The 69,465-nt window shown below is 44.0% G+C and overlaps 2 protein-coding genes and 3 pseudogenes across 2 annotated transcripts; all 5 read left to right on the top strand.

Moving 5' to 3' along the window:
• The first annotated feature begins 10,176 nt into the window (after positions 1 to 10,176).
• LOC147891486 (uncharacterized) lies at positions 10,177 to 10,755 on the top strand. Its single transcript, XM_087388980.1, has 2 exons — positions 10,177 to 10,554; positions 10,630 to 10,755. The coding sequence occupies exons 1-2, from the start codon at positions 10,177 to 10,179 to the stop codon at positions 10,753 to 10,755; spliced, it is 504 nt and encodes a 167-aa protein (XP_087245106.1).
• A 6,242-nt stretch (positions 10,756 to 16,997) lies between these two features.
• Positions 16,998 to 18,358, top strand: LOC147891485 (uncharacterized; annotated as a pseudogene).
• Positions 18,359 to 20,343: 1,985 nt separating this feature from the next.
• Positions 20,344 to 20,892, top strand: LOC147891484 (uncharacterized; annotated as a pseudogene).
• Positions 20,893 to 27,148: 6,256 nt separating this feature from the next.
• LOC147891483 (uncharacterized) lies at positions 27,149 to 29,390 on the top strand. The gene is made up of 3 exons (XM_087387970.1): positions 27,149 to 28,192; positions 28,250 to 28,390; positions 28,707 to 29,390. The coding sequence occupies exons 1-3, from the start codon at positions 27,149 to 27,151 to the stop codon at positions 29,388 to 29,390; spliced, it is 1,869 nt and encodes a 622-aa protein (XP_087244096.1).
• Positions 29,391 to 29,570: 180 nt separating this feature from the next.
• Positions 29,571 to 30,216, top strand: LOC147891482 (uncharacterized; annotated as a pseudogene).
• The last annotated feature ends 39,249 nt before the right edge of the window (positions 30,217 to 69,465 follow it).

Genomic DNA, 69,465 nt, shown 5'->3' with positions numbered 1-69,465 from the left:
GCTCTTCCTTCCTTGCTTTCTTGCTCGTCCTTGCTTTCTTGCTTCAATGAATGAAATGAGGGGAGAATGAATGAAGAAGGAAGACTATATATAAGAAAACTTAGGTTTTCCTCCTCCTCTCCTATTGGCTTTCCATTCCTCCCCTCTCTCCTATTGGCTTTTCATTTCTCCCCTCTCCCATTGGATCCCATTACTCCCCCTCTCCCATTGGACCCCCATCCCTCATCCCAATCTTCCATTGGCCCTCCCCCCATCCATTTCTTCTTCCTCCCCCATTGCCACCACTCCCATCCCACATTTCCACCATGTCCCATACTCCTCCCATTTCCCAAAATCCCATATTTCCCCATCTCACCCTCCTCTTTTTCATCCCCTATTAACTCCCCTGACTCATTTCACTCCCTTATTATCCTACTCCCCTATTACCTCCCCCTCTCCCATTCCATTCTTCCCTCCCCACTCTCACTTCCACTTCCCATTACTCACTTGCCATTTGAAAACTATTAATATATTATTATACTATTTTTTATACTTATTATCATACATCCCTATTACTTCCCTCTCCCATTCCACTCCTCCCTCCTCACTCCCACTTCCACTTCCCATTACTCACTTGCTATACACATTTGCAAACTATTAACATATTATTATATGATTTTTTATACTATTTGCAAACTTACATATGGACAAAATCACAGGTGTCAAAGCGATCCTATTGTGGTCATACAACAACTGTGCTTTTATTCAAGGGTGTATTTATCCTCATCAACAAGCTTATTTCAGCTTTTATTTTGACACAATACTCAAGGTATGAAGTGCATAATTTGTGCACTAGGTGTTTACTTTGTTGTATCAAAATTGTTTGCCACACACACACACATATACACATACCGAGATTTTTCTAATATTATCGCATCTACATTTCTCCGATGGGCACAAAACTTTGTACACGCCTCAACCTAGGTCGTATTGCCTTGCATACAAAGTGGTGCACCCATCCCATAAGTACTTGTTCAGATAATACACCTCTCAACGTATTTTATGATGATTGGGCATAACACTAGGAACAAAATGGTGTATATTGTGCGATCGACTATGCAAAGCATATCCAATGGACACAAGACTTTGCACGTTTCTCAACCTAGGCAGTATTGACTTATGTGCAAAGTGGCATCCCCACCCGATAAGTACTTGTTTGAAAAATACACCTAGGATCGTGTTTTTTGACGGTTGTATATGACACCAAGGCAAAAACGGTATTTAATACTCAATCTACCATGTAAAGCATATCCGATGGGCATAATACTTTGCACGTGCCTCAAAAGCGGTGGTATGGTATTCCATGCAAAGTGGAACGCCCATTCAGTAAGTACTTGGTATGATAATACACCTAAGAGCGTGTTCTTTGACGGATGTGCATAACACTAGGGGGAAAATGGTGTATAATGTGTGATCCCCCATGCAAAGCATAACCGATAGACACAATACTGTGTATGCACATCAACCTAGTTGAAATTGACTTTCTTGCAAAGTGGCTCCCCCATCTCACAAGTACTTTTTAGAATATCACACCTGGGACCATGTTTTTTATTGATTGTTGTCCATGACACTAAGGCAAAAACGCTGTTTAATGCTTAATCGACAATGCAACGCATATCCGATCATCACAATACTTTGCACACATCTCAACCTAGGTATTATTGACTTACATGCAAAGTGGTGTGCCCATCCCATAAGTACTTAGTCGAATAACACATCTAGGACCGCGTTTTTTGACGGTTGTGCATGACACTAAGGCCAAAACAGTGTTTAATGCTTGTTCGACAATGCAAACCATATCCGATGGGCACAATACTTTGCATGAGTCTCAAAAATTGTGGTATTGCATTGCATGCAAAGTGGTACACCCATCTGATAAGCAGTTGGTCAGATAACACACCTAAAAGCGTGTTTTTTTATGGTTGTGCATGACATTGAGGCACAAACGGAGTTTAATACGTGATCCGATGGGCACAATACTTTGCACCCACCTCAACCTAGGTGTTATTGAGTTGCATGAAAAGTGGCATGTCAGTTAGATAAGTACTTGATCGGATAACACACCTAGGACCGTGTTTTTTTACAAATGTGCTTGATACTAAGGCAAAAACGGTGTTTTATGCTTGATCAACAATGCAAAGCATATCCGATGGTCACAATACTTTGTACACACCTTCAACTAGGTGTAATTGACTTACATGCAAAGTGGCACACCCATCCCATAATTGCTTGATCGGATAGCATACCTAGCAGCGTGTTTTTTTAGGATGTGCATGACACGAGCAAAAATAGTATTTAATGCTCGATCACCCATGCAAAGGATATCCGATGGGCACAACACTTTTCCTACATCGTAACCTAGGTGGTATTGAAATGTTCTCAAAGAGGCACACCCATCCAATAAGTACTTGGTCAGATAACACACCTAAGGGCGTGTTTTTTTGTGGATGTGCATATCACTAGGGAAAAAACGGTGTATAATGCACGATCGACCATGCAAAGCATATCCGATAATGACAATACTTTGCAGGCACCTCAATTTAGTTGAAATGGACTTACGTGTAAAGTGGAGCCCCCATCCAATAAGTACTTGTTTGATTAACACACTAGGACCGTGTTTTTTCATGGTTGTGCATGACACTAAGGCAAAAACGGTGTTTTATGCTTGATCGACAATGCAAATCATATCCGATGGCAACAATACTTTGCACACACCTTCAACTAGGTGGAATTGACTTACATGCAAAGTGGCACTCCCATCCCATAAGTGCTTGATCGGATAACATACCTAGCAGCGTGTTTTTTTATGGATGTGCATGACACTAGAGAAAAAATAGTATTTAATGCTCAATCGACCATGCAAAGGATATCCGATGGGCACAACACTTTTTGTACACCTCAATCTAGGTGGTATTGAAATGTTCTCAAAGAGGCACACCCATCTGATAAGTACTTGGTTAGATAACACACCTAAGGGTGTGTTTTTTTGCGAATGTGCATCACTAGGGAAAAAACGGTGTATAATGCATGATCGACCATGCAAAGCATATCCGATGGTGACAATACTTTGCACGCACCTCAAAGTAGTTGAAACAAACTTGCGTGAAAAGTGGAGCCCCCATCCGCCGATAAGTACTTGTTTGAATAACACACCTACGGCCATGTTTTTATATGGTTGTGCATGACACTAAGGCAAAAATGGTGTTTTATGCTTGATCGACAATGCAAAGCATATCCGATGGGCACAATACTTTGCACACACCTTCAACTAGGTGGAATAGACTTACATGCAAAGTGGCATTCCCATCGCATAAGTACTTGATCGGATAACACACCTAGTAGCGTGTTTTTTTATGGATGTGCATGACACTAAGGCAAAAATGGTATTTAATGCTCGATGGACCATGCAAAGCATATCCGATGGGCACAATACTTTTCCTACACCTTAACCTAGGTGGTATTGAAATGTTCTCAAAGAGGCACATCCATCCGTTGGTCAGATAACATACCTAAGGGCATGTTTTTTTGCGGATGTGCATATCACTAAGGGTGTACATGATGTGCGGGCCTTCAATGGGTTAGCCTCATTCTACCGGTCCTTCATAGATATGTACAGTGAGATTATAGCGCCCCTCACTAATCTCACCCGCAAGGATACACCGTGGAAGTGGGGTCCCAAGCATGAAAGTGCTTTTCAGAAATTGAAGGAAGCCATGAGCAGCCAGCCCGTCCTAGCTCTTCCAAACTTTGAGAGGCCCTTTGAGGTACAGACAGATGCTTCTGATTTTGCTATAGGAGGAGTACTCCTTCAAGATGGGCACCCCATAGCTTTTGAGAGTCGGAAGTTGATTGATAGAGAAACCCGTTACCCCACTCATGACAAGGAAATGACAGCCATTGCTTGAGAGCTTGGAAGCATTATCTACTGGGCAGTAAATTCACTGTTTTCACAGATAATGTCACAACATCCTACTTTGTGACTCAGCCCAAGCTATCACCCAAACAGGCTAGGTGGCAAGATTTTCTAGCGAATTTCGACTTTGACATCAAGTATAAGCCTGGTAAAGAGAATGTAGTAGCGGATGCCCTCTCCCGAGTTCCCTACCTAGCTGCAGTTCAGATTCTGCAGGGATCTACAGTTTTGGAGGAGATCAAAGCAGGGTATGGAGAGGATGAGTTTGCCAAAAAGATACTCGGGACTGATGCAAAGAGGCCACACATAGAGGTACTTGATGGGATCATTTACTTCAAGCAGCGGAGAGTGTATATTCCATGCATAGGAGGCTTGAGAAAGAGGATGATCCAGGAGCATCACGAGCCACAGTGGGCAGGCCATCTGGGACAGCAAAAGACTCTTGAGTTACTCTCAAGAAATTTCTGGTGGCCACTGATGGAGAGAGATACGGATGCATATGTAAGGACATGCCACATTTGTGGGCAAGAAAAAGCTGAAAGGATGAAGCCAGCAGGGCTTCTTCAACCACTCGACATTCCAACAAAGCCATGGGAGAGTGCCTCCATGGACTTCATCACATGTCTACCGAACAACGGAGGACATACGGGCATATTTGTAGTGGTGTGTAGACTCACCAAGCTGGCCCATTTCATTCCATACATGGGTACACTGGATGCCCCAGCAGCAGCAAAGCTCTTCTTCAAGTTCGTGGTTAAACACCATGGTCTACCAAGGGAAATAGTGTCTGACAGAGACAGACGGTTTACTGGCAGTTTCTAGAGTACACTGTTTGCCATGTGCGGGACAAAGCTTGCATTTAGCAGCTCGTATCACCCTCAGTCTGACGGACAAACTGAGAGGACCAATCAATTTGTGGAGGACTTTCTCAGACACTATGTTCACGGAGACCAGATTGATTGGTACATGCATCTGGATGCAGCAGAATTCTGCTACAACAGCTGGCAGCATTCCTCTACAGGATTTTCCCCCTTCGAATTAGCTTATGGGTATCAGCCTTTGGCTCCAAGGGAAGCAGCTGTACTATCTACTGCAGGAGGAGTAGCTCTAGTAGGAGGAGCCTTCCATGAGGAGTGGATAACCAGGCTTAAAACTGCCCGGGAGTAGCTGGGTAAAACTCAAGACAGGATGAAAAAATTGCAGACCGGAAGAGGAGGCATGTAGAGTACGAGGTTGGCGAGAAAGTCTACCTCAAACTGAACCCTGAGCAGTTCAGCATGCCAAAGGAGCTCACGGATCGTCTTGCACGCAGGTACGACGGGCCATACGAGATCCTTGAGAGGGTAGGCAAGTTGGCTTACCATCTACGACTTCCTCCCCATCTACATATTCATCCCACCTTTCACGTCTCTATGTTGAAGGGTGCTCAAGAAGACGATGATCCAGAACGTGAGCAGAGGAATAGAGGTCCGGCTCTAGTGATGGATCGAGGAGAGGGTGAAGACCTCGAGAGCATCATGGCACACCGTGATAGACCGGATCAGTTCGGGCCCAACAGGTTGTACCATTGTCACTGGAAGGGGCAGCCTTCAAGTGAAGACTCGTGGAGGACGGAACCTTCTCTATGGCGGTTGGTGGACATCGTGCGCGGCTACAATGAATCACACCCCTTTCCAAAGAAGCGGGAGAGCAAGAGAAAGAGGGGGGGAATGTAACGGGTGGCCCGTTGACAAGGGACTGAACCTCAGTCCGCCCCTCTTTCATCAACATCCCTTGGACTCGACATCGGCAACAAGGAGGACATCCTTACCCTCTTTTGGGTCAAGGGGAAGACCACCCTTGACATCCTTGGACCTAACCAAGGGGAGCAGCCCATGGTAAGGTGGAACTCCCAACCTTGGCCTTGAAGGGACTCAATTCAAACGGGAGGATTTGAATTGATTGGCCCCTCAAGGTAACTGTTGGAGAGAGAAGGTACCAAGGAGGGATGAGGCCTTAATGAAGGCGGCTGGACGTTGGAACCAAGGAGAGGACTCCCTCCAAAATTCAAAACACTCACACGCAGGATTCAGTCCAAGGGTGAGAGACCAGAACTGAAGAGCATGCAAGAGCTGTGAGCTCCTGTTGTAATCCTGAGAGAGAGAGTGTGAGATCTTCTTCTTCTATCAATGTAATCTTCCCTGTGGCATTTTGACCACAGGGACCCTTCCTTTTGAATACCAAAATATTCGTCTCCCTGAGTGTTTGGCGTTATGAAAGTGAAGGTAGAAAGGATGCATTTCTCGTATCCCCCTCCCCTTCGTTGAGTGTTGCAGGTGCAGGGCATATTCGAGATCCACCTTCGAGCCAGGGCTTCCCCTTGGCTTGGAGAAGAAGCCCACGAAAGGGCAGCTCGAACGGAAGGCTGTGGGAGGAATCGTGAGCGTCGCAGTGATCGCTCAGAGAGTTTCGCCATCGATGCAGAGAGCTGTGCAGAACGTGCATCGGACGGTTTGATCCCAGAGTTGGTGAGGGTCGAGATACCCGTTTGGATATCTCCCTTGCAAAGTGGCGGGACGTGCGAGGCTCAGACAATCGAGAACCGGCTGTCTGAGACCTCGCTCTCCACCGACGGAAGCGGATGGAACTGCAGTTCTGTCACACTTCAGTCGGGAAGGCTTAGCCTAGGAGCTCTAAGGCTCCATTCCAGGAGCCCTTTGGTACAAGGAAGCGCCCCCTCGATTGGATCACAAGGCCAGCTCGGTGATAATCGCCGAGTGTCTAAACGAGAGCATGGAGTCGACGGAGGTTTCGAGCGTCGACGGAATCCCTCGACGGAGAACGATGGAGAGGTTGGGAAGAAGCATCACGACCGATTGCAGGCTTCATTGTCGACATCCTCGCTCCTGTAGATACCCACCGATCTAGAGAAGAAGGGCGACGCCATAGTTTAGGTGTTCGACGTGTGCATGGCGACGGGCAGCGCGCCATAGCTCGGAGGTCCAAGTATTCTATATAACCGTAGCGTGGGAAAAGAGTTTCAAGCAAGGCCATGGCCCCGGTTGCTAGCCGGGCCGTGAAGTATTTCGAGCACTAGCCTATAGGTCGCGGGTTCGATTCCGGGCAGGGGAGACAGGTCGCGAGCCGATGAGGGGGCCGACCCCCTTTTGCCAATCAACCGGATACATGATATAAGCTAGAGGCTTGACTTGGTTACACCTACTGTGACTAGGTCCTGTGGTTGGCTCAACGATAAGTGCTTCGACTATTAGCTCCAAGGTTCCGGGTTTGAATCCCTGTGCGCGGGGTGCGCGACCATTTTGGCATGACTGTGTGCGGGTTCACAAAGTATAGGAAAGGAGGTGTGCTTGGTTACATCAACCAAGTGGTTGGCTCAGTGGTTGGCGTGATGAGCCCATAGGCAGTGGGTCGTGTGTTCGATTCCGCCTCTCGACTGTGCAGACTAGAAGGACGCGTGCGTGGAGCCAAGGTCATGCTATAAGCAAGTGGGGATCTTTTGTAACTAATAGCAAAGACCAGCCCACTTGGCTAGCCCAACGAAAAGTTCTGCGCATGGTTACCTCCAAGTCCTGAGTTCGAATCGGGCAGGTGGCCTCTCTTTTTGGTGGGACGGCTAACTTTGGCGGCTCGGCTATTTCATTGTGGCGGTTTTGCTAACTTAGCCCCAGCTAAGTTTAGCTAGTTATCACTAGCCAGTTAAGGAGTTTTGGGGAGCTGATTTCACAGGTGTCTTCCCGCACTCGTACCGAGTTTCTGGAGCAAGCCTCAGGCGTTGCTTTTGCTGCACGGAGGTTCAGCAAGTGTTTTGGGAAGGAGAGACTCTTCGGGACCGTAGATTCCGGGAGGAGATCTATGCTCTTCTTTTGAGCATCTAAAGGAGCCAGGCAGCTTTGTGAAGGTGAAGGACATTCAGTCCAGCAGAGGTTCCAGTCAGCAAGTCAGTGGCAACTCCAAGAGATCAAGTGGGTACTTTGGGATCCCGGTAGGGGACCAAACCGGGGAGCAAAGGAAAAGTGAAAAAAGTGAAAAAGTTTAAGAGAAAACTTTGCCCTCGTGACACCCCCCCCCCCCCAATGATTGAGTCATAGACCTCTTCTTGGCACCTTGATCCTCATATTATTCATGATCTCTCTACATCTTTTCAAACCAATTTGATCCACCTTGTTCAGCGGTGGCGCCAATTTGATCCAGCTTTTTACAACCACAATAAGTTTCGCGATAATTGTCGCTACGATGGCTTTTTGTTTAGTCTCTGCAATGCTTCACAGTATCGGTTTCTGCTACACGAAATAGAAAAAAATGGCAGCTGCTTCAAGGTGGGTAATAGATGTGCTTGCAACAAGAACGTTACAGAGGAGGAGCAAAATCCTTTGCCTTCAATAAAAGCAGGCGGAAACAAGAAGGTTGCTGAGCGATTGCGGAGATAGAGAATAGGATTGAAGCATTGAGGATCAATTCGACATTTGGGACGCCGGTAGTGAATCTCGATCTCCTCGTGGAGCTCTGCAATTATGCGACTTGGATAACCATAGTAATTCTAGAGCTAATACGTGCACCAAATTCTGACTTCTGGAAGCGACGCATTTATTCGATAAAAGGCCGATGCGGGCTTGCCCGGTTATGCGGTGAATCATGATAACTTCCGGAATCGCACAGCCTTGGCGCCGGCAATGCTTCAATCAAATTTCTGCCCTATCAACTTTTGATGGTAGGATAGAGGCCTACCATGGTGGGGACGGGTGACGGAGAATTAGGGTTCGATTCTGGAGAGGGAGCCTGAGAAATGGCTACCACATCCAAGGAAGGCAGCAGGCACGCAAATTACCCAATCTTGACACGGGGAGGTAGTGACAATAAATAACAATACTGGGCTTTTTCAAGTCTGGTAATTGGAATGAGTACAATCTAAATCCCTTAACGAGGATCCATTGGAGGGCAAGTCTGGTGCCAGCAGCTGCGGTAATTCCAGCTCCAATAGCATATGTTTAAGTTGTTGCAGTTAAAAAGCTCCTAGTTGGATCTCGGGGCGGGGCGGGGCGAGCGGTCCGCCTCTTTTGGTGTGCACTGGTCGCTCCACCGTTTCTGTCGGGGACGCACTCCTCACCTTAATTGGCTGGGACGCGGATTCGGCGATGTTACTTTGAAAAAATTAGAGTGCTCAAAGCAAGCCTATGCTCTGAATACATTAGCATGGAATAACGCGACAGGACTCTGGTCCTATTGTGTTGGTCTTCGAGACCGGAGTAATGATTATGGTTGGGGGCATTCGTATTTCATTGTCAGAGGTGAAATTCTTGGATTTATGAAAGAGGAACTACTGCGAAAGCATTTGCCAAGGATGTTTTCATTAATCAAGAACGAAAGTTGGGGGCTCGAGGACGATCAGATAACCATCCTAGTCTCAACCATAAACGATGCCGACTAGGGATTGGCGGATGTTACTTTGATGACTCCGCCAGCACCTTATGAGAAATCAAAGTTTTTGGGTTCCGGGGGGAGTATGGTCGTGTTAACCCGATCCGCACCTCGGGTTAATAGGACCGTCCGCTCGCCTTTTCACACTAACACCCTAACGCGCGGATGCGCTTGTAATATAACCTTTCTGTGAAAACCGCGCTAAGCGTTGATATTTTGTAAATGCAGGCCGAGCCTACAACATATGTACAGCCGACTGTACTCATGAAAGCTAGTAGCTTAGGGATTTTGAAGAAGACGGCCGCCGGACATCTCATGGGCGGCTGGGCACTGTAACTTATGGCAACACGTTGAAAGGAGGCCAGATCTTTGGGCACGCACAAGGCCTAATGTCAATTTGCTACTACCAAAAGCACCTTGGGTGTTGAGCAAGACAGAACAACAACAGGTAAAAAGATCCATTTATGGATTTCGCACTCCAACAAGATGCATGCATTCTTTGAAGGGGGCATTTACAAAAGATGATGAGCTATGTGGCCTCAAGTCTCATGATTGGCACAAATTCTTGCAATTTGTGCTACCCATAGCAATAAAAGATTGTCTCACCGAGGAGTTACGAGCCACCATCTACAAAATTAGCTCCTTGGTGCACTGGATCTCTACGAAAGAAGTACGGAGAGATACACTAGAGGCAGCTCGCCTAAACGCCATTGAGGCAGTTTGCATGGTTGAGAAATTAATGCCAACAAGAAAATACAACTTTCGTGAATTTCTTAGAAGGCCCTCCAAATGAGCTCAAAATTCTCCTAATGTGCACCATACAATTTGGTCATAGAATTATGACCAAATGGGATGAACAAGATAAAGAAAGAAAGAACTACATTATTGAAGCAATCAAAAGTGAGTATAGGCCAGCTGATCCAAGGGAAACAGTAAGCAACTATTGGATCAAAGAGGTTTGCAAGCCGTGCATGTCCCATCGTAGGTCAGAGGCGAGGGATGCTTTCCGAGATGGTAGACCCAAGCCAACTTGGCTTGATGCAGAGGAGTGGGAGATCATAGCACACGAGCCCAGGGATACGCCAAACAAATTCAGGCAGCAGAGAGAGGCCGTAGCCACACGATTGGAGAGTGTGGGTTCATCGCATCTTGGGAGCGGTGGATACGAGTCGATGCGCCCACTCTTTGTAAGCATTTTCATAATTGTTGTTTGTGATTTTTTCATACACATGAGACTTAATTTAAGTGATTTGTACATATAGGAGCGCTATGTGGGTTGTGAGCCAACGGCTGAGGAGGAAAGATATGCATACAAACATGGGACGCTGGATTTGTTTGAAGAAATTGCAACGAGTGAGACAGTTGATTGGTCCAAGTTCACATATTGACCTGGCAAGTATTCTAAACTTAGTGCATTTTTAGTTCTAGCATCATAACAAGTACAACACTTTCTAATTTTTCTTTGCATTTTCGTGTTTGCTTGTTTGTGCAGGTTATATGTCACTTTTTGGGTTTTGAGTAGCGCATATTTATTGCTTTTTATGATGTATCATGGACATTTAGGCCAATTTTTGGATTTCAAGAACATTTTTTAGATCCTTATGATGTAATCACTTGAGCTAATTTTCTTTAGCATTTCATGATGTATTTTCAACATTGATTTCAATTTTTGGATTTAGAGAAGATTTGTTTAGCTCTCATTATGATGTAATCAATTCTATCCTGCACATATTTATCGACCTCTCGTTGGTCTTTTTATCGTTATGGTTATGGTTCTTCGTTATGGTTATGGTTATTGGCCTATTGTTGGTCTTTTTAACATTATGGTTATTGGTCTCATGTTGTTATTTTTAACGTTATCGTTATTGGCCTCTTTCTGGTCTTCTTAATTTTATCTTAATGTACAATAAAGAGTACAACTGATATGGTACTCAAGGAAGTATATACATTTGGTTTCTATTTGGAGCCATTCCGTCTAAAAACATTTACTGCTCAAAATGACGGTATATGCGTTGGTATTTGCACTGGAATGCTCCTTTGAATGTACCTCGGTATGTGCGTTGGTATACTAGTTGGTATGTGCATTGGTATGTGCGTGGGTATGTATCTATTCCGACGTTATGAGACCACCGTTTTTTCTGAGGCGCATACCAATGATGGGGCTATTTTAAGCCCAGTCTTACGACGTCGGTATAGGCCTTGGTGTTTGGCCATCTTCTTATAGTGGTGGCCAGCTCTTTTTCAAACTATGATTGTTCGTGCTTGATGCCCAATCTGTGCCTATGCTCTGATGCAATTTTTGTGCTATTTAGATTTGTTTTGAGCTGTCATGCAATGTGTTGTGTGTGCGGTTCTGTGCAGAACCATTTCTCACCGTTCAAGGCATGCATACACATCAACTTTAAGGTATACTTGAACTATACTTGAACTATACCTCTCATGGATCGGTGTGGGTGTGCGTGTGTAGCTCGTACGAAGCACTGGAAGGTCACCCGCTCTAGGTGCTCTAGCTCTCTCACACAAAAAATACAAATGAACTCTAAAAAGGGTCTAAGTGCTTATACCTCCGATGTGCCCGACTAATCCCTAGTGTTTTATTGCACCGTTGTGCTCGGTAGACCTCATACTAATGCTATGGGTCAAACCATGCCTCGATTCGAGCTTCCTGAGCTCAAATTAGCCCGATTTCCCCAATTTGCGTCATGGCGGATAAGTGAATTTTTGAAGTTGCTCCGAATTGTACCTATATATATATATATATTATATATGACAAATGTGCTTAGGCTCAAGTATCAAAATGAGCTCTAAAAACTCCATAGAGAGGCGTCTCTTCCATGGTTGATCCTCATAGACAATATCCAATGTGGAAACGTGTCGAACATTGAAGGAACTGGTATGTCCATAGCTAGACTTGCCCTCCTCATTGCCAAGCATTAAAATTCCACCTCTAGTGAATCAAGTCAGCTTGGCTTTGGAAACATAAGGTGGACAAGGCTTGTGCCATTGTCATATCAATAAGGGGCCACTATGTCGAAAATTAAGGTCTATTAATTAGTTGTAATAAGGTTTTTTTCATTTTTTACTAGGTCCTTACAAAAAATTTAACTCCATATTAACACGCGGCGATCCATCATGCATGCTATGCTTGAAATTAGCAATAAAGCCGCACGGATGCCACTCGTCGTGCTCGCCCTTGCCTTTGCATGCACGCACGCGTGAGCATATGATTTCTCCTCCACTTTGTACGCATCGTCGTCCTCGCCTACCACTCGTCGTGCTCGTCCTCTATGCCGCCGTTCATTGCATACAAACCTGCGGGAGCTCCGTGTGCCTCTTTCCCTTGCAAAACCCTGTAAATTCCGCCAGGTAAGATGTCCTCTACTATTTCCGCTTGTTAATCTTTATCTTTCTGTCCCGCATGGCGCCGGCCTTTGCATGCAATCTTGCGTTATCTCCCAGCTCGTCTTTCTCTTGCAAGACACTTGAAATTCCAGCAGGTAAGTTATCTTCCACTATTTTCGCTTTTGAATCGTCATCTTTGCGTCTCGCATGCCGTGGACGTTGTTGTGTCATTTGCCTCGCGACCCTTATTCTCGTCCTCCTCGTGCAAAATCTGTAGGTGCTGGATTGCTTCTGCACATGGCCTTCGATCTGCAAACGTCGTCCCCGCTCGTCATACAAAGGTTTGTTCTGTTTCCCCTTTTTTGTTTTTTACTGTTGTCCTTGTTGAATCACTGAGCGTCGCCCAACATGGCAACTCACCATGGTTGGTCTTACCTTCACGTGCTTTCGCATGGTTCACCACATGGAGGTAAGCTCGTTCCCTGTTATAGAAAACCTGCTCGCAGTCTTCTTTATGTCTATGTTGCTCTGCCTGGTTCTGCCTGCATGCCTCCTAGAAGGAAGCCCTTGAAAGACAAGACCAACCGTGCTTCCGTTGGTCTCCCGGACTCTCCCGATCTCGTCTGCCACTCTGAGTCTGCTCCTTTGGATTCCTGTCCTTCCACTTTGCCACTCCAGAAGCTTGCATGCAATGCCATTGCAAAGCGGAGCAAGACTCCACGTGTGTTGACACCTCCTAGCACCCAGGCTCTGGTACCCAACCTTAAATCCGTCAAGAGAAATGCGAGATCATCTGGTGATTTCTTTTTTCGCATTTCTAGAAAGATTGTCCTTCATCTTTTGTTTTCGCAGATCAAGAAGAAAATATAGGTCTGTCTTTTATTCGAATCTGTCCTCTTTTTTTGATTTCTGCAGAAAATAAGAAATTGAATAAGAGTGCATATTTTATACTTCTTTGCAGAACGCTGCACGCTGCCTGTAATTGTGCGCTCTCTCATTTGTTTTGAGAATATTATTGGCATAAAAAATCTGAATTCTGTCTTTTTTTTTTTGCCCCCTTGCGGGTTCTTCGGATGCAGGGCGCTCTGTCTCGGCCCCTTCGGTGAAGAGCACCCCTTTTGTCAGCAAGTGTCTATCTTTTCCAAAAGAGAAGAGACAAAGGATGTTCGAGGTTTCTGTGACCGTAGACGTGGGCAATGGCAATGTGGACCTTGCTTTCTGGGAGCCATTGGAGGAGTTTGTCTGTCTGGAGTGTGTGAAGGGTTTGTTCTCCTTGGAGAAGGGGGGGACGATCCATCATTTGCACTTCCAGATGGTTGTCATGCTGATGTCTACCTCTTTGATTGCTATAGGGAAAACAATTAAGAAGTTTCTTGCATGGAATGTCTGCAAGCCGATGGGTGGCATCGTAATGTGTCGCGCTTTGCGACAAATGAAAATGAACACCTTTGAAGGTATGGTGGGCTACTGTATGAAAGATCTGCATAAAACTCATTTCCTCTTTTTCTCTCATAATGTAACTACAGAAGAAATGACAAGAGGTAGGCAGCTTTACGCTCTTTATGGTCAAGCTGACCTAAAGAACAAGGTCTGTCTCTCACCGAGTAACCTTTTCGAGAGAGCGTATGTTTATATGGAGAATTACTGTTGGGGTAAAAGGCCAATGGCCAGCCGCCCAGTGTGAACGCCCACTAACACTAACATACACTACATAAGTGTATAGCCATTCTATTGTGGATGATGCAGAATAAGCTACATGAGGTAGCACCATATCCTATGTCCCTCTTCCTCTCTCCCTCTCTCCTTGTGTGTGTGCTCCTTCTATCCCCACAACTGGTATCAGAGCTTGAATTCGACCTTGGCTATGGCGAGCTTCACAGCTTTGCGAGCATGTGTGTGAGAGAGGTGAGCAGATCAGAGCTTGGAGTGTTGCGTTTTGAGCTCATTGTGGAGCTCAAGGTACTTGTTTTTTGCTGCATAGTGATTGCCCCTTGTGTGCTCCCTTTGTGGTGGAGCAGTGTGGGCATCTTGGTAGTAGATCTGCAGCAAAACAGGCAGAAATCTTCCCAGTCGTCAAAAATTTTTTACAGCACATCATACACCCCCCAAATCGGCCGCTCTGAACAAAAGCAGGTATTTTGTACCTGGGTCTGCGTAAAAAACGGCGAATTCGGATGTTTTGGCTATCAAAACATTGTTTTAAAATTTCCTGCTGCGAGAAGACTGTTTTGCAGATCTGCAAGGTATTTGCAGGTGGTTTAAGGCATAGGGTCTTGTGTAGCATGCTCCATTGATGTATGTGATTGTGGTTGAGTACCATTCTCGTGCCACAGGTCACACTTGCATTTCACAAGTTGCAGGTATATCCACAGATACAGGTCTTGGTTTGGCCATTAGATCTACGGGTTTTGCAAATGTGGTGAGCGTGGTTTGCTCAATTGTTGGCCGTGCATGTATTGCATATGAGACAGGTGTACTTCGGTGTATGAGACTGTCTTGCTTCCCTCCATGGTGTTTGGAGAATGTTTAGTCATTTCGACTTGATGTATGACATTTGCACATGATTTGCCCACGCTTCGAGCATGTTTCAGAGCTTCCACAGGTGGTGTTTTGCAGGTGGTGTTCAGCCAGCTTTGGGCTGAATTTAGAGCTATTTTTTGTGCAATTTTGTGAGCTTGCTGCGCTCCAAGTTGTGCACACATATTGCTCAATAGTTTTCAGCTCATACAGGTATCACTTGGCAGCCCATAGAGCCCACATACAGGTGCAAAACATTACTACAGGTGCTACAGGTGCTCAGGTGCGCATGTTGTGAGCAGGTTTATGTGAGTACAGTGTGTACTTGCAGGTGGCATTGTGACAGTGATTGTAGGTGTTTGACTCGGTGGTTTGCCTTGAGGTCTTTTGTTGCAGTCACAAGTGTTGAGCATATTTCGCTCACGTGGGAGAGTATTATGCTGTGAGCTCATATGGTTTTGAGCTAGTTGCCGTGAGAGAGCACTGGATACACAGGTGTGACAGTGACAGGCATTGTGGCATGTGTATGGGCTGATTTTGCAGCCATTGTGGATGCTATTGTGATGCACGGTTTGTGCATAGTTTGATGCTCTATTATGGTGCCATGTGGATACACTAGTAGCGTGTTTTCCAGACAGGGATTCCGTGTGACATGATGGGCTGATTTCAGCGTGTATTGAGCATCATTTGCGCCCTATGATTGCTCTCGGGTAAGAGTGTTTTGGCATCTCTGGCATTCGTTGCTCTTGACAAGACTTGCATACTCTTTTGACATACTTGTTGTCATCTTTTGTTGTGCGGTTTTGCACTTATGGTTATGTATGCAAGTTGAGGCTATCTTGCCGGATTTGTTGCCAGGTTTATGCGCATTGTGACATGCGTTAGAGAGGTGCTTGAGCTTTGCTTTGGCTCATGTTTACAGATGGTCTTGATGTATGATCTGTGCGGATACGAGACATGTGGTCTCCGTACTTGTGCATAGCTATTTGACAGGTTACAGGTTCATGTATGGCTCACTCGGCTGGTTGACATTTGCAGGAGTTGAGCGAACAGTGTGTGCTTTGCATACAGAAGACTGTCAGGGCTATTTGTTAGCCGATTTTTTGCAGGTTTGAGGGCTGTTTTGTGGGATGAAAATTCAGCCATCTTTCCCTCCTTGGAGGTGCCTATGTTCGGCTCAATTGTGGGCTGATTTGTGGCACATTTGTGGGCTGATTTTGCAGCTATTTGAGGGCTGAAACTTCAGTTATTTTTCCCCCTTTGCAGGTGGTCATTTATGCACGGTTTGAGTGCTGAATTTGGTTGGTGATGTGATTCATCGATATCGCATATCATTTGGACACGGATTTGTGTTCTTGTATCCACTCTCCCAGGAGTGAGATTGTTTGTATGCTCGTAGTGGCTACGGGTTATACATAGTCACAAGTTATAGGTTCTACAGGTTTACAGGTACAGGTTACGCAGTTGTCAGATTTTGCAACACTACTTGTGGGATGTGTTTTGAGCATTGTGTTTGTTCACTACTTGCGCATATGGTTATGCGCTTTACGCTCGGTTGAGAGCTGTTATCCCCGTGTTGAGTCGTTGCGATTTTTTGCTTGGCTTAGCAAAGGTCGGACACTGCCTTTCTGTTATCTTTGATAGAGCTATACTTGAGATATAGTTTGCATATGCGAGCATCAGGTTGATGCGGTATTATGCTTGATTAGCATAGTGGTTGAGTGGTCTTCCACTTTGACGCATATACAGTTTTGACATCCAGCTAGCAGATATGTGTGATGATTCTGAGTCTACAATGATGACTCGTGAGAGACGGCGGTCTTGTTCTTGTCGACAGTTCAGATGTTGGCATTGTGGTCACACAGGACACATTAGACGACGTTGCTTCAGACGTATGAGGCAACAACGACGATGTATGCATGATGCATGTGTGGTATTGACACAGACTAGAGAGGTGGCAGAGTATGCTAGTGACGGTGATGTCACGTTTGCCTCTAGTGTTCCTCTTGTTTACATGTCTGGTACAGGTGGCACTTCTTCGCGTTGGTTGCTAGATGATTGTGCAGAGTTCCACATATCCTCGTGTCGTGAGTGGTTTAGCACTTTCTCTAGTGCGAGACTTGGCCATGTTCATCTTGCTGATGGTTCAGCATATGACATAGAGGGTGCAGGAGATGTATGCTTGTCTTTACCCAGTGGTGCATCTTATGTGCTGTGCCATGTGCGATATGTTCCTGGGATTGCGCAGAGTTTGATCTCAATGAGACAGCTAGCAGACAGTGGATGTCGTGTACTGCTTGGAGAGCAGTCATTTCGCATGCAATTGGGTCGCCTAGTCATTGTGCGAGGCGCTAGGTCCTACATTGTTTACCCATTGCAGGTTTCTTAGATACGAGACGGCATAGTCTCAGTTACGACACTGACGTGTGATGAGCGAAAGACGAGACGTGTCTCATTCACAAGTGATCTTCAGTGTGCTCAGGAGCTAGAAATGGATGCATTCTTGTTTGATGCATCCGATTCTCTTGAGGATACAGCTGTGCATGATATGTCTGCAGTTGAGTTAGTGATTGCAGAGGTAGAGCGGCTTTGCTCTATTGAGTCACAGCAGGGCGAGCCATCGGGTATGCTGGCGGAGATGACTGATTTGGATGCTGCGGATGCAGCGATTATGCAGTCATTTCTTGATATGCTTATGCCAGATGCTGACATGGTTACGCCACGACACTGGGATCCAGTCTCTATGGATGCGGGGAAGATGATGAGTACCTCGGGATCGACACATCCATACTCGACTTGTCCTAATGATGATGCAGTAGATGCATATTGCACTAGGATGACTGATATGGTCAGGTTATCTGAGATTACATGCAGGTTTCGTCAGCGTTCGGGATTCTCATGTACGACCTTCTAGTGTCGAGACCCGACATAGCAGCTGCAGTGGGAGCAGTGGGAGTTGTTAGTCATATGGTGACTGACACTGGCATGGAGCATGGTGGAGCTACGCAGGTCATTACAAGATACCTGCAGGATGTGCGTGCATGCTGTAGCAGGGATACACATGTATGGTTATTGCTGGAGCGGATACAGACGCATGCATGCAGCTCAAGAGAGAGCGTGGGCGTTGGTTGAGAGTCAGTCATATCTCTCATCCATTGTACATACATTAATTTGTTCGAGGACGTTTGTCGTGTGATTGGATAAATTATGAGCAGCATTAAACTATGATATTGACAACTGAATTCTGGAAGGTCCTTTTATGACTGCTTGGAGTTTGAGCTTTGCTAGAGCCATGAATGTAATATGTTTTAGCACCTTTTTCTGCCTACTCATCACTTCCCGTTGAGGTAGGAAGGTTAGCCACCTCTTTGTCTTGAGACGTATCCTCTTCACTTGCGCCTCAGTGCGATCCTGTGAATGAGAAATCTCTTGGCTCCCTTCTACTTTCGAGACGTATCCTCTTCACTCGCGTCACAATGCGATCTTGTGAACGAGAAATCTCAAAAGTAGCCCTGCTCGACTCTTTTTACCAGTGCATCACTTTGCTAGCATGAAGCTGGCCCCCGAAAATCGGCTTTTTGCATTTTTTTTCTCCACTTGCGTTGCCGCACTTGGTCGTAGTTGTCTTGCAGTATCCCAGTTTTTAGACCCTAGACCCTAAACCCTTGAATCGTAGATTTCTTGTGAACGAGAAATCCTGGAAGCCAAGTCAGCCTCATTGTGAGCAAAATGGCCATGCAACCACAATAATATTCTGATTTATAAGGACTTTTTGCTTTGTCCCTCTATGTGTGGTCTTAACTTTTTGAGGCAAATGAGAGGAATTGCCTCTACATAGCATATGTTTAAGTTGTTGCAGTTAAAAAGCTCGTAGTTGGTGGATCTCAGGGCGGGGCGGGGCGAGCGGTCCGCCTATTTTGGTGTGCACTGGTCGCTCCGCCGTTTCTATCGGGGACGCACTCCTCACCTTAATTGGCTGGGACACGGATTCGGCGATGTTACTTTGAAAAAATTAGAGTGCTCAAAGCAAGCCTATGCTCTGAATACATTAGCATGGAATAACGCGATAGGACTCTGGTCCTATTGTGTTGGTCTTCGAGACCGGAGTAATGATTATGGTTGGGGGCATTCGTATTTCATTGTCAGAGGTGAAATTCTTGGATTTATGAAAGAGGAACTACTGCGAAAGCATTTGCCAAGGATGTTTTCATTAATCAAGAACGAAAGTTGGGGGCTCAATGACGATCAGATACCGTCCTAGTCTCAACCATAAACGATGCCGACTAGGGATTGGCGGATGTTACTTTGATGACTCCGCCAGCACCTTATGAGAAATCAAAGTTTTTGGGTTCCGGGGGGAGTATGGTCGTGTTAACCCCCTCGACACCTCGGGTTAACAGGACCGTCCGCTCGCCTTTTCACACTAACACCCTAACACGCGGATCCGCTTGTAATATAACCTTTTTGTGAAAACCGCGCTAAGCGTTGGATATTTTGTAAATGCGGGCCGAGCCTACAACATGTGTACAGCCGGCCGTACTCATGAAAGCCAGTAGCTTAGGTATTTTGAAGAAGACGGCCGCCGGACATCTCATGGGCGGCTGGGCACTCTAACTTATGGCAACATGTTGAAAGGAGGCCAGATCTTTGGGCACGCACAAGGCCTAATGGCAAGTTGCTACTACCAAAAGCACCTTGGGTGTTGAGCAAGACAGAACAACAACAGGTAAAAAGATCCATTTATGGATTTCACACTCCAACAAGATGCATGCATTCTTTGAAGGGGGCATTTACAAAAGATGATGAGCTATGTGGCCTCAAGTCTCATGATTGGCACAAATTCTTGCAATTTGTGCTACCCATAGCAATAAAAGATTGTCTCACCGAGGAGTTACGAGCCACCATCTACAAAATTAGCTCCTTGGTGCACTGGATCTCTGCGAAAGAAGTACGGAGAGATACACTAGAGGCAGCTCGCCTAAACGCCATTGAGGCAGTTTGCATGGTTGAGAAATTAATGCCAACAAGAAAATACAACTTTTGTGAATTTCTTAGAAGGCCCTCCAAATGAGCTCAAAATTCTCCTAATGTGCACCATACAATTTGGTCATAGAATTATGACCAAATGGGATGAACAAGATAAAGAAAGAAAGAACTACATTATTGAAGCAATCAAAAGTGAGTATAGGCCAGCTGATCCAAGGGAAACAGTAAGCAACTATTGGATCAAAGAGGTTTGCAAGCAGTGCATGTCCCATCGTAGGTCAGAGGCGAGGGATGCTTTCCGAGATGGTTGACCCAAGCCAACTTGGCTTGATGCAGAGGAGTGGGAGATCATAGCACACGAGCCGAGGGATACGCCAAACAAATTCAGGCAGCAGAGAGAGGCCATAGCCACACGACTGGAGAGTGTGGGTTCATTGCATCTTGGGAGCGGTGGATACGAGTCGATGCGCCCAGTCTTTGTAAGTATTTTCATAATTGTTGTTTGTGATTTTTTCATACACATGAGACTTAATTTAAGTGATTTGTACATATAGGAGCGCTGTGTGGGTCGTGAGCCAACGGTTGAGGAGGAAAGATATGCATACAAACATGGGACGCTGGATTTGTTTGAAGAAATTGCAATGAGTGAGACAGTTGATTGGTCCAAGTTCACATATTGACCTGGCAAGTATTCTAAACTTAGTGCATTTTTATTTCTAGCATCATAACAAGTACAACACTTTCTAATTTTTCTTTGCATTTTCGTGTTTGCTTGTTTGTGCAGGTTATATGTCACTTTTTGGGTTTTGAGTAGCGCATATTTATTGCTTTTTATGATGTATCATGGACATTTAGGCCAATTTTTGGATTTCAAGAACATTTTTTAGATCCTTATGATGTAATCACTTGAGCTAATTTTCTTTAGCATTTCATGATGTATTTTCAACATTGATTTCAATTTTTGGATTTAGAGAAGATTTGTTTAGCTCTCATTATGATGTAATCAATTCTATCCTGCACATATTTATCGACCTCTCGTTGGTCTTTTTATCGTTATGGTTATGGTTCTTCGTTATGGTTATGGTTATTGGCCTATTATTGGTCTTTTTAACATTATGGTTATTGGTCTCATGTTGTTATTTTTAACGTTATCGTTATTGGCCTCTTTTTGGTCTTCTTAATTTTATCTTAATGTACAATAAAGAGTACAATTGATATGGTACTGAAGGAAGTATATACATTTGGTTTCTATTTGGAGCCATTCCGTCTAAAAACATTTACTGCTCAAAACGACGGTATATGCGTTGGTATTTGCACTGGAATGCTCCTTTGAATGTACCTCGGTCTCACCTCGGTATGTGCGTTGGTATACTAATTGGTATGTGCATTGGTATGTGCGTGGGTATGTGCGTCGGTATGTATCTATTCCGACGTTATGAGACCGCAGTTGTTTCTCAGGCGCATACCAATGATGGGGCTATTTTAAGCCCAGTCTTACGACGTCGGTATAGGCCTTGGTGTTTGGCCATCTTCTTATAGTGGTGGCCAGCTCTTTTTCAAACTATGATTGTTCGTGCTTGATGCCCAATCTGTGCCTATGCTCTGATGCAATTTTTGTGCTATTTAGATTTGTTTTGAGCTGTCATGCAATGTGTTGTGTGTGCGGTTCTGTAAAGAACCGTTTCTCACCGTTCAAGGCATGCATACACATCAACTTTAAGGTATACTTGAACTATACCTCTCATGGATCAGTGTGGGTGTGCGTGTGTAGCTCGTACGAAGCGTTGGAAGGTCACCCGCTCTAGGTGCTCTAGCTCTCTCACACAAAAAATACAAATGAACTCTAAAAAAGGTCTAAGTGCTTATACCTCCGATGTGCCCGACTAATCCCTAGCGTTTTATTGCACCGTTGTGCTCGGTAGACCTCATACTAATCCCAGGGTCAAACCATGCCTCGATTCGAGCTTCCTGCTCGTTTTCCCCAATTTGCGTCATGGCGGATAAGTGAATTTTTGAAGTTGCTCCGAATTGTACCTATATATATATATATATATATATTATATATGACAAATGTGCTTAGGCTCAAGTATGAAAATGAGCTCTAAAAACTCCATAGAGAGGCGTCTCTTCCATGGTTGATCCTCATAGACAATATCCAATGTGGAAACGTGTCGAACATTGAAGGAACTGGTATGTCCATACCTAGACTTGCCCTCCTCATTGCCAAGCATTAAAATTCCACCTCTAGTGAATCAAGTCAGCTTGGCTTTGGAAACATAAGGTGGACAAGGCTTGTGCCATTGTCATATCAATAAGGGGCCACTATGTCGAAAATTAAGGTCTATTAATTAGTTGTAATAAGGTTTTTTTCATTTTTTGCTAGGTCCTTACAAAAAATAACTCCATATTAACACGCGGCGATCCATCATGCATGCTATGCTTGAAATTAGCAATAAAGCCACACGGATGCCACTCGTCGTGCTCGCCCTTGCCTTTGCATGCACGCACGCGTGAGCATATGATTTCTCCTCCACTTTGTACGCATCGTCGTCCTCGCCTACCACTCGTCGTGCTCGTCCTCTATGCCGCCGTCCATTGCATGCAAACCTGCGGGAGCTCCGTGCGCCTCTTTCCCTTGCAAAACCCTGTAAATTCCGCCAAGTAAGATGTCCTCTACTATTTCCACTTGTTAATCTTCATCTTTCCGTCCCGCATGGCGCCGGCCTTTGCATGCAATCTTGCGTTATCTCGCGGCTCGTCTTTCTCTTGCAAGACACTTGAAATTCCGGCAGGTAAGTTATCTTCCACTATTTCCACTTTTGAATCGTCATCTTTGCGTCCCGCATGCCCTGGACGTTGTTGTGTCGTTTGCCTCGCGACCCTTGTCCTCGTCCTCCTCGTGCAAAATCTGTAGGTGCTGGATTGCTTCTGCACATGGCCTTCGATCCGCAAACGTCGTCCCCGCTCATCATACAAAGGTTTGTTCTGTTTCCCCTTTTTTGTTTTTTACTGTTGTCCTTATTGAATCACTGAGCGTCGCCCAACATGGCAACTCACCATGGTTGGTCTTACCTTCACATGCTTCCGCATGGTTCACCACATGGAGGTAAGCTCGTTCCCTGTTATAAAAAACCTGCTCGCAGTCTTCTTTATGTCTGTGTTGCTCTGCCTGGTTCTGCCTGCATGCCTCCTAGAAGGAAGCCCTTGAAAGACAAGACCAACTGTGCTTCGGTTTGTCTCCCGGACTCTCCCGATCTCGTCTGCCACTCTGAGTCTGCTCCTTTGGATTCCTCTCCTTCCACTTTGCCACTCTAGAAGCTTGGGGCAACGCCATTGCAAAGCGGAGCAAGACTCCACGTGTGTTGACACCTCCTGGCACCCAGGCTCTGGTACCCAACCTTAAATCCGTCAAGAGAAACGCGAGATCATCTGGTGATTTCTTTTTTCGCATTTCTAGAAAGATTGTCCTTCATCTTTTGTTTTTGCAGATCAAGAAGAAAATATAGGTCTGTCTTTTATTCGAATCTGTCCTCTTTTTCTGATTTCTGCAGAAAATAAGAAATTGAATAAGAGTGCATATTTTATACTTCTTTGCAGAACGCTGCATGCTGCCTGTTTCTGTGCGCTCTCTCATTTGTTCCGAGAATATTATTGGCATAAAAAATCTGAATTCTGTCTTTTTTTTTTTTCCCCTTGCGGGTTCTTCGGATGTAGGGCGCTCTGTCTCAGCCCCTTCGGTGAAGAGCACCCCTTCTGTCAGCAAGTGTCTATCTTTTCCAAAAGAGAAGAGAAAAAGGATGTTCGAGGTTTCTGTGACCGTAGACGTGGGCAATGGCGATGTGGACCTTGCTATCTGGGAGCCATTGGAGGAGTTTGTACGTCTGGAGTGTGTGAAGGGTTTGTTCTCCTTGGAGAAGGGGGGGACGGTCCATCATTTGCACTTCCAGATGGTTGTCATGCTGATGTCTACGTCTTTGATTGCTATAGGGAAAACAATTAAGAAGTTTCTTGCATGGGATGTCTGCAAGCCGATGGGTGGCATCGTAATGTGTCGCACTTTGCGACAAATGAAAATGCACACCTTTGAAGGTATGGTGGGCTACTGTATGAAAGCTCTGCATAAAACTCATTTCCTCTTTTTCTCTCATAATGTAACTGCAGAAGAAATGACAAGAGGTAGGCAGCTTTACACTCTTTATGGTCAATCCGACCTAAAGAACAAGGTCTGTCTCTCACCGAGTAACCTTTTCGAGAGAGCGTATGTTTATATGGAGAATTACTGTTGGGGTAAAAGGCCAATGGCTAGCCGCCCAGTGTGAACGCCCACTAACACTAACATACACTACATAAGTGTATAGCCATTCTATTGTGGATGATGCAGAATAAGCTACATGAGGTAGCACCATATCCTATGTCCCTCTTCCTCTCTCCCTCTCTTCTTGTGTGTGTGCTCCTTCTATCCGCACAACTGGTATCAGAGCTTGGATTCGAGCTTGGCTATGGCGAGCTTCGCAGCTTTGCGAGCATGTGTGTGAGAGAGGTGAGCAGATCAGAGCTTGGAGTGCTGCGTTTTGAGCTCATTGTGGAGCTCAAGGTACTTGTTTTTTGCTGCATAGTGATTGCCCCTTGTGTGCTCCCTTTGTGGTGGAGCAGTGTGGGCATCTTGGTAGTAGATCTGCAGCAAAACAGGCAGAAATCTTCCCAATCGTCAAAAATTTTTGACTGCACATCATACACCCCCCAAATCGGCCGCTCTGAACAAAAGCAGGTACTTTGTACCTGGGTCTGCGTAAAAAACGGCGAATTCGGACGTTTTGGCTATCAAAACATTGTTTTAAAATTTCTTGCTGCAAGAAGCCTGTTTTGCAGATCTGCAAGGTATTTGCAGGGTGGTTTAAGGCATAGGGTTTTGTGTAGCATGCTCCATTGATGTATGTGATTGTGGTTGAGTACCATTCTCGTGCCACAGGTCACACATGCATTTCACAAGTTGCAGGTATATCCACAGGTACAGGTCTTGGTTTGGCCATTAGATCTACGGGTTTTGCAGATGTGGTGAGCGTGGTTTGCTCAATTGTTGGCCGTGCATGTATTGCATATGAGACAGGTGTACTTCGGTGTATGAGACTGTCTTGCTTCCCTCCATGGTGTTTGGAGAATGTTTAGTCATTTCGACTTGATGTATGACATTTGCACATGATTTGCCCACGCTTCGAGCATGTTTCAGAGCTTCCACAGGTGGTGTTTTGTAGGTGGTGTTCAGCCAGCTTTGGGCTGAATTTAGAGCTATTTTTTGTGCAATTTTGTGAGCTTGCTGCGCTCCAAGTTGTGCACACATATTGCTCAATAGTTGGGGCAATAGTTTTCAGCTCATACAGGTATCACTTGGCAGCCCATAGAGCCCACATACAGGTGCAAAACATTACTACAGGTGCTACAGGTGCTTAGGTGCGCATGTTGTGAGCAGGTTTATGCGAGTACAGTGTGTACCTGCACGTGGCATTGTGACAGTGATTGCAGGTGTTTGACTCGGTGGTTTGCCTTGAGGTCTTTTGTTGCAGTCACAGGTGTTGAGCATATTTCGCTCACGTGGGAGAGTATTATGCTGTGAGCTCATATGGTTTTGAGCTAGTTGCCGTGAGAGAGCACTGGATACACAGGTGTGACAGTGACAGGCATTGTGGCATGTGTATGGGCTGATTTTGCAGCCATTGTGGATGCTATTGTGATGCACGGTTTGTGCATAGTTTGATGCTCTATTATGGTGCCATGTGGATACACTAGTAGCGTGTTTTCCGGACAGGGATTCCATGTGACATGATGGGCTGATTTCAGCGTGTATTGAGCATCATTTGCGCCCTACGATTGCTCTCGGGTAAGAGTGTTTTGGCATCTCGAGCATTCGTTGCTCTTGACAAGACTTGCATACTCTTTTGACATACTTGTTGTCATCTTTTGTTGTGCGGTTTTGCACTTATGGTTATGTATGCAAGTTGAGGCTATCTTGCCGGATTTGTTGCCAGGTTTATGCGCATTGTGACATGCGTTAGAGAGGTGCTTGAGCTTTGCTTTGGATCATGTTTAGAGATGGTCTTGATGTATGATCTGTGCGGATACGAGACATGTGGTCTCCGTACTTGTGCATAGCTATTTGATAGGTTACAGGTTCATGTATGGCTCACTCGGCTCGTTGACATTTGCAGGAGGTGAGCGAACAGTGTGTGCTTTGCATACAGAAGACTGTAAGGGCTATTTGTTAGCCGAATTTTTGCAGGTTTGAGGGCTGTTTTGTGGGCTGAAAATTCAGCCATCTTTCCCTCCTTGCAGGTGTTTATGTTTGGCTCAGTTGTGGGCTGATTTGTGGCACATTTGTGGGCTGATTTTGCAGCTATTTTAGGGCTGAAACTTCAGTTATTTTTCCCCCTTTGCAGGTGGTCATTTATGCACGGTTTGAGTGCTGAATTTGGTTGGTGATGTGATTCATCGATATCGCATATCATTTGGACACGGATTTGTGTTCTTGTATCCACTCTCGCAGGAGTGAGATTGTTTGTATGCTCGTAGTGGCTACGGGTTATACATAGTAACAAGTTACAGGTTCTGCAGGTTTACAGGTACAGGTTACGCAGGTGTCAGATTTTGCAACACTACTTGTGGGATGTGTTTTGAGCATTGTGTTTGTTCACTACTTGTGCATATGGTTATGCGCTTTACGCTCGCTTGAGAGCTGTTATCCCCGTGTTGAGTCGTTGCGATTTTCTGCTTGGCTTAGCAGAGGTCGGACACTGCCTTTCTGTTATCTTTGATAGAGCTATACTTGAGATACAGTTTGCATATGCGAGCATCAGGTTGATGCGGTATTATGCTTGATTAGCGTAGTGGTTGAGTGGTCTCCCACTTTGACGCATATACAGTTTTGACATCCAGCTAGCAGATATGTGTGATGGTTCTGAGTCTACGATGATGACTCGTGAGAGACGGCGGTCTTGTTCTTGTCGACAGTTCAGATGTTGGCATTGTGGTCACACAGGACACATTAGACGACGTTGCTTCAGACGTATGAGGCAACAACGACGATGTATGCATGATGCATGTGTGGTATTGACACAGACTGGAGAGGTGGCAGAGTATGCTAGTGACAGTGATGTCACGTTTGCCTCTAGTGTTCCTCTTGTTTACATGTTTGGTACAGGTGGCACTTCTTCGCGTTGGTTGCTAGATGATTGTGCAGAGTTCCACATATCCTCGTGTCGTGAGTGGTTTAGCACTTTCTCTAGTGCGAGACTTGGCCATGTTCATCTTGCTCATGGTTCAGCGTATGACATAGAGGGTGCAGGAGATGTATGCTTGTCATTACCCAGTGGTGCATCTTATGTGATGTGGCATGTGCGATATGTTCCTGGGATTGCACAGAGTTTGATCTCAATGAGACAGCTAGCAGACAGTGGATGTCGTGTACTGCTTGGAGAGCAGTCATTTCGCATGCAATTGGGTCGCCTAGTCATTGTGCGAGGAGCTAGGTCCTACATTGTTTACGCATTGCAGGTTTCTGAGATACGAGACGGTATAGTCTCAGTTACGACACTGACGTGTGATGAGCGAAAGACGAGACGTGTCTCATTCGCAGGTGAGCTTCAGTGTGCTCAGGAGCCAGAAATGGATGCATTGTTCTTTGATGCATCCGATTCTCTTGAGGATACAGCTGTGCATGATATGTCTGCAGTTGAGTTAGCGATTGCAGAGGTAGAGCGGCTTTGCTCTATTGAGTCACAGCAGGGCGAGCCATCGGGTATGATGGCGGAGATGACTGATTTGGATGCTGCGGATGCAGCAATTATGCAGTCATTTCTTGATATGCTTATGCCAGATGCTGACATGGTTACGCCAGGACACTGGGATCCAGTCTCTATGGATGCGGGGAAGATGATGAGTACCCCGGGATCGACACATCCATACTCGACTTGTCCTAATGATGATGCAGTAGATGCATATTGCACTGGTTAGACTGATATGGTCAGGTTATCCGAGATTGTGCAGGTTTCATTAGCGTTCGGGATTCTCATGTACGACCTTCTAGTGTCGAGACCCGACATAGCAGCTGCAGTGGGAGCATTTGCAGTGGGAGTTGTTAGTCATATGGTGACTTACACTGGCATGGAGCATGGTGGAGCTACGCAGGTCATTACAAGATACCTGCAGGATGTGCGTGCATGCTCTAGCAGGGATACACATGTATGGTTATTGCTGGAGCGGATACAGATGCATGCATGCAGCTCGAGAGAGAGCGTGGGCGTTGGTTGAGAGTCAGTCATATCTCTCATCCATTGTACATACACTAATTTGTTCAAGGACGTTGTACCGGATGAAGATGAGGAGGCTGCGCAGGCGCTAGGGGCCATCGGCTCGCACGAGAACCCCATCGATATTCTACACAACGACACTGACATGTGATGAGCGAGAGACGAGACGTGTCTCATTCGCAGGTGAGCTTCAGTGTGCTCAGGAGCCAGAAATGGATGCATTCTTGTTTGATGCATCCGATTCTCTTGAAGATACAGCTGTGCATGATATGTCTGCAGTTGAGTTAGCGATTGCAGAGGTAGAGCGGCTTTGGTCTATTGAGTCACAGCAGAGCGAGCCATCGGCTATGATGGCAGAGATGACTGATTTGGATGCTGCGGATGCAGCGATTATGCAGTCATTTCTTGATATGCTTATGCCAGATGCTGACATGGTTATGCCAGATGCTGACATGGTTATGCCAGGACACTGGGATCCAGTCTCTATGGATGCGGGGAAGATGATGAGTACCCCGGGATCAACACATCCATACTCGACTTGTCCTAATGATGATGCAATAGATGCATATTGCACTGGGATGACTGATATGGTCAGGTTATCCGAGATTGTGCAGGTTTCATCAGCGTTCGGGATTCTCATGTACAACCTTCTAGTGTCGAGACCTGACATAGCAGCTGCAGTGGGAGCATTTGCAGTGGGAGTTGTTAGTCATATGGTGACTGACACTGGCATGGAGCATGGTGGAGCTACGCAGGTCATTACAAGATACCTGCAGGATGTGCGTGCATGCTCTAGCAGGGATACACATGTATGGTTATTGTTGGAGCGGATACAAATGCATGCATGCAGCTCGAGAGAGAGTGTGGGAATTGGTTGAGAGTCAGTCATATCTCTCATCTATTGTACATACACTAGTAGGCTACTAGGCTGTCACTTATCAGCACATTGGCTTTTAAGTGGGAGGTTGTTGGGGTAAAAGGCCATTGGCCAGCCACCCAGCGTGAACGCCCACTAACACTAACATACACTACATAAGTGTATAGCCATTCTATTGTGGATGATGCAGAATAAGCTACATGAGGTAGCACCATATCCTGTGTCCCTCTTCCTCTCTCCCTCTCTCCTTGTGTGTGTGCTCCGTCGATCCCCACAAATTACGTGTCTAACAAAAGCTCGGGGTAACTTTGAGCTGGACACTTTTAAGAATGCTCAAAACCGGGAAGTACTATCCAGCTGCATCTTGGGTAATTCCAAAGGCCGGGAATGGTATGGATAGTAAGAGAGCCTGCTTTGTTTGGAAGATTATGAAGATGCCACAAGAGAGCCAATGTGTTAACATAGAGAATATCTTCTTTATGGAATCTCGTTCTTTCAGGTACTTTGGAGAACGGAAAGAAGAAGGGATCGTTGATGAAGAGGAGGACCCGGTTGAGGACCTGGAGTTCGAGGATGTTGTACCAGATGAAGATGAGGAGGTTGCGCAGGCGCTAGGGGCCATCGTCTCGCACGAGAACCCCATCGATATTCTACACAACGAGGACTCCCCGCCGTAGCCTGTGTACTATGAAAAGTTCACCTCCGTTTGGGAGAGGCCTACCACTGTGGATGGTCGTGCTAGCTTTCTCAAAGGAATACCTGAAGGCAAGGACTTTGTCCCGTTGGGGGACAAGAGCCCTCAAAAAGATGCTTGCTTCATATCTTGACTTTCAGTTTGTAGTCTCAGAGCTAATGTAAAAAACACTTATGCATTAGTTTGAATTATGCAGTTTCTAGTGTTGGTTCTTGTTTTGGGCTTTGCTCCCTTGTGAAGCAGCCTTGTAAAAAGTTGTGGGATCCCCAATACGAATAAAGGTTGTGCTTTTACACATATGTCTCTCGCTTTTCAAAGTTTTGTTTGTGAATATGTTGGGCGGGTCGCAATCAACGTTGTAAATGCTCTGCCTCTATTTTTTTCGAATTGTTAAAACAATAGCTAACGCTCTATTTATCTTCGTTTAAAAAATATTAAAATCGAAGTATTCAAATTTTAAACCTTAGGTGCTCGAAACTAAGGTTTCATTTTTTTTGTACCTTAGTATAACCCTCGGGGGGGTCACTTAGTGTAATATGTCTATATCACGTGCGTTCAAGGGTTCTTTTCTAAATCCCTATGTAACCTATTTCTAGTATTTCCTAGTATCCCCTCTGTAAATTTTGGAAAATTTTATAAATCCCCTTCTGTAAGTATATTTATTTTCCTAGAGGAATTTTAAAAGTCCTTATGTAAGTCATACACTACTACTTTTGGAGTCCCTTTAGGTAGGATGAGATATTTAGAATGCAAGATCTCTACATCACCTGCATTATTTGAATCTACACACAAAAAATTGAGGTACTGACTGCAATAATCGGCAATGAATGGGTTTGTGTCTTGATGATGCCATAAGGCAAGAGAAACAAAGAATAAAGACATATGTGCAAAAATTAAGAGGAACAAATATCAAACAAGACAAATCATGTGTGCCATACACCAAGAGCAAAGAATTGTGCAAAGTCACTTGAAACACGTAAAGAGCTCAAGAAACAACCTTTATAAAAATACTACATGAAAGATTGGGAGCTTTTATAAATGCTTTATATCTTTCAATTTTTTACAAAACCATATGTATGGGCATTTCAGCTAGGAGAAGGGATGATAGGTTAGCCAATTTTACAAAGCATTCAATGACGATATATAATGTTTATTTCTTGCCAAATACAAACATCTATAGCTTTCTTATGTGAAAGATTGGAAACTTGTTTAAACAATGTATATCTGAGACTTAGTAATTTCTTCCATGTCTTTATTGTTAGAGAAGGAGTAGAGAAGAAAAAACTAAAACACCATGCTTTCGGCCACATTTACGATTGGCCTTGCCACTTTTTCCATGTCTTGATTGTTGCAGAAGCAAAAGATGGAAATATCATTCTTCTTTCTCACATTTATAGGAGACCTTTCCACTTTTTTTCTTCCATGAAAACCCTTACTAAGTCATATCAAACCATGGTATTAAAACCATTGAGGCTACATTCATACAACATCTTGTTGTACTCGATGCCAAAATAGCATTTTCAAACTTGGTTTATGGCATTTATATAAACAAAAGTACCCATGCGGTTGCAAATCATCCACTTCTGTGATTCAAGGTCCTACAAAAAAATAAGTTAAAAAATCCATCAAGACAAATCAAACTAAACTTAGCGCATAGTAATAATCATAATAAATCTTTTATCATATTAGAAAGATTACAAAGAAGCCCCTACCGAGTGCATTTAATGCCCCTTTACAAAGTCATTGAATGCATTCCAATCATTCTCATCTAAAGTATACTTATTGCTATTACACTCATAGGTGAGGTTTGCCAATGCAATCAAGCTCTCAATATTTATCATGTCAAGGTCTGTAAGGTCATACGTGAAGCATCTTGAACCTTTTGCCTTTTGATACCACCCAGGCTAGACTTCTACTCCAAAAGGTCTATCTGAAAGGTTGAACCCTCTTTAATATTCCACATACCCCCCACCAACCTTTCTCCTCATTTTTTGAACTCGTCCAAGGTACCATATAGCTTGTGTTTTCTTTTTTTGCAAAGATCTTGGATTGCATTTCCTTTTGCTTTTCCTTGTTTTGTGTTCTTCATGAGAGAATACGGCACAATCGGAACCTATTCCAAATAGGTTCTAATTTGATGTAGCAAGAGGTATATCTTCCTTAGAGTAGTATACTCCTTGGTGAACACTTGTGAGTCTATCTTTAGAGAGTGTGGGATTTCCATTAAGTTGGCTTACCAATGTGGACTTGAAGAGAGTTTTACCATCAATGGTAACAACTGGGCTCACTGCTTCTTGTTCATCTAGGAGAGAATCCACCACATGTCTGATTTCACTTATGTAGGCATCGTTGTCATTATCATCTATTTCTAACACATGATCTGCTTGACATTGGTATTCTTCTTTAGAATCAGATTCTTGTGAATATGCATTTGCAAATCCATTTGACCAAGGTTCCATCCACCACTTCATATTCTCACCCTTTGAATTCCTATGCAAACTTTCACACCTTTCTTGAGCACTTTTTAGTCCCTTCTTCAATGCTTGGATGATTTTATCATCAGTTGACACACACTCATAGTCCCCTAGATTAGCTTCTCACATGTTCTCTTTGAGATTCAATTCTCTCTAGACATGTTCTTGCTTCTTATGTGCCCTTGTAAATAGAGGACTATCCTCTTTGCATTCAAAGTGTGCAAGCCTATTCATACTACCTGCACTATGTAGCATATGCATCAAGTCATAAGCACGTTCTTGTCCCACCATGCTTCCAATCTTGCTGTGAATAGAGGGGCCAAGGCTAACACCACACGAAGTAGAAGAGACACAACAAGATTGAACACCACACGAATTAGTAAAAGAGATGCAGTGAGGATTGAACTCTTAGCATTCCTCCTAGTAGTGAAAACATGAACACTGCGAAGAGGAGCCACCTTGTTCTTGCTGCTTTCTTTCTTATGATAATAGTTTTGCTGTGTTCTCGTCAACAAAGTCTGCAACATGACCTCCCATGAAGTATTCTTTCGTTCTATATTACAACCTTTTAATTTGCAAATTGCCTTAGAACGGAGGTAGGGGCACCTTCAAGGATCGTTGTTAGCTTGAGGACTCAAGATCCAAGACCTAATAGCTTGAGGACTCAAGAGCTAGGACCTGCATTACAGTGCACAAGCCCGAAGTGTCATTATGTGAAGAACATGCAAGGCAAAGCATGGGACGTAGGAACTAAAGCATCTACAATAGATGGTTGAAAATCACTTGTAGAGATCAAGAACTCAACTTTTTGATATTGTATTGAGCTTGAAGTCATCGTCTCATCATTTTGGGAGAGATAGCCAATAGGTGTGCAGAGGAGCGAGAAGCCAACATGAGTGCTTTTTAGTGCACTAGCATCTAAAATCAAGGTTTTTAAACCTTGCATGCTTAGCATATATAAAAAGGTTAATTTTATATAGCTTTATATAAATGGATTTTTAAAGAGAGAGCCTAGTTGATGGAGGATCATGATAACCTGGTTTATGGAGGAGGTTCAAGATAACCTTATCTCCCTGTAGCCTATAAGGCTTTGCCATGCTAAGCCTCCTCTAATATAATTTGAAAGAGGATTTTCCCTCTTTCACTAATCAACCACTTCCACCTACTCCCTCTCCAACTTCTCCGTTCTCGAAATGTGTAGGCCCTGTAAATGTTATTTGATCTAGAAAACTATTTTTGATTGGACAAAACATTATTGGGCGCAGGACCACATTGCTTGCCACAGGTTTCTTACCATCTCTCAAAGCCTCGTATATTTGCAATGCATAGGATATATCAAGGCTTCGGCTATTAGTGAAGACAGTTGTAGCTTCCACATCTTTGGCATTCACAAACCACATCCTTTGACCCTAGATATATCCCACATCATCATCTGTAACTGCTTCATTAAGATGCAGATTAAGATTTTTGATTGATGTGAGTTCATCCTGATCATCTTTAGCCTCGGGTTCTGAGTCTTCTTCATCTTTCTCTTCTTTTAACCATTTTTCATCCACATTATCTCTCTCTACAGTGGGACAATGCCTTTTTTTACTGCTTGGAACCGTGGCTCTTGTAGTGCTAGCCTTTTGCATTTCACGTCGTGGTTTGCTAGCAAGAGCTTCTAGCATAACTGCAGTGGATCGACCTTGATCTTCTTCAATTTTTTTTAATTCCCGTGCACTCAAGGCTTGTGTTTCATCATCCTTAGTTACATCCACCATTTCTTGCTCTAGAAGTTTGCACTCATGTTCTACACGTTTGTGACAGTGTGCCTATTCTTCTTGTCCCTGCATCGAAGTCTGAGGTTTTTGATCTCCTTCATGTGAAGATCCTTGAATATGAGGAGCATATTGTGCATCCTAAAAGTACTCAAACATTATCTTTGCATGCATCCTTTTTGCCACCACACTAGGAAATTGCTCCCAAGTATATGAAAGAGCCTCCAATGCACTTTGCAGCTCTGGAAACTTTGATCGTTGAGGAGGAGGCATCACAAAGGTCTTTGAGTCTCTCCTTGACACAAAAAAATGAAGACTGCCAACTTCAGGATCTGAACTCTTTGTAAAAATATCCATAAAAGTCTCTTTTGGCTCTATCATTATGCCTACTACAAGGCTTGAAGTCATATCTTTTTTGAAGAAAGTAGCATCCCATGGATCTTCAACATCATTGAACTCCCTTTTTGACATAAGTAGAAAGAGTCTCTTTTCCTTTTGATGAAGAAACCAAGCTCTTCTACCCACGTGATATCGAGTCCACCTACTAAAGCCATTGGGGCTATATTCCTTTCCTTTCTGCAATAGAAGAACTTGATCTTCTTCTTTCTCTTTTTATCATCAGAAGAAGATGGGTTATCACAGTCCTTACCCTTACCTTTCTTTGATTTAGCATAGAAAGCCACAAATCTTCTCCAGTCCTCGTCTTTTGATGCATCTCCTCCTCCAGAAGCATTGCGCTGAAATCCTCAAAGTTGAGGGGCCGATTTATGTTCTGCATATTCAGCGCCATAACAAGACCGTCGTGCTTTGGTGGGAGAATCCGTATGCACCTTGGTGCTAGATTCTCATTGGTGATCGTGATGCCAGTCGTAGTCATCTAATCGCATAGATTCTTCACCCTGGTGATGAACTTCTCTACCGTTTCAGACTCAAACAGTTTCTTGTTTGTGAGTTGAGTCTCCAGATTTTGAATCCGTGTTTGATTCGTGGTCTCGTACTAATTTTTCAAGACCACCCATGCCTCCTCTGCTGTGGTGACATGTTGAATTAATGCCATGAAACACCTATTTCATTAATTTTGGACTAGTGCACTGTCCAAATTCATTTTGTGAGAGAATTTTTGATAAAACATTTTAAAAAAAGAGGCTCTTATAAAACAAAACATTGAGTCAAAAAGGAAGATTTTAAAAAATCAAATTAGAAAAAATGACGTGAGATGTTATTAAAACTAGAGTACATTAAAAATAGAGGACATCACATTGTAAAAGAGACAAAAAGTAATATTTTAAAAAATCAAATTAGAAAAAATGGCGTGACATGTTATTAAAACTAGAGTACATTTAAAAAAGAGCACATCACATTTGTACAAGAAGTAGATCATATAACTCAAAGCCATATGGTGTCAAAAAACACCTTACATTAGCTCCTAGAAGATCTCATCTTGGTCTCTCTTATCTTCTTAATCACCCAAAGTCTAGAAGATCTCATCATTGGTCTCTCTTATCTTCTCAATAACCCAATCTTTCACTGCCTCCACATCTGTATCCTCAACATAATTACATGCAAAGAAGTAATTTAAGCAGTCACAAATTGTTTCTTTATAATTTCTCTGTGAGGCTCTTATTGTTCTCTCAGCATCCGCATCAAATCGCCCATGACGAGAGCTGCGATAACAAAGGTTACTTAAGAATTCTAAGAGATCTTGTCGTGCTTTTATAATATGTCTTAAAAGTCTTTCACTCTCTGATATCTTGAGAGTCTCCTCCCTCTCTGTGTGCCTTTGTGCATCAAATTCCTCTCTCTCCATGTGTGTCAAAGGAGAACCTTGTCAAATTCTGGCCTCTCTCTGTGCTCCTTGGTCAGCAATCCATTCTTTGAGACTATTAATTCCGAACTCCACGTCCTCGACAATGCCAAGGACATCCATGGGTGGGGAGATGATAAAGAAAGGGAGATGGACTACGATGGAAGAAAGAAGAGAGTGTTTGTGGAAGGACTAGGATGGAAGAATACAAGTTAATGAGAAGCACTAGGATGGATGAAAGAAGAGAGTGTTTGTGGAAGAACTAGGATAGAAGAATACAAGTTACTAGGATGGATGAAAGAAGAGAGTGTTTGTGGAAGGACTAGGATAGAAGAATATAAGTTACTGAGAAGGACTAGGATGTAAGAAATAAGAGAGTGTTTGTGGAAGGACTAGAATGGAAGAATACAAGTGCACTAAGGCACAATGTGTTCACTATGATAAGGATAAGGGTTGGAATAAAGTGAGAGAAGCATTGGTAATGTTCTACTTTAAGTGAGTGGAGACTGTCCAACTAAATAAAATTTTGCAGAGCATTGGGAATGATGTACTTTAAGTGAGTGGAGCATTGGGAATTGATACTTGCGAGTGAAATATATTACAAGTGAGAGAGAGAGAGAGCGATAGAAAGTGAGGAAAGACGTAAAGTGAAAGACGAATACAAGTTAATTAGAAGGACTAGGATGTAAGAAATAAGAGAGTGTCTTGAAGGGATAGAAAGTGAGGGAAGATGTAAAGTGAAAGACAAATACAAGTTAATCAGAAGGACTAGGATGTAAGAAATAAGAGAGCATTGGTGGAAGGACTTGGATGGAAGAATACAAGTGCACTAAGGCACGATGTGTTCGCTATGATAAGGATAAGGGTTGGAATAAAGTGAGAGAAGCATTGGGAATGCTCTACTTTAAGTGAGTGGAGACTGTCCAACTGAATAAAATTTTGCAGAGCATTGGGAATGCTGTACTTTAAGTGAGTGGAGCATTGGGAATTGATACTTTGGAGTGAAATATATTACAAATATTACATCATCACATATTCATATCAAAATTCTCATCACACAAGGTTATATTTCCAAATAATCACATCATCACACATTCATATCATAAAATTGTGTGCATGAAATAATTATATAAATATCATCAGTAAATGCCACTTAAGTAATAAGTCACAAATTGGTGTATAATCAACAAAAACTACAAACACAACATCATACATGCATCACAACTCTTCTGATGCTTCTAGTGGAGATTGTGGCAACTCTTCTGATGCTTCCAATGGAGGTTGTGGTGCTCTAGATGTACACTCAGTCTCTACTTCTTCTGTAGTATGTAGTGCTTTCGGAGTAGACTCAGTATCCTCTTCCTTAAATGCAAGTGGAGGCTGTGGCAACTCTTCTGATGCTTCTAGTGGAAGTTGTGGTGCTGTAGGTGTACACTGAGTATCTACTTCTTCTGTAGTGTGCAGTGCTTTCACAGTAGACTCAGTCTCCTCTTCCTTAAATGCAAGCTCTGATATTGCTTTAGTTGCACGTTGTATTCTAATGGCAGCAATTAGGTCTCGAATGATTTCAGCCCTAAACAATTGTATATCCTCCTCTGAATATTTGAGTTCCAAAGAGTCTTCCGATGAGATCTGTGGCTTAAGTGAGAAAATTTCTTTGAAAATCAACATGCAGTTGTAGGCAACTCTCCACCCACAACTATGCCCATCTTCCTGCTCTACTACTAAATGCTTTTGGAAGTCTACCGAGTCTTTGTACTGTCCTGTTTCTCTAATAGCAGATACCAACTTCTCAATTGACCTGCTCATCATGACATACTAAAAAAACTTAGTATCTCTATTACATAAGGTACATAATATAGAAGTAACAATAGATTAATAGAATACTTACGTTTGCACTGAGCCATGAAAACCTGCAATCGAGTTAACAAACCAACAATAGTTGTCTTCAAGGTCCCAAACCACCAGACTCCAATGTTCCCTACACGAATAATTAAGAACCATTATTATTTAACACAATGTTGCCAGTATATTAAGATGAAAATAAAGGTTGCCATGATACTTACATCTCATGATATGCCATAAATAGGACTCGCATGCCATGTGAATGTAAAGGCTGTAACCATTTACAAACATCGGCTATCCTCTTTCTGCTATCGCTAAGTATAGGAGAAAGGAAGGAATCCAACATATACACACGGTTTTGTACGGCTCTACCAAATCGTGAGATAACTATACTGCACCAACAAATAAATGAATATTAGCTTATTAGATTTAATCAAAATATTGAATTATCAAGCAGAGAAAAAGTTTGCATCAAACCTGAGAATGGCCATCATAACGTTGTTATTGACCTCATTTGAAGCTCTAGAGAGGATTGAAATCTCCTCTCCCCCAAATTCAAGATACTGAGGTCTATGTTGAATCATAACCCTAACATTAAAAGAGCTTCCCAATTCTTCCAATGAAGCCATGTTTGTAGAGTTGAGGTCTTCTATCCCCTTTGACTCTTTGACGGCATTCATTTCACACTTCTCTGAGCCATTATCTATTTGCCTTGTGGGAGGGTCCATAATGTCGCCCTTAATGATTGCTCGAATGGTACATGTTATAAATGCATAGAGATGCAAATCCATATATGTTGACAGTGTGGTGTCATTTTGTATCTCAAAAATTTGACCAAGTACCAAAAAGCAATTATAGCCCACCCTCCATCCACAATTATAGATGTGGCTATTCTCTTGATGTGATACCTGACATGTTATATACTCTATTTGTTGTGCCAAGTCACATTGCCGCATTACTGTGTCGATAGCACCTACTAACTTTCGAGCTGATCTGCACATCAAAACATATAACAACAGTGAATATGTGCATTGCATATCAATCTACATGTCAAGAAGTGACAACAAGTGTAGTCTACACATACTTTAACACAATGCCATGGACGGATGGGCAAAGAAGCACTTCTTCGCAAAGATGTCCACGACTACCAGACTCCAATGTGAGCTACATTATCAATAAAGAATAATTACTGTGTTTGAGACAATTCTAGCAATGCAATAGAAAAAACAAGTAGGATTTGATGCTTACTTCTTATAATATAACTCGTGTGTCATTCATAGGAACGTGCTTCAACCACTTGCAAACATCCTCTATGGTTTCTTCTTTGTTGCTAAGCACTTTCGAAATACGAGGATCGAGCATATATAAAATGCTTTGTATATTTTGCGGAAAATTTGCTATAACATTACTATATTTTAAAAAAAAAGTATTAGCTTCTTGGGTTTAATCAAAATAAGAAAAGTGTAAAGCCAAGGAAAAGGCTGCATCAAACCTGAGGATGGGTGTAATGACTTTGACATTAACCTCTTTCTTAGGATTCAAGAGGATTGAAATCTCTTCTTCACCAAATTCAAAAAAATGAGGTTGTTGTCGAATTAACAACATAGCGGTGAATGAACTTCCAATCTGCTCCAATAGATTCATATTTTCATGACTCATCTTATTGAGAGAGTAGTCTACATCGTATTCTTCTTCACTTGCTATGTCTTCTACATCCTCCTTCTGCTATAAAAATATAAAAAAGTTATGCGATGTACACATCCCAAATAAAGGCTTAAACAAGCAGATAAGGTTTCATACATGCTTTCATTAGAGTGAATGTCTCCTCCTCTTGGAGCAAAAATTTAAAAAGTAAGGTTTCATACATGCTTTCATTAGAGTGAGTCTCTCCTCCTCTTGGAGGAAAAATTTAAAAAGTAATGAGATTTACACATCCCAAATAAAAATAAAAGTTTAAATAATCATAGAAGTATAATGATAGCATGCTTTCATTAGACTCAGTCTCTTCTCCTCTTGGAGGAAAATATAAAAAAGTTATGAGATTTACACATCCCAATTAAAGGCTTGAACAAGCATACAAGTATAAAGATAAGGTTTTATACATGCTCTAATGTAGTCATATTTTCACGTTGTTTCCCAATGGTAGCAATTAGATGCTGAATACTCTCAGCCCAAAATGCTAGCAGATCGGCTTCTGTATATGATTCCATTTTGACTGGTAACTCCAAATCAAAAATCTCTCTAAGAAACAACATGCAGTTGTAGGCAACTCTCCACCCACAGCTGTGCCCATCTTTTTGCTCCACTGGCAGACTTCTTTTGAATTCCACTTGGTCTTGTTGCTCCATTGTTGTTCTGACAGCAGATACTAGCCGATATGCAGCACTGTCCATCATGACATATTAAATATATTAATATGTCATGATCATAAGATACAAAATAAGAAAGTAACAAAAATATTAAGAGAATAATTACCTTGGGGAGTTGGCATGATAGCCTTCCATTGAATTCACAAACCACAAACGGTTGAGTTCAAGGTCCCAAGCGATCAGACTCCAATGTGAGCTACACGACTAGAATAAAAATGATTATTGTTTTACACAAACTTGCCAAAGAAATAGTAAAAATAAGGTTAGAGTTGATACTTACGCCTCATGATAAGGCATAAAGATGACTCGCACCCCATCTAAATTCAAAGGGCTTAACCAGGTACAAACATCTTCTATAGTCTTTTGACGAGAGCTAAGAATAGAAGAAAGGAGAGCATCGAGCATGTAGACACGATGCTACACTGCACTAGGAAGCTGAGAAATAACTACATTGCACCAAGAAATAAACAAACGTTAGCTCATAGAATTGATTTGCATTCTGCACTAGGAAACTGATATATAACTACACTGTAAACAAATAAACAAATGTTAGCTCATTGAAGTACTCGGGGGGGTCACTCATCATATGTAACCCTATCACGTGAGTTCAAAAGAAGGATATTTTTTATTCCTAAAATTTACATAAATAAATATACATAAGGGACTATTTTAAATAGTTTTGGAAAAAATTTACAGATTTGTATAGAAAAGGGGTACATTTTATTAATGAAAAATTTTACAGATAAGGGATTTTAAATATAGGCCTTGAACGCACGTGATATAGAGGGTTTATACATAGTGACCCCCCCCGAGTTGAAGTAGCAACAAATAAACAAATGTTACCTGAGAATGGCCAGGATAACATTGTCATTAACCTCTTTTAAAGGATTGGAGAGGATTGAAACCTCCTCTCTACCAAAGCTCAAATACTGAGGTTCTCATTTCAAAACGATCCTAACTTCAAATGAGCTCTCCATTTTATCCAATGCAGCTAAATTTGTAGAATTGGCCTCTGTCATAGCTTGCATTCTATGTTTGCGGTCATTATGCTTTTCCATGGTGTCTTTAAAGCTCTTGTGCTCATGGGATTCTTCAATCAAATTTAGAGGTGGTTGCATTGCTAAAGTAGAAGGGAGTGCCTCCATATTGACTTCATCCATTTCTTCTCCCTCTATTGCCTGTAAACAAATATGAGAGATTAGATTCAGAGAGAGATCGAATTCTTACAAGAGCGACAAATAAGATTTGATTTAGGAAAAGAATGAAAGGGACTTACGAGAAGAAAGTATCAAGAAGAATGTTGAACACAAATTTGAATTCTTACAACTAAGAGTAGAACTATCACGAGCTCTTCAACACAAATTTGAATTCTTACAACTAAAAGTAGAACTATCACGAGCAAGAGCGACAAATAAGATTTGACTTACTATCACGAGCAAGAGCAAGAGTGACAAATAAGATTTGACTTACTATCACGAGCAAGATCAACAAATAAGATTTGACTTATGAGAAGAATGAAAGGGACTTACAAGAAGAAAGTATCAAGAAGAATGTTGAACACAAATTTGAATTCAAAAGGAACGTACGAGAAAAATTTGAATTCAAATTTATAATGAATTCAAATTCCCCTCTCTTTTTTAAAAATTCAAATTTATGCGTGGGAGGAGTGGGCTAGTTTTTCTTATATATACTCTTCTTTCCATTCATTCATTCTCATTCTCTCCTCATTTCATTGAAGCAACCAAGAGCGGAAGAGAAAGCATAAGCGGAGCCTTACTTTTTTCACTTTTTCCAGGTACTTGCATTCTTTTTCATTTGTCTTGTAATTCTTTTTCTTTACTTACAATTCTTTTTCAATTAGTTTCTTGTTAAAGTTTTTGAGTTCTATTTCTTAAAATTCGTCTTGTAATTCTTTTTCTTTACTTACAATTCTTTTTCAATTAGTTTATTGTTAAAGTTTTTGAGTTCTATTTGAATTAATTTCTTATTGAAATTTGTGTTCTAAATTTGAAAAGAGAGATAGAGAGAAAGAGAGAGCTAGAGAGAGACAGGAGAGAGAGAGAGTGTGTGTGTGAGAGATAGCACTAGATTAAGAGAGAAAAGAAAGGAGGGAGAGAAAGTAGCAGAGACAGAGAGAGAGAGAGAGAGAGAGAGAGAGAGAAAGAGAGAGAGAGAGAGAGAGAGAGAGAGAGAGAGAGAGAGAAAGAGAGAAAGAGAGAGAGAGATTAAGAGAGAGAAGAGGGGCGAAGGGAGAGAGAGAAAACTCTTGGCGGCTGTGGCACCTAGAGGAGGGGGTTTTTTTAGAAGGCATTACAATTCTTTTTAAATTAGTTTCTTATTTGAGTTTTTGAGTTCTATTTTAATTAGTTTCTTATTTATATTTGAGTTTGTAAATTTGAGAAATGAGAGAGAAAAGGGAGGAAGAGAAAGAGAGAGGAGAGAGGGAAAGAGAGAAATTAAGAGAGAGAAGAGGGGCTCTTGGCGGCCGTGGCCGCCAAAGGGAGAGAGAGAATAGAAATGAGAGAGAGAATGAGAAATGAGAGAGGAGTAGGGAGGGAGAGAAAGAGAGAGAGGAGAGAGGGAGAGAGAGAGAGAGAGAGAGAGATTCAGAGAGAGAAGAGGGGCTCCTTAAATGAGAGAGAAGAGTAGGGAGGGAAAGAAAGAGAGAGGAGAGAGCGGGAGAGAGATTAAGAGAGAGAAGAGGGTCTCCTGGCAACCGTGGCTGCTAGAGGGAGGGAGAGAGTAGGGAGAGAGAGGGAGAGAGAGAGAAAGAGAGAGAAGGAGAGAGAGAGAAGTTTAAGAGAATGAAATGTGGCGAGAGGAGAGAGGGAAAGAGAGAAATTAAGAGAGAGAAGAGGGGCTCTTCGCGGCCATGGCCACCAAAGGGAGAGAGAGAATGAGAAATGAGAGAGAAGAGTAAGGAGGGAGAGAAAGAGACAGAGGGAGAGAGACAAGAGATTAAGAGAGAGAAGAGGGGCTCCTTAAATGAGAGAGAAGAGTAGGGAGGGAAAGAAAGAGAGAGCTGAGAGAGGGAGAGAGAGAAGAGAGTCTCCTGGCAGCAATGAGAGAGAAGAGTAGGGAGGGAAAGAAAGAGAGAGCTGAGAGAGGGAAAGAGAGATTAAGAGAGAGAAGAGAGTCTCCTAGCGGCCGTGGCTGCTAGAGGGAGGGAGAGAGTAGGGAGGGAGAGGGAGAGAGAGAGAGAGAAGAGAGGAGGGAGACTTAGGGAGAGAGAAAGAGAGAGAGGGAGAGAGAGGGAATGAAACTTCTGTGCTAGAGGGAGGGAGAGAGTAGGGAGGGAGAGGGAGAGAGAGAGAGAGAGAGGAGAGGAGGGAGACTTAGGGAGAGAGAAAGAGAGAGAGGGAGAGAGAGAGAGACAGAGAGATAGAGAGACAGAGAGACAGAGAGAAAGAGAGAGAAAGAGAGATGAGAGAGAAGAGAGGAGGGAGACTTAGGGAGAGAGAGATAAAGAGAGAGGGAGAGAGAATGAAACTTCTAGCGGCCGTGGCCACCAAGAGAGGGAGGTAGAGAGAGCGAGAGAGAGAGAGACTTCTTGCGACTGTGGCCGCCAAGGGAGGGAGGGAGGGAGAGAGAGAGAGAATGAGAAATGAGAGAGAAGAGGGGAGGGAGAGAAAGAGAGATTAAGAGTGAGAAGAGGGACAGAGGAGAGAGAGAAATGGAGAGAGGGAGGGAGGGAGGGAGGGAGGAAGGCTGAGAAAGATTAAGAGAGAGAATTCACAGAGAGAGAGAGAGAGAGACATAGAGAGGGAAAGAATGACAAATCCTAGTGGCCAAGAGGATAGAGGTAGGGAGGTGAGAGGCTAAGAGAGAGAGAGAGAGAGAGAGGGAGAGAGAGAGAAGAAGAGAGAGAGAGAGAGGAGAGAGATGGAGAGAGAGAGAGAGAAATAATAACAAATCCTAGGGAGAGAGAGAGATATAAAGAGAGAGAATGATAAATCTTAGCCTCCATGGGAGGGAGAGAAAGAGAGACTTGAGATAAACTAAGAGAGAGAATGAGTGGGATGAGGACAGAGAGGGAAACACATAAGAGTTGTCAGAGAGAGAGAGAGATTAAGAGAGAGAATGAGGTGTCTTGACTATGGCTATAGAGAGAATTAGGAGTCAAGAGAGAGAGAGAGAGAGAAAGTAAAGAGAGAGTTTTATATATTTACATGTTTTATATTATACTTTTAAAAAATTATAAAAGAGTGAATTTATGGTTTGTTTTGAAGGTGAGATAATATTTTTATATATATTCATCTTTTAAATTGAAAAATGTTAACTTTTCTTTAGATACTTGTTCTTCATTTCTCTCACATGCAGGTTTAGCCTCTACATCAAAACCCCTTCTTTTGCATAGTTAAGCCTCTTAAACCCCAGCACATTAAAATGAACACAGAAAAAGAAATTACTTATTGCTTTTCTTCGCTTCGACGGTTGTTTCAGCATAGTTTAGCATAGATTAGATTGCCTTAGAGGAGAGACAATTCTCCAAGTTGCCAATCGAAGCCATGCTCAAATTTTTCTAACTAGTTCCTAATCATTGTCAGTCCCTTCACTCACATGCGGTTTAACACTCATAACATGCTATTAAATAAGACCTTTTACCATTTACCAAGAAGTTTATCAGTGGGCAGATTGCATGAGTAGATATTAGTGGACAGATTACATATATCAGTGGACAGATTACATGTCATGGGACATATTGGAGCTTGATGATTATTGGTTATTTTTATTGCATTTGTATAAATATTTAACCTCATTTATTGTCATAAAAAATCTTGTAAAGCCTTCTATGCTATTTTTTACATTTATTGTCATATGAAGCGCCTTGTTACAATAAAAAAATTTCAAGCAGATCTAACCACAGGCTATGAAAAAGAGATAGACCATAAGGACACTGATGACATGGATGATTACCTTGAAGATCATAATGTCCCAATTGATGATGATGAAAAGATGGACTTACATGACCCGTTCAGAGAGAGTTTGGTGGATGAAGACAAACATGATGATGCCTTCTTTGATAATTATGGCTCGCAGGGTTATGAAAAAAGGCCACTACGACAATACTTAGCGGTATGAACTCTCTATTTCTCAACTAAATACAATTTTTCCAATAAGATTTAAATTTAAAGATACCTCTACTCCCTCGCTTTCTCTCTCCCTCACTCTCTCTCCCTCTCCCATAACTTCCCCCCTCACTCTCTCTCTCGCTTTCTCTCTCCCTCCCCTCACTCTCTCTCTCCCTCCCCTCCCTCCTCTCCCCTCTCTCTCCTTCCGCTCCCTCCTCTCCCCTCCCTCCCTCTCTCTCTCCTCTCTCTCTCTCTCTCTCTCCCCCTCACCTTCCCCCCCTCACTCTCTCTCTCGCTTTCTCTCTCCCTCCCCTCACTCTCTCTCTCCCTCCCCTCCCTCCTCTCCCCTCTCTCTCCTTCCGCTCCCTCCTCTCCTCTCCCTCTCTCTCTCTCCCTCTCTCCCCCCTCCCTCCTCTCCCCTCTCTCTCCTTCTGCTCCCTCCTCTCCCCTCCCTCCTCTCCCTTTCTCTCTCCCTCCCCTCCCCTCTCTCTCTCCCTCGCCTCCCCTCCCTCCTGTCCTGGCGGCCGCGGCCGCCAGGACACCCCCCCCCTCCATCCCCTCCCTCCCTCCATCGCCCCCCCCTCCATCCCCTCCCTCCCTCGACCCCCCCCGCCCCTCCCTCCCTCCATCCCTCCCCCTCCACATCCCCTCTCCCGTCCCTCCCGTCCTGGCGGCCGCGGCTACAAGGACCCCCCCCATCCCCTCCCTCCCTCTACCCCCCCTTCCCTCATCCCCTCGCTCCCCTCCCTGGGGTCCTGGCGGCCGCGGCCGCCAGAACCCCCTCCCTCCCTCGACCCCGCCCCTCCCTCCCCTCCCCCCCCCTCCATCCCCTCCTTTCCCTCCCTGGGGTCCTAGCGGCCGCGGCCGCCAGAACCCCCCCTCCCTCCCTCGACCCCACCCCCCGCCCCTCCCTCCCCTCCCCCCCCTCCATTCCCTCTCTGTAGAACCCCCCCCTCCACCCCCTCCATCCCCCCCGCCCCTCCCTCCCCTCCCCCCCCTCCATCCCCTCCTTGTGGTCCCGGCGACCGTGACTGCCAGAACCCCCCCTCCCTCCCTCGACCCCGCCCCCCTCCCCCCCCTCCCCTCCCCCCCCTCCATCCCCTCCTTGGGGTCCTGGCGGCTGCGGCCGCGAGAACCCCCCCCCCTCCCTCCCTCCCCCCCCTCCATCCCCTCCTTGGGGTCCTGGCGGCTGCGGCCGCTAGAACCCCCTCTCCCTCCCTCGACCCTGCCCCCGCCCCTCCCTCCCCTCCCACCTCCCTCCCCCCTCCCTCCCCTCCTTGGCGTCCTGGCGGCCGCGGCCGCCAGAACCCCCCCTACCTCCCTCAACCCCGCCCCTGCCCCTCCCTCCCCTCCCCCCCTCCATCCCCTCCTTGGGGTCCTTGCGGCGGCGGCCGCCAGAACCCCCCCTCCCTCCCTCAACCCCGCCCCTGCCCCTCCCTCCCCTCCCCCCCTCCATCCCCTCCTTGGGGTCCTGGCGGCCGCGGCAGCCAGAACCCCCCCTCCCTCCCTTGACCCCGCTCCCCTCCCCCCCCTCCATCCCCTCCTTGGGGTCCTAGCGGCCGCAGCCACCAAAATCCCCCCACCCCCTCCCTCCCTCGACCCCGCCCCTCCCTCCCCTCCCCCCCCATCCATCCCCTCCTTGGGGTCCTGGCGGCCGTGGCCGCCAGAAACCCCCCCTCCCTCCCTCAACCCTGCCCCCTCCCTCGCCTCCCCCCCTCCATCCCCTCCTTGGGGTCCTGGCGGCCGCGGCCGCTAGAACCCCCCCTCCCTCCCTCGACCCTGCCCCCTCCCTCGCCTCCCCCCCCCTCTATCCCCTCCTTGGGGTCCTGGCCGTCGCGGCCGCTAGGACCCCCACCCCCCCTCCCTCCCTCAACCCCGCTCCCCTCCTCCCCCTCCCCTCCCCCCCCTCCATCCCCTCCTTGGGGTCCTGGCGGCCACGACTGCCAGAACCCCCCCTCCCTCCCTCGACCCCGCCCCTCGCCCCTCCCTCCCCTCCCCCTCTCCATCCCCTCCTTCCCCACCCCCCCCTCCATCCCCTCCCTCCCTCGACCCCCCCCTCCCTCCCCTGCCTCTCATCCTGGGCCGCTTGGACCCCCCCCCCCTCCATCCCCTCCCTCCCTCAACCCCTCCCCCCGTCCATCCCCTCCTTCCCTCGACCCCCCCCCCCCCCCCCCCCCCCCCCCCCCCCGAGCTCCTCCCTCCCTCCTTGGCTCCTCCCTCTGATCCCCCTCCACTTCCCTCTTCCTCCTGGAGGCCGCGGCCTCCAAGGCTTCTCTCCTTCTCTCTAAACTTTCTCTCTCTCTAGTTCCTCTCTCTCTTTCTTTCTTTCTCTCTCTTCAAATTTTAAAAAAAAAATCTAGATAAAGAATTAATCAAAACAATTTGCAAGTACCTGGAAAAAGTTTGTAAGTTTGCTCTTTCTTGCTTTCTTGCTCTTCCTTCCTTGCTTTCTTGCTCGTCCTTGCTTTCTTGCTTCAATGAATGAAATGAGGGAGAATGAATGAAGAAGGAAGACTATATATAAGAAAACTTAGGTTTTCCTCCTCCTCTCCTATTGGCTTTCCATTCCTCCCCTCTCTCCTATTGGCTTTTCATTTCTCCCCTCTCCCATTGGATCCCATTACTCCCCCTCTCCCATTGGACCCCATCCCTCATCCCAATCTTCCATTGGCCCTCCCCCTATCCATTTCTTCTTCCTCCCCCATTGCCACCACTCCCATCCCACATTTCCACCATGTCCCATACTCCTCCCATTTCCCAAAATCCCATATTTCCCCATCTCACCCTCCTCTTTTTCATCCCCTATTAACTCCCCTGACTCATTTCACTCCCTTATTATCCTACTCCCCTATTACCTCCCCCTCTCCCATTCCATTCTTCCCTCCCCACTCTCACTTCCACTTCCCATTACTCACTTGCCATTTGAAAACTATTAATATATTATTATACTATTTTTTATACTTATTATCATACATCCCTATTACTTCCCTCTCCCATTCCACTCCTCCCTCCTCACTCCCACTTCCACTTCCCATTACTCACTTGCTATACACATTTGCAAACTATTAATATATTATTATATGATTTTTTATACTATTTGCAAACTTACATATGGACAAAATCACAGGTGTCAAAGCGATCCTATTGTGGTCATACAACAACTGTGCTTTTATTCAAGGGTGTATTTATCCTCATCAACAAGCTTATTTCAGCTTTTATTTTGACACAATACTCAAGGTATGAAGTGCATAATTTGTGCACTAGGTGTTTACTTTGTTGTATCAAAATTGTTTGCCACACACACACACACATATACACATACCGAGATTTTTCTAATATTATCGCATCTACATTTCTCCGATGGGCACAAAACTTTGTACATGCCTCAACCTAGGTCGTATTGAATTGCAGACAAAGTGGTGCACCCCTCCCTCGCCTCCCCCCCTCCATCCCCTCCTTGGGGTCCTGGCGGCCGCGGCCGCTAGAACCCCCCCTCCCTCCCTCGACCCTGCCCCCTCCCTCGCCTCCCCCCCCCCTCTATCCCCTCCTTGGGGTCCTGGCCGTCGCGGCCGCTAGGACCCCCACCCCCCCTCCCTCCTCAACCCCGCTCCCCTCCTCCCCCTCCCCTCCCCCCCTCCATCCCCTCCTTGGGGTCCTGGCGGCCACGACTGCCAGAACCCCCCCTCCCTCCCTCGACCCCGCCCCTCGCCCCTCCCTCCCCTCCCCCTCTCCATCCCCTCCTTCCCCACCCCCCCCTCCATCCCCTCCCTCCCTCGACCCCCCCTCCCTCCCCTGCCTCTCATCCTGGGCCGCTTGGACCCCCCCCCCCTCCATCCCCTCCCTCCCTCAACCCCTCCCCCCGTCCATCCCCTCCTTCCCTCGACCCCCCCCCCCCCCCCCCCCCCCCCCCCCCGAGCTCCTCCCTCCCTCCTTGGCTCCTCCCTCTGATCCCCCTCCACTTCCCTCTTCCTCCTGGAGGCCGCGGCCTCCAAGGCTTCTCTCCTTCTCTCTAAACTTTCTCTCTCTCTAGTTCCTCTCTCTCTTTCTTTCTTTCTCTCTCTTCAAATTTAAAAAAAAAAATCTAGATAAAGAATTAATCAAAACAATTTGCAAGTACCTGGAAAAAGTTTGTAAGTTTGCTCTTTCTTGCTTTCTTGCTCTTCCTTCCTTGCTTTCTTGCTCGTCCTTGCTTTCTTGCTTCAATGAATGAAATGAGGGGAGAATGAATGAAGAAGGAAGACTATATATAAGAAAACTTAGGTTTTCCTCCTCCTCTCCTATTGGCTTTCCATTCCTCCCCTCTCTCCTATTGGCTTTTCATTTCTCCCCTCTCCCATTGGATCCCATTACTCCCCCTCTCCCATTGGACCCCCATCCCTCATCCCAATCTTCCATTGGCCCTCCCCCTATCCATTTCTTCTTCCTCCCCCATTGCCACCACTCCCATCCCACATTTCCACCATGTCCCATACTCCTCCCATTTCCCAAAATCCCATATTTCCCCATCTCACCCTCCTCTTTTTCATCCCCTATTAACTCCCCTGACTCATTTCACTCTCTTATTATCCTACTCCCCTATTACCTCCCCCTCTCCCATTCCATTCTTCCCTCCCCACTCTCACTTCCACTTCCCATTACTCACTTGCCATTTGAAAACTATTAATATATTATTATACTATTTTTTATACTTATTATCATACATCCCTATTACTTCCCTCTCCCATTCCACTCCTCCTCCTCACTCCCACTTCCACTTCCCATTACTCACTTGCTATACACATTTGCAAACTATTAATATATTATTATATGATTTTTTATACTATTTGCAAACTTACATATGGACAAAATCACAGGTGTCAAAGCGATCCTATTGTGGTCATACAACAACTGTGCTTTTATTCAAGGGTGTATTTATCCTCATCAACAAGCTTATTTCAGCTTTTATTTTGACACAATACTCAAGGTATGAAGTGCATAATTTGTGCACTAGGTGTTTACTTTGTTGTATCAAAATTGTTTGCCACACACACACACACATATACACATACCGAGATTTTTCTAATATTATCGCATCTACATTTCTCCGATGGGCACAAAACTTTGTACATGCCTCAACCTAGGTCGTATTGAATTGCAGACAAAGTGGTGCACCCCTCCCTCGCCTCCCCCCCTCCATCCCCTCCTTGGGGTCCTGGCGGCCGCGGCCGCTAGAACCCCCCCTCCCTCCCTCGACCCTGCCCCCTCCCTCGCCTCCCCCCCCTCTATCCCCTCCTTGGGGTCCTGGCCGTCGCGGCCGCTAGGACCCCCACCCCCCCTCCCTCCCTCAACCCCGCTCCCCTCCTCCCCCTCCCCTCCCCCCCTCCATCCCCTCCTTGGGGTCCTGGCGGCCACGACTGCCAGAACCCCCCCTCCCTCCCTCGACCCCGCCCCTCGCCCCTCCCTCCCCTCCCCCTCTCCATCCCCTCCTTCCCCACCCCCCCCTCCATCCCCTCCCTCCCTCGACCCCCCCCTCCCTCCCCTGCCTCTCATCCTGGGCCGCTTGGACCCCCCCCCCCTCCATCCCCTCCCTCCCTCAACCCCTCCCCCCGTCCATCCCCTCCTTCCCTCGACCCCCCCCCCCCCCCCCCCCCCCCCCCGAGCTCCTCCCTCCCTCCTTGGCTCCTCCCTCTGATCCCCCTCCACTTCCCTCTTCCTCCTGGAGGCCGCGGCCTCCAAGGCTTCTCTCCTTCTCTCTAAACTTTCTCTCTCTCTAGTTCCTCTCTCTCTTTCTTTCTTTCTCTCTCTTCAAATTTTAAAAAAAAAATCTAGATAAAGAATTAATCAAAACAATTTGCAAGTACCTGGAAAAAGTTTGTAAGTTTGCTCTTTCTTGCTTTCTTGCTCTTCCTTCCTTGCTTTCTTGCTCGTCCTTGCTTTCTTGCTTCAATGAATGAAATGAGGGGAGAATGAATGAAGAAGGAAGACTATATATAAGAAAACTTAGGTTTTCCTCCTCCTCTCCTATTGGCTTTCCATTCCTCCCCTCTCTCCTATTGGCTTTTCATTTCTCCCCTCTCCCATTGGATCCCATTACTCCCCCTCTCCCATTGGACCCCCATCCCTCATCCCAATCTTCCATTGGCCCTCCCCCTATCCATTTCTTCTTCCTCCCCCATTGCCACCACTCCCATCCCACATTTCCACCATGTCCCATACTCCTCCCATTTCCCAAAATCCCATATTTCCCCATCTCACCCTCCTCTTTTTCATCCCCTATTAACTCTCCTGACTCATTTCACTCTCTTATTATCCTACTCCCCTATTACCTCCCCCTCTCCCATTCCATTCTTCCCTCCCCACTCTCACTTCCACTTCCCATTACTCACTTGCCATTTGAAAACTATTAATATATTATTATACTATTTTTTATACTTATTATCATACATCCCTATTACTTCCCTCTCCCATTCCACTCCTCCCTCCTCACTCCCACTTCCACTTCCCATTACTCACTTGCTATACACATTTGCAAACTATTAATATATTATTATATGATTTTTTATACTATTTGCAAACTTACATATGGACAAAATCACAGGTGTCAAAGCGATCCTATTGTGGTCATACAACAACTGTGCTTTTATTCAAGGGTGTATTTATCCTCATCAACAAGCTTATTTCAGCTTTTATTTTGACACAATACTCAAGGTATGAAGTGCATAATTTGTGCACTAGGTGTTTACTTTGTTGTATCAAAATTGTTTGCCACACACACACACACATATACACATACCGAGATTTTTCTAATATTATCGCATCTACATTTCTCCGATGGGCACAAAACTTTGTACATGCCTCAACCTAGGTCGTATTGAATTGCAGACAAAGTGGTGCACCCATCCCATAAGTACTTGTTCAGATAATACACCTCTCAACGTATTTTATGATGATTGTGCATAACACTAGGAACAAAATGGTGTATATTGTGCGATCGACTATGCAAAGCATATCCAATGGACACAAGACTTTGCACGTTTCTCAACCTAGGCAGTATTGACTTATGTGCAAAGTGGCATCCCCACCCGATAAGTACTTGTTTGAAAAATACACCTAGGATCGTGTTTTTTTACGGTTGTATATGACACCAAGGCAAAAACGGTATTTAATACTCAATCTACCATGTAAAGCATATCTGATGGGCATAATACTTTGCACGTGCCTCAAAAGCGGTGGTATGGTATTCCATGCAAAGTGGAACGCCCATTCAGTAAGTACTTGGTATGATAATACACCTAAGAGCGTGTTCTTTGACGGATGTGCATAACACTAGGGGGAAAATGGTGTATAATGTGTGATCCCCCATGCAAAGCATAACCGATAGACACAATACTGTGTATGCACATCAACCTAGTTGAAATTGACTTTCTTGCAAAGTGGCTCCCCCATCTCACAAGTACTTTTTAGAATATCACACCTAGGACCATGTTTTTTATTGATTGTTGTCCATGACACTAAGGCAAAAATGCTGTTTAATGCTTAATCGACAATGCAACGCATATCCGATCATCACAATACTTTGCACACATCTCAACCTAGGTATTATTGACTTACATGCAAAGTGGTGTGCCCATCCCATAAGTACTTAGTCGAATAACACATCTAGGACCGCGTTTTTTGACGGTTGTGCATGACACTAAGGCCAAAACAGTGTTTAATGCTTGTTCGACAATGCAAACCATATCCGATGGGCACAATACTTTGCATGAGTCTCAAAAATTGTGGTATTGCATTGCATGCAAAGTGGTACACCCATCTGATAAGCAGTTGGTCAGATAACACACCTAAAAGCGTGTTTTTTTATGGTTGTGCATGACATTGAGGCACAAACGGAGTTTAATACGTGATATACCATGCAAAGTACATCCGATGGGCACAATACTTTGCACCCACCTCAACCTAGGTGTTATTGAGTTGCATGAAAAGTGGCATGTCGGTTAGATAAGTACTTGATCGGATAACACACCTAGGACCGTGTTTTTTTACAAATGTGCTTGACACTAAGGCAAAAACGGTGTTTTATGCTTGATCAACAATGCAAAGCACATCCGATGGTCACAATACTTTGCACACACCTTCAACTAGGTGTAATTGACTTACATGCAAAGTGGCACACCCATCCCATAATTGCTTGATCGGATAACATACCTAGCAGCGTGTTTTTTTACGGATGTGCATGACACTAGAGCAAAAATAGTATTTAATGCTCGATCAACCATGCAAAGGATATCCGATGGGCACAACACTTTTCCTACATCGTAACCTAGGTGGTATTGAAATGTTCTCAAAGAGGCACACCCATCCAATAAGTACTTGGTCAGATAACACACCTAAGGGCGTGTTTTTTTGCGGATGTGCATATCACTAGGGAAAAACCGGTGTATAATGCACGATCGACCATGCAAAGCATATCCGATAATGACAATACTTTGCACGCACCTCAATTTAGTTGAAACGGACTTACGTGTAAAGTGGAGCCCCCATCCAATAAGTACTTGTTTGATTAACACACTAGGACCGTGTTTTTTCATGGTTATGCATGACACTAAGGCAAAAACGGTGTTTTATGCTTGATCGACAATGCAAAGCATATCCTATGGCAACAATACTTTGCACACACCTTCAACTAGGTGGAATTGACTTACATGCAAAGTGGAACTCCCATCCCATAAGTGCTTGATCGGATAACATACCTAGCAGTGTGTTTTTTTATGGATGTGCATGACACTAGAGAAAAAATAGTATTTAATGCTCAATCGACCATGCAAAGGATATCCGATGGGCACAACACTTTTTGTACACCTCAATCTAGGTGGTATTGAAATGTTCTCAAAGAGGCACACCCATCTGATAAGTACTTGGTTAGATAACACACCTAAGGGTGTGTTTTTTTGCGGATGTGCATCACTAGGGAAAAAACAGTGTATAATGCATGATCGACCATGCAAAGCATATCCGATGGTGACAATACTTTGCACGCACCTCAAAGTAGTTGAAACAAACTTGCGTGAAAAGTGGAGCCCCCATCCGATAAGTACTTGTTTGAATAACACACCTACGGCCATGTTTTTATATGGTTGTGCATGACACTAAGGCAAAAATGGTGTTTTATGCTTGATCGACAATGCAAAGCATATCCGATGGGCACAATACTTTGCACACACCTTCAACTAGGTGGAATAGACTTACATGCAAAATGGCATTCCCATCGCATAAGTACTTGATCGGATAACACACCTAGTAGCGTGTTTTTTTATGGATGTGCATGACACTAAGGCAAAAATGGTATTTAATGCTCGATCGACCATGCAAAGCATATCCGATGGGCACAATACTTCTCCTACACCTTAACCTAGGTGGTATTGAAATGTTCTCAAAGAGGCACACCCATCCGATAAGTACTTGGTCAGATAACATACCTAAGGGCATGTTTTTTTGCGGATGTGCATATCACTAAGGGAAAAACGTTGTATAATGTGTAATCGACCATGCAGAGCATATCCGATGTGATAATACTTTGCACGCATCTCAACCTAGTTGAAACAGACTTGCGTGCAAACTGGAGCCCCCATCCGATAAGTACTTGTTTGATTAACACACTTAGGACCATGTTTTTTCGTGGTTGTGCATGACACTAAGGCAAAAACGGTGTTTTATGCTTTATTGACAATGCAAAGCAAATCCGATGGGCACAATAATTTGCACACACCTTCAACTAGGTGGAATTGACTTACATGCAAAGTGGCACACCCGTCCCATAAGTGCCTGATTAGATAAGATACCTAGCAATGTGTTTTTTTCGGATGTGCATGACGCTAGAGCAAAAGTAGTATTTAATGCTCGATCGACCATGCAAAGGATATCCGTGACAAAATATGAAGAGGGGAGAGGAGAAGAGTGGAGATGAGGAGAGAGGGCATAGCTAGAGAGCACACCACAAATGACTAACTGTACACTAGATTTAGTTGAAAAAATAGAATATATACAAACCTTTTTAGGGTTAGGGTTAGGGGATCTAACCCTTTCCTTTATAGCACTCTATAAGGTTAGTGCTATGCACATATGATCACGTGATGGTGCTATGCACACATGATCACATGATGTTGAGCGTGAACTCTCAACACCTTCCCTCAAGATCAACATCATGAAGTAGGCCTTCCCTCAAGATGATGATTCTGGGGAATCGAAGAAGGACTGAGCATTACATTACATCACACCCCTTTAATGGGAATGTCCTTCCTCTGCATCAAACCAAGAGCTAGTCGGTGTTTCTCGAATAGCTCTTTACCGAGTGGTTTGGTAAAGATGTCTGCAACATTCTCTTTGCTATCACAATGCTGCAGTGTGATGTCACCAAGTAACACTCTTTCTCTGATGAAGTGCTCTCTGACATCAATGTACTTTGTCCTGGAGTGATATACTAGATTTTTGGCCAATTCTTGAGCCGATTGATTATCACAGTATATCGTTATTGGCTTTGACTCATCAAAGTAATCTGTTTCTGACAATAGTCTTCTGAGCCATATAGCCTCACATGCACCTGTAGTGAGTGCTCTATATTCTGCTTCAGTCGAAGACAAAGAAACAGTTGGCTGTTTGTTTGACAACCATGATATAGCACCTTGACCAAGGAAAAATGCATATCCCTGTGTCGATCTCCTGGTCTCATGATCTCTGGCATAGTCACTATCATAGTATCCATGCAACCGTGGATGACTTCCTCTGTATTCTATCCCAAACTGTCTTGTACCTCTGATGTATCTCAAGACTCTTTTGGCTGCATTCCAGTGAGACTGTTTTGGATTTGCCATAAATTGTGCTAGTGAGCTTACTGCATAACAAATATCTGGCCATGTGATTGTCAGATATATAAGAGATCCAATGAGTTGCCTGTAGTATCTGTCATTGACTGTAGGCTTTTCTGAATCTTTAGTAAGTTTCAAACTCTGTTCCATGGGAGTGGCTGCAATCTTGCAATCTGCCATATGAAACTTCTTCAGGAGACTGTCAACATACTTGAGCTGACTCATGAATGTGCTATCTGAATCTCTCTAGAACTCAATTCCAAGACAATAGTGGATAAGTCCAAGATCTTTCATGTCGAACTCTGCAGATAAGTCTTGTTTTAGTTTTCTGATGAAGCTATCCTTGCTTCCTATCACAATCAGATCATCTACGTACAAAAGTGCAATAGTAATGTCGTCCCCTTGAACTTTGTAGTAGAGAGTATGATCTGCATTGGACTTCATGTATCCCAGATCAGCAAAATACTTGTCAATTCTGCTGTACCAACTTCTGGGTGCTTGCTTTAAGCCATAGAGACTTTTCTTGAGATGGCAAACCTTGTTCTCCTTTCCTGGTTCAACATAACCTACGGGTTGTTGCATGTAGACTTCCTCGTCTAGATAACCATTGAGAAATGCATTCTTGACATCGAGCTGATACACATTCCATTTGCTGAGTGTCGCTAGTGATATCAAGAACTGTATGGAATCCATCTTTGCTACTGGAGCATAAGTCTCATCATAATCTTGGCCATATTGTTGTGCAAATCCTTTTGCAACTAATCTGGCTTTGTATCTCTGAATACTGCCATCTGGATTGTACTTCACTTTGTATACCCATTTGTTGGCTATGGCCTTCTTTCCTGGTGGAAGGTCGCATAATTCCCAAGTGTTATTTGTATACAAAGCATCCATTTCTTCATTCATAGCAGTTTGCCATTCTGGCTTATCTACTGCGTCTTCGAAGTACACTGGCTCTTCTGTAGCCATGATGGTAGTCATAAGAGCATAGTTGGTGGTTTCCACCTGAATTGCTTTGCCTCTCTGAGCATATGTCAATCTGGCTGGTGGTCTACTTTCCCTAGTAGACCGTCTGAGCTGCTGTGGCGCTGCTTAGGGTGTTGCTGGCAATTCTTGCTCTTCTTCATCAACCTGTTCTGTAGATGACTGTGAAGTCGATGCTTCTATCTCCTGTGTAGGTGAGGTTTTCCATTCTGATTCCTCATCGAAAATTACATCTCTGGAGATAATGACTTTGCGGTTGATGGGATCATACAATTTGTATGCTTTGCTTTCTTCACTGTAGCCAACCATGATGCATTTGCATGACTTCGCATCCAATTTCCTACGATGATCATCATGTATGTGGGCATATGCTATGCAACCAAATATGCGGAGATGCCCAATGCGTGGCTTGTGTCCAGTGAATGCTTCATAAGGAGTCATACCTTGTATCGGTTCAGTAGGAAGCCGATTAAGCAAGTAGTTAGCTGTAGCTATTGCTTCTGCCCAATACTGATTCGGAAGATGCTTTTCACTAAGCATTGCTCTAGCACTATCTGCTAAAGTCCCATTCTTCCTTTCAGCTCTTGCATTTTGCTGAGGAGTATCTGCACATGTGAATTGTCTTCGAATGCTGTGATTTTTGTAAAAGTTCATGAATGCTGAAGACATGTATTCACCTCCTCTGTCGGATCTCATGACCTTGATCTTTTTGCCTGTCTGGTTTTCTACCATGGCTTTGAATTCTTGAAATCTGGCAAACACTTCAGATTTCTCTTTCAGAAAGTAGACCCAACAATATCTGTTGTAGTCGTCGATGAAGGTCAAGTAATAAAGTGAACCATTGATGCTGCGGGTCTGGGCATAACCCCATACATCTGTATGAATCAAATCAAGAATACCTCGTGCACGAGAGGTACTTCTGACAAAGTTGGTTTGCTTTTGTTTGCCGAAGCAGCATGCTTCACAAACCTTTCCAAGAAACTGTAGCTTCGGAATCCCAATTGCCATATTCTGATTCCGGAGATCTAACAAGTACTTGAAGTTGACATGACCATATCTCTTGTGCCATTTTGCAGATAGTGGCATCTGTTGCATTTGAGCTGACATGGCATGCTTATCTGGTACTGTAGCTAGCATCCTGTATAAGCGTCCTTCCTTGACACCTTTTGCTACTAGCTGACCTCTTTTGGATTTGTCTCTGATAGTGCATTCATCACCGTCGAAGATGACTTTGTAGTTGTGTTCCGTCATTTGACCTACTGACAAAAGGTTCTTGCTGAGCTTCGGAACATAGAGCACATCTTTGACTAATCCTTTTGTACCAGTGAAATTGTTCATAGGGATAACACCTGTCCCTTGAACCGGATTCGGTGTATTGTCTACTGTGTAGATGACATTCTTTTGTCCTTCTAATGGCTTCATTTCTATGAACCATTCCTGATGATTTGTCATATGAGATGATGCACCGCTGTCGAAGTACCAAGGATCCTGTTCCACTTGGTCGACTTGATAGCTGAAATCCTCTTTGGGATTGTAATCAGTGTCTAGGTGCATTGTATCAGTTTGATGCAATTCCTCACTTGCAAGAAACATATTTCCATGTTCATTTGCAAAATGACTGTGACTAGAATGTCCACCACGATGATTTCCTCTTCCTCGGGAATTCCCTCGATTACTGCTGGATTGACCGCCTTGGTCATACTGCTTCTTGTGGCAATCTCTTTCATGGTGTCCAAACTTGTGACAGTAGTTGCACTGGATGTTTGTCACATTGGTGGATGCATTCCCTCGTCCTTGAAATCTTCCTCGGTTGGAATGATTTCCTCTTTGCTGATTTTGATGTTGCTGAGGATGATGCTGATGCTGATGCTGATTCTGACTTTGATTTTGTTGATGATGACCACTTTTCTGGTATGATCTACCTCTGTTTCTACCTTTGCCTCTACTTCTGTCTGAAGCTGTGAATGCCTGATCATTAGAATGACCTTTACGTGCTTGAATGGCTTGAGTCCTGAGTTCTTTACCAAGTAGAACTGACTGAAGTTCTTCCAGTGTTGGAATTTGTCGTTGGATGGCAATACTCTGGACTAGATTCTCATATCCTTCTCCTAGTCCATTCAGGATTACTTGAACCATTTCTGCGGGATTCATAGTCTCTCCTGTTGCTGCAAGTTGATTGTTGTAGTCTTTGATGCGGAGTACATAAGCATGACCGGTTTCATTGCTATTGCGGAAACTCTGGTTGATCTGGTTTCTCAGGGTGAGAATCCTGGATGTGTTCTTGGACTCGTAGAGAGCTGCGAACATATCCCATGCTTCTTTTGATGTCTTGAATGTGTTGAGCTGTCCTAGCATGACATCTTGCACATTCTGCTTGATCAGGTGATAGGCATACTTGTCTTTCTTATCCCATTCTGCTTGAGCTCGGGCAATGGCAGCATCTGCTACTGGTGCGGAAACTGTTTGTGTAGATGTAGATCCCGATGTAGATCCCGTTGCTGGTACTATGACAACAGATGGAGTAGAGCTACTGGTGGTTGAATTGGCCAATGGTCTAGGTATAGATCCATCGACATACTCCCATTTGTCCTGAAGCACAAGAATGGTCTCCATTCGGTATTTCCATGTACCGTAATCGGAGTTGTCTAACTTAGCAGATGCCTCCAGATTGAGGTTGCTAGTCGACATGGTGCAAACAATGTACTCAAAAAGTGTCCTGGAAAACTTTGTATGAATCAACTGCAAATACACTGAAGATGCCAAGTGAAATCTCTGTACCGTCGGTGAAGATAGAACTGCAGTATATAAGATCTGATCTGTGTTACAAGGCTTGTGGCAATGATGCCGGGAATAGCCAAGAGGCTTTACAAGGCTAAAAATGATGTGCACGATGCCGTGAGATAGCCAAATAGGCTTTGCAATGGTGGCATGTGTGTGTGAAATCAAGTGCTATCTGCCCATTGAACCAATCTGCAATGCCTCTGAACTCTGAAGTCTGCTCACTGAACTGATGAACGTAAGGTTTCAGGTAATGTAATGATGTGAAATTGGATGTGAGCGTATGGACTGACTCCGAGTAGGTGCTAGTCGGGAATTTCGGGCATGGCTTAGATTGGCAACTTGGGGAATTCAAAGCGTCCCCTCTATGGCAATCTAGTCTACTCTGATCTAGATCTAAACCAACCGTCGATCGATGAAAGAGCAGCAAATAATTCCTTTTCTTTTGTTCTTTTTAAGTGCTGGGTTAGATGCGTCGATGTAGAGGCAAATGTGCGTGAAGGAAGTGGTTTTGTCGACGAGGCACAAATGTGAGTGTAACTTGCGCCGAAATGTGCACGTGATGTAACGAGCGCGTAGAGCACAAAAAAACGAGCGACTTTTCTTTTTGGAGCACCCTCAAATTCTTCCTGGATCAAGAGATATGACTTGATCTAGGTGGAGGGGCAAAAGGAGTGCAAATGGTGCTCAATGATGATGTGTCACTGTGAGTCACATGTAGTGATAATGTGGCACTGTGCTTAGCAAGAGGTGTGCCAGTGAAGCTCTGTGCTGAGGTGGCAGGAGTGTGCACATGCAGTGTGTGCACAGTGTGCCTGGCAAGAGACTGTGCCTGCAGGGGTCAGTGCTGAGGTGGCACTGCTGATGTGGTAAAAATGACGTGGCAGTGATGACGTGGCTTGGTGACGTGGCTTGATGACGTGGCCTGGTGATGTGGCACTGATTACGTGACTAATGACGTGTCTTGATGATGTGGCCTGATGACGTGGCCTGATGACGTGGCCTAATGACATGGCCTGATGATGTGGCAGGTGACGTGGCAGTCGGTGGTGATGTGGCAGTCGGTGATGACATGGCAGTGCTGACGTGGGATGATGTGGCAATGGTGACGTGGCACTATGGATAGGGGTGTGAGCTGCTGACGTGGTAGATTGGATGCCACGTGGAGGATAGAGTTCCACGTGTCAGTTGATTGACCACACCTTGTGGTGACTCTTGTGATAGGATAGATGCTACGTGTCGATTTCTGGAGGACCGGAATCTACTAGAGATTCTGTCAAAGGTTCTGATTCCGTCGCGGAGGAGCACGTTGACTCTGCGTTGGAGTCTTTGCGCGCTGCCTTTATGGCTTGCTAGAGACTACTGTCATCTCATGGACGTGAGAGCTATCAAGCCCGCTGATAGACATGCGCAAAGTTGTGGGCAAGAGCCGCTGAAAGCCTTCCCTTGATGTGGATCTCCTGGCTGGCACCGTTGTAGGAAGGCTCAGCCTCCCAATGCTTCTCCAAAATGACCTGCAAGACTATCGATTGCACACGCTCCAGCATCCGCCAGCTACGTCTCGCTCCAAGGCCTATGGCTGTAGTTGGTGAAGATGGCTACCCATGGAGCCGTTGAAAGTGTCATTGGAGCAGCCTTTGTCTTCGACGCTACTCGGTGTGCAAGGCATTGAAGAGCGCGGATTGAGCCCAGAGTCGTGGGGGATGGGCTATTCCTCGAGGCCTTAGTGGATGTGGAGGTCGAAGCGCTTGCTTTCGTTGGAACTACAGAGTTGTAGTTCGGAGTAGCCGTCAATGGGCGACCAGGAGATATGGCGGCCGATCGTGAGCTTTGAGCTCTTTGGAGGCTGCGTCGGAGTCGATGGAACCGTAGGCCTGTTGGAGGCGGCTGAGGGTTCTCAGGCTCGGCGGCTGCTACAGTCCGGGGGTGAAGCCGGTTGAAGGAGAAGAGCGTGGAGGCTGGCGTGCTCCGTGGGCTGCTAGTTGGCAGTATTTGCAAAGAGCTTGAAGGAGGCAGAGCCAAGGAGCCAGTCGTTGAAGGAGCTGGCTATGCGTCATTATCACTTGTAGAGGCGCAAAAGCCTATGTGTAGGAGAGCTTGGCTTGGAGATGAAGTTGCAGCCATTGCTGCTGTCTTTGCTGCAAGCCACTCGCAAATATGGAGCCTTGGAGGCGAGTAAGCATCGATTCATGCAGTCGAGTGAGAGCTCTCTCTATTCTCTCATAGAGAGAATTCTCTCAAAAGAAAAGAAGACTGAGTGTCAATCTCTTTCTCTCAGATTTCTATAAAGAAGAATACACCTCTCTTTCTCAAGCAATGAAATCTTTCAAAGAACTCAAAGAAAGAATATTGGACGGAACTTTCCTCTCAATGGACGGAAATTTCTCTCAATGGAAGTGAAGGGACGGATCTCACAATCACTCAAGAGAACTCTCAATCTCGCAATCTCTCTCACACTCTCAAGAATCTCAATGTCTCAGTGGAAGACAAGGGAGCTCTGATACCATGACAAAATATGAAGAGGGGAGAGGAGAAGAGTGGAGATGAGGAGAGAGGGCACATCTAGAGAGCACACCACAAATGACTAACTGTACACTAGATTTAGTTGAAAAAATAGAATATATACAAACCCTTTTAGGGTTAGGGTTAGGGGATCTAACCCTTTCCTTTATAGCACTCTATAAGGTTAGTGCTATGCACATATGATCACGTGATGGTGCTATGCACACATGATCACATGATGTTGGCGTGAACTCTCAACAATCCGATGGGCACAACAATTTTCCTATGCCTCAACCTAGGTGGTATTGAAATGTTCTAAAAGAGACACACCCATCCGATAAGTACTTGGTCAGATAACACACCTAAGGGCGTGTTTTTTTGCGGATGTGCATATGACTAGGGGAAAAACGGTGTATAATGCGTGATCGGCCATGCAAAGCATATCTGATGGTGACAATACTTTGCACGCACCTCAATCTAATTGAAAAGGACTTGCATACAAAGTGGAGCCCCCATCCGATAAGTACTTGTTTGATTAACACACCTAGGACCTTGTTTTTTCATGGTTGTGCATGACACTAAGGCAAAAATGGTGTTTTATGCTTGATCGACAATGCAAAGCATATCCGATGGGCACAATACTTTGCACACACCTTCAACTAGGTGGAATTGACTTACATGCATAGTGGCACGCCCATCCCATAAGTGCTTTTCGGATAACATACCTAGCAGTGTGTTTTTTTACGGATGTGCATGACACTAGAGAAAAAATAGTATTTAATGCTCGATCGACCATGCAAAGGATATCCGATGGGCACAACACTTTTCCTACACCTCAACCTAGGTGGTATTGAAATGTTCTCAAAGAGGCACACCCATCCGATAAGTACTTGGTCAGATAACACACATAAGGGTGTGTTTTTTTGCGGATGTGTATATCACTAGGGGAAAAACTGTGTATAATGCATGATCCACCATTCAAAGCATATCTGATGGTGACAATACTTTGCACGCACCTCAACGTAGTTGAAACGGACTTGCGTGCAAAGTGGAGCCCCCATACGATAAGTACTTGTTTGAATAACACACCTAGGGCGGTGTTTTTATATGGTTGTGCATGACACTAAGGCAAAAACGGTGTTTTATGCTTGATTCACAATGCAAAGCATATCTGATGGGCACAATACTTTGCACACACCTTCAGCTAGGTGGAATTGACTTACATGCAAAATGGAATTCCCATCGCATAAGTACTTGATCGGATAACACACCTAGCAGCGTGTTCTTTTACGGATGTGCATGACACTAAGGCAAACATGGTATTTAATGCTCGATCGACCATGCAAAGCATATCCGATGGCCACAATACTTTTCCTACGCCTTAACCTAGGTGGTATTGAAATGTTATTAAAGAGGCACACCCATCCGATAAGTACTTGGTCAGATAACATACCTAAGGGCGTGTTTTTTTGCAGATGTGCATATCACTACAGGAAAAACGTTGTATAATGCGTAATCGACCATGCAAAGCATATCCGATGGTGACAATACTTTGCACACATCTCAACCTAGTTGAAATGGACTTGCATGAAAAGTGGATCCCCCATCCGATAAGTACTTGTTTGATTAACACACTTAGGACCGTGTTTTTTCATGATTGTGCATGACACTAAGGCAAAAACGGTGTTATATGCTTGATTGAAAATGCAAAGCATATCCAATGGGCACAATACTTTGCACACACCTTCAACTAGGTGTAATTGACTTACATGCAAAGTGGCACTCCCATCCCATAAGTGCTTGATCAGATAACATACCTAGCAGCGTGTTTTTTTACGGATGTGCGTGACACTAGAGCAAAAATAGTATTTAATGCTTGATCGACCATGCAAAGGATAACTTGGCGTGTCCATCTGATGAGTACTTGATCGGATAACTTCTCCCACCAATAAATTAAGTACTAATTAAAAATTATAATAAATGAGTAGATTATTAAAAAGAGACTAATATTTATGTAATCGTTGCTACTGCAGCTTGCTTGCGAAGGACTCTCACAAAGGAGATGGCTATAGATTTTGTTCTAGGGATGGATGTGATTTTATGTAGCAAAAGAGAAGTAGTTGCATTTGCTACAATCCATGATAGTGATCCCAATTCAATTTGCCACTTTCGAAGACTTGGCGAAGATAAGGTGGCAGTTACTGTATCAAAGATTCTTAGCGCACATGTTGAGCTAAAGTATAAATGTGGAGATATGGAAACACTTGGAGATGTTATGCCCTACAATACATCCAACAAATCATTTATAGCATGGGACAAAGATGAGACTTATGCAACAGACATTATCAAGAATACAAAGTGCACCACCTTGGATTTTACTATAGGGGACATTTTACAAATGAGATCATTTGCAAAGAAGACTGTAGCAGAAGGTGAAGTATTGGGATTTGAACAAGTGGAGCAATGGTCATTTGCACAGATGAGGATTCTAAAAGTCACTGATGATGGTATGGTTGATAACATAACATCCTTATGTGATCCCTACTATGAGGTAGGCAAGAATATGAGATGGAGCATGCAATTTTTAAACATCAGAAAGAGGCACGTGGTTTTCAATGATAAAGACAAGGTATTATACTACAATATCAAAGGACCTAAAAAGCGTGCCCATGTGCCAAGCTCTATCACTTCAAATGTGGATGATTTCAATGTACTCAATTATAGAAGTGACATCTTATCTGGAGTGGATGAGTTCATTAGTTCCGAGAAACAAAATGATTTTAGAAGCGAAGCCTTATCTGGGGTGGATGAATTCTTGCACAGTGAGAACAGCAAAGGTTTCAATAGCGATGTCTTGTCAAGTGTGGATGAGTTCATGCATATTAACATACCTAGTGTCAATCAAGCTTGTGGATTTGTGAAAGCCATGCAAGATGTCCCAATGAGTGATGTTCTCTCAGGAGTGGAAGAGTTTCAAGGTTCTCAATACTCTCGTAGAATATTGAATTCATTGAATGGTCCTAAGAGTATGTTAAAAACGAGGATGAGATCAACAGAGGATTATTCAATATTTAACTTTGATTGTGATATGGCCAAGGATGCAACGACCAATCATGGATGCTTGGTTACAAACAAATGTGAGGAGAAGAAGTGCATAAATACAGATAACAACGTGCACGAGGAACGAAAACGGTCATACATATGCATGAAGAGAAAGCGAATCCAGGCAGATCCACAAAAGCAACCAAAGAGGAAGAGAGTAATGAAGGAGGAGAACATGTTAAATGCATTGGGATATCTATGTTGCAAGCGAAGATGTATGTGCTTCATTGATCTTGCAGACATCAGGGAATGTAGAGGACACGTGTGGCAAAGAAGAGGAAGTGAAAGAAATGAATACCTTCTCACAAGTCTCTCTTGCTTTCTTCAGAATGGCAATAAAAGGCTAAGTTCAAGACAAAAGGTAAAACCTCTCGTAAATGGAAAAAAGATTTGCAATAAGGCATATCGCAATATTACTAGATTATCCCATGGTACATATTGGGATTTAGTCACCAAGGCAAAGGGCGGCAACAAATTTAGCATTCACGGTAATAGAGAAAGGTCCAAATCAAGAATCTCAACTGTCAGGGCAGCAACAATTTTGCAAGACTTCATACATGAAAATGCTTTACCTCAACCCCATATATCTACAAAACTCCCTAACGGTGACGCGATCACTGAAATGCACCTTCCAATGGGCTTGACAAAGCTCGAAGTATTTGACTCTATTGCAGAAAAGCAAAGGCAAAGAGGGGATGCCGTAGCTTCTTCTCATACTTTGTATACTCTTTGGAAGAAGAACTTTGGATATGTTAAAATCCCAAGGAGGCAAAAAATATCAAAGTGCAATGTCAATGATGATTTAAAGCGAGCGATTGAGAGTGCAACATGTCCAAATCAAAGGGAATTATACAAAAAAAAAAAAAATCTCACCATGACCTTATTCGACATTCCAGACAAAAATATGCATTTTGGAAGGAGCAAGCTATTTCGCATCCCAATGACTACATGTGCCTTATTGTAGATGGCATGGATCTGAATACAACAACATTGCCTCGTTTTGTTGCCACTCCACCTAAATTACAAGGAAAGCACTTTCTAAAGACACATCTATGTGGAGTGTTAGTGCATGGAATTAAGTTCTTTGCAAATATATGAATTGATTCCTTGCATCTACATGATAGCAATCAAGTTGTAACATCTATTATGAAGGCAATTCGCAATGTACATGCAGAAAAAGGTCGCCTACCATCGACTTTGAGAATACAAGTTGATAATTGCTGGCGAGAAAGTAAGAATGTACTCATGTTTGCATTCTGCTCCATGCTAGTTGCTCATCGAATCTTCAATGAGGTCGAATGTGGATTTTTGTATGTTGGGCATACACATGAGGATATCGATAAGGTTTTTAGCACAGTCTCAAGGGAGCTTAAATGCAAGGATGTGGAGACAATAGATGACTTGGTAAGAAGATGTGGCAAGCAAGTTGGTGGTCATAAGGAAAGTATAGTATGTGAGAGGCTCAAAAGAATGTATGATTGGAAGAGCTTCATTCTACCTTTCATACAAACGGGTGGTGATGCATTGACAGGTCATACCAATCCACACTACTTTCATTTTTTTTTCAAAGATGAAAAACCCGTAATGCAATGGCAATAGTATTCTCATGATACAAAATGGGAACCTGAAGAACCTTACAGTCTCTTAACTTCAATTCGCAGCAAGGAAAGGTATCCAACATGGGCTCCTATACAAGAATTCAATGAGAGGTCTAACTGTGAAATAGAAGGATTAAAAGCATTTATTACATACAAAGAGGAAATGCTCCGGAGATATCCTGATTTGAAGCCTACTTGGAGAGAACACACTACCACTGTAATTAACAAGACATGAAATTTAATAAAGGACCTTGAGAGAATGCGAGGCTCAAAGGATGTCAAGGAAGAATGCAATATGTTTTGGCCAAATGTTCATAACAATTTGCGCCCAGCTCCAGTCTTTGAAAATGAATTTGTATCATTACTCCCACATCCATATTGTGGACCGAAGAAGAGAGAGTTTATGCCACAAGTAGATATAGAGGTCGATTGTTTTGTTGTGGTTCGGCCATCGGATGATGAATATGAGAATGTGAAGTTTTGGGTTGCAAAAGTAGTTGACGTGCAAAGAGATGACCAAGGGAGAGCTACAACATTTACAACAGTATGGTATGAGCCAAAGGGTAGGAAGGAGAATATGGATAACAACACATTGTATACTAATTGTATAATGAAGGAGTGGGTCCCAAATGATGAAGTGGTCTCTCAAGTTTCGACGGAGACAATCATAGTGTCTTGGCATTCAAGGGCAAAGAAATCAAAGAAGCGCATGGGATATGAGGTAAATACTCAGGGGGGTCACTATGTATAAATTCTCTATATCACGTGCGTTCAAGGCATATTTCTAAAATCCCTTATCTAGAAATTTTTCATTAATAAAATGTACCCTTTCTCTATACAAATCTGTAAATTTTTTTGAAAATTGTTTTAAATACTCCCTTATGTAAATTAACTTTTGTTAAATTTAGATATTAAAAACATCCTTCTGTTGAACTCACGTGATAGGGTTACATATAATGATTGACCCTTCCGAGTAAAAATACCACAGCAAAGTATTTTGCATATACACGAATTTTTAAGGATGCTCGCCATGGAGGAAGTAGAAGGAGACAACGCAAATGAAGAATGTCCATGATTAAAGCTTTGTATTGAAGTCCATTGAAGGATTTTATTTAGGTACTAGGCAAGAAGCCAATTCAAGACAATTATAATCAGAGTCATCACCTCCTATGTCAAATGAGAGTCAAAATATGCACTGGATGTCACCCAAGGGTCAAGGCTTGGCAAGACAATAGGGAGTTAATGCAGATGGCACCTGGCAAGGGACTATCACATTGAGCAATAAGACAATGGGGAGTTAATGCACCCAAGGGGCAAGGCTTGGCAAGACAAGTGGGAGTTAATGCAGATGGCACCTGTATTTTACACTGGATGTCACCCAAGGGTCAAGGCTTGGCAAGACAATAGGGAGTTAATGCAGATGGCACCTGGCAAGGGACTATCACATTGAGCAATAAGACAATGGGGAGTCAATGCACCCAAGGGGCAAGGCTTGGCAAGACAAGTGGGAGTTAATGCAGATGGCACATGGCAAGGGACTATCGTGACATTGAGCAATAAGACAATGGGGAGTCAAATTATGCAGATGGCACGAATTGAGGCTCTTGAAGAGCAACAATTTAAATTGTAAACATATGTTCAATCTATATCATTTTGGATATAAAGACTCTAGCTGAGAGAAACGTCTCTCAATGTAATCATATAATAATAGCTATAATTGCTATTATACCTCTTTGGTTCAATACAAAACTTGGGTCTTATGGCATCATGTCTTTTTTCTATTTATTAAAAGTTTTAAAAATTTTGTGCATATTGCGAGTGATAATGTTATTTTCATGAAATATTTAAGTCTCCTTTCATGGATTTATAAATTTATCACATCAAGGAAAAATATTAAAAATAATTAAATTAACAAATAACTTAGATATAGCTAGAATTTCTAATATAGGATTCTCGGGGGGGTCACTATGTATAAACCCTCTATACCACATGCGTTCAAGGCATATTTCTAAAATTCCTTATCTGTGTAAATTTTTCATTAATAAAATGTACCCCTTTTCTATACAAATCTGTAAATCTTTTCCAAAACTATTTTAAATAGTCCCTTATGTATATTTATTTCTGTAAATTTTAGAAATAAAAAATATCCTTTTGTTGAACTCACGTGATAGGGTTACATATGATGAGTGACCCCCCCGAGATAGGATTATTTCAAATTCTTGCATGTTGGTGCAAAAGTATAGATTGAAAAAA

This window comes from Dipteris shenzhenensis, chromosome 17 (genome assembly GCF_047967505.1).
Source record: "Dipteris shenzhenensis isolate YYH24624 ecotype China chromosome 17, Dip_SZ_1.0, whole genome shotgun sequence".
Taxonomy (NCBI): Eukaryota; Viridiplantae; Streptophyta; class Polypodiopsida; order Gleicheniales; family Dipteridaceae; genus Dipteris; species Dipteris shenzhenensis.
This window is presented reverse-complemented; position numbering and strand designations above follow the sequence as displayed.

What these genes read in the sequence shown, in the direction of transcription:
- LOC147891486 (XM_087388980.1), top strand. Translation starts at nt 10,177, where the DNA reads ATGTGCACCATACAATTTGGTCATAGAATTATGACCAAATGGGATGAA. An exon ending in AGTCGATGCGCCCACTCTTT is followed by an intron (nt 10,555 to 10,629) that starts GTAAGCATTTTC and finishes TTGTACATATAG; the next exon opens with GAGCGCTATGTGGGTTGTGA.
- LOC147891483 (XM_087387970.1), top strand. Translation starts at nt 27,149, where the DNA reads ATGTGTGATGGTTCTGAGTCTACGATGATGACTCGTGAGAGACGGCGG. An exon ending in CTTGTCCTAATGATGATGCA is followed by an intron (nt 28,193 to 28,249) that starts GTAGATGCATAT and finishes GAGATTGTGCAG; the next exon opens with GTTTCATTAGCGTTCGGGAT. An exon ending in AGCATGGTGGAGCTACGCAG is followed by an intron (nt 28,391 to 28,706) that starts GTCATTACAAGA and finishes GGTGAGCTTCAG; the next exon opens with TGTGCTCAGGAGCCAGAAAT.